This window comes from Lucilia sericata, unplaced genomic scaffold, assembly GCF_015586225.1.
Source record: "Lucilia sericata isolate MDLA Ls3-8-SP2 unplaced genomic scaffold, ASM1558622v1 Contig001448F_arrow, whole genome shotgun sequence".
In the NCBI taxonomy this organism is placed as follows: Eukaryota; Metazoa; Arthropoda; class Insecta; order Diptera; family Calliphoridae; genus Lucilia; species Lucilia sericata.
Window position 1 is genome coordinate 27,227 of NW_023995378.1, and position 72,089 is coordinate 99,315.

The 72,089-nt window shown below is 31.4% G+C and overlaps 4 protein-coding genes across 4 annotated transcripts in view; 2 read left to right on the forward strand and 2 right to left on the reverse strand.

Moving 5' to 3' along the window:
- Positions 1-13,602: 13,602 nt before the first annotated feature.
- On the forward strand, positions 13,603-52,390 carry LOC119611426 (low-density lipoprotein receptor-related protein 2; the record flags this gene model as incomplete). Its single annotated transcript, XM_037966997.1, has 13 exons — positions 13,603-13,806; positions 13,879-14,010; positions 35,619-35,894; positions 36,980-37,234; positions 37,487-39,763; positions 39,833-45,484; positions 45,550-45,761; positions 45,825-46,231; positions 46,294-47,792; positions 47,853-48,165; positions 48,230-50,416; positions 50,479-50,735; positions 50,793-52,390. Coding segments are annotated over 13 exons (13,874 nt in total), but the record flags the coding sequence as incomplete, so codon positions are not given.
- Positions 52,391-56,155: 3,765 nt separating this feature from the next.
- LOC119611429 (odorant receptor 30a-like) lies at positions 56,156-57,699 on the reverse strand. Its single transcript, XM_037967001.1, has 6 exons — positions 57,275-57,699; positions 57,069-57,207; positions 56,742-57,006; positions 56,583-56,682; positions 56,314-56,523; positions 56,156-56,257 (listed from the first exon to the last, which is right to left on the reverse strand). The coding sequence occupies exons 1-6, from the start codon at positions 57,578-57,580 to the stop codon at positions 56,156-56,158; spliced, it is 1,122 nt and encodes a 373-aa protein (XP_037822929.1). The 5' UTR covers positions 57,581-57,699.
- Positions 57,700-60,679: 2,980 nt separating this feature from the next.
- On the reverse strand, positions 60,680-62,230 carry LOC119611428 (odorant receptor 30a-like). The gene is made up of 6 exons (XM_037967000.1): positions 61,925-62,230; positions 61,723-61,861; positions 61,390-61,654; positions 61,231-61,330; positions 60,963-61,172; positions 60,680-60,902 (listed from the first exon to the last, which is right to left on the reverse strand). The coding sequence occupies exons 1-6, from the start codon at positions 62,228-62,230 to the stop codon at positions 60,801-60,803; spliced, it is 1,122 nt and encodes a 373-aa protein (XP_037822928.1). The 3' UTR covers positions 60,680-60,800.
- A 3,141-nt stretch (positions 62,231-65,371) lies between these two features.
- The window catches only part of LOC119611427 (alanine aminotransferase 1-like), a 24,190-nt gene continuing 17,472 nt past the window's right edge, over positions 65,372-72,089 (forward strand). Inside the window, 1 exon segment of the mRNA XM_037966999.1 lies at positions 65,372-65,557. The gene's annotated coding sequence lies outside the window, so the exon portion shown is untranslated.

Sequence of the window (72,089 nt, forward strand, 5' to 3'; positions counted from 1 at the left end):
TTTTTTTTTTTTTTTTTTTTAACCAAAAACGACTTTAAAATAAAATGTGGTTATATTTATATGCATTGCCCTGGATCTATGTGGTTACAGACAGACTATTGGAAAAAATACTTTGCCCAACCTGCCTTTAGGTTTTTTTTGTATTTTAACTAAAAGAAAAACTTCAATATTGAATACATTTATTTATTTATTCATACATGCAGTTGCAAACCCCCTTTACAGAATAACACGCAGTCAAACATTAGGATTGATGGGAAAATATATGGTCAATATTCCCACATAATAGAGCAATAACAAAGTTATTCGACTTTAATTGTTATAATTTTGAAAAATACCAGAAAAGCTCAATGTTTTCTTTAAATATTTTGATACTTAGAATAGGGCAACGTATTTTGGTACCATCCTAACTTTTGTAATATGCATATACAAATATATGTATGTAAATATGCTATGTATTGAAGTAGTTTATGTCCTTTGCAAAAGTTTTAACTGTATTCACTGATCCATCCATTCAATTGTACATTTATTCACCAACCAAAACCAAAAGCTGTCAATTTAAAGAAACATGTAAAAAACAAAAAATAATAGGTAGATAGATTGGGAGTTGGAAAACAAGCGGATGCCAAAGGGACTGGCTTTAAACGTGTGTATTTTATAAGATATCTTGGATATTTAATATTTAAAACTACGACACAACAAAGTTAATTACAGATTTTTTCTATAAAAATAGAATTAATGGAAAATTTCCTATAAAAAGGAAATGTATTAAAAACCTCTAGAAAAGGGGAAAAACGTAATTTTAGCGAAAATCCTATAGAAAAAATCTAAATTTTCCCATATAAGGAAAATTTATCAAAAATTTCCCAAAAAAATTTAAATTTATCAATAAAAAAACTTTCTATGACACGAAATTTTATCGAAAATTCTATAGAAAGTAAAAATCTTAAATTTCCCAAAAAAGGGAAATTTATCAAAAATTTCCCAAAAAAGGGAAATTTATCAAAAATTATCCAAAAAAAGGAAATGTATGAAAAATTTGAATTTATGGAAAATTTCCTATAAAAAGAAAATTTATCAAAAATCTTTAGAAAAGGGGAATTTTTATTAAAACTAAATTTATGAAATTTTTTTAAATAAGGAAATTTTGCATAAATGGAAAGCTATTTACAACTACGAAATTTATAGAAAATTTCCTATAAAAGAAATGTATGAATAAAAGGAAATTTATGTCAAATTTTCTAAAAAAGACATTAATATAAAATTTCCAAATAAACGGAAAATATCCAATTTATAGGAATAGGAAACTTCTCGAAAGCATATCTGACAGAATTGTTGAAGATTTAGATCCCGAAAATATCTGGGGTCTTCAGAAAACTGATTTCAAAAGACAGACGGACAGGCAGACAGACAGACAGACAGACAGATGGACAGGCAGAAAGACAGACAGACAGACAGATGGACAGGCAGAAAGACAGACAGACAGACAGACAGACAGACAGACAGACAAACAAACAGACTGACAGACAAACAAACAAACAAACAAACAAACAAACAAACAAACAGACAGACATACATGGCTCAACCAACTCCGCTATCAATAAAGATTCAGAATATATATAATTTATAGGGTCGAAAAATTATATTGTGGAAATTACAAACGGAATGACAAACTTCTATATAAACTTCTCACGAAGGTGAAGGGTATAAAAAGAAGATATGCCAATTTTCTCCCTCATTATCTCAATTCCTTCAACTTTATCTACATATTTCTTTTTTTTTATAATGATGATACCGATTGTTATTCAACATTTTCTTATTTCTCTGTTTATTTTCCGGACGTATATTTTCATTTCATTTTGTAACATTTCCCAGCATTTTATCTTCCGTTTTTGTTGATATAAAACATTGCCAATGGGCAATACGGATGGAGTTTTAATGGTTTTCTAATGACTTCTACTCAGCTTCATGCAAAAATAAATAGTTGTAATAACTTGGAATCAAAAAAATAATGTCGCAGAAAATAGACAATAAACTAAATTTATGGTAATAAATATGATTTAGTTGAGAGAATTGTGTAACAAAGCTAAATAAATAGTATATTTATGAGCATACAGCAGTTTTTGTATGACTTTTAAATGGGTTTTTTTTGTTTGAAATATTTTCAAAAACAAACACTCATTGAGAAAGTGTGTGTTACTTCGGCCAATATCATTAAAGGACGTTCTGTTATATATAAAACTGTTTTCTTAAGATTCTTTTTAAGGGATTGTTTTGAGGTCTCGGTAGGTTAGTGTTTTAGTCTGATAGACCGAAGGTGGTGGGTACGATTCCCACCTGAAGCACTTCTTAAACAAGTACAACAAGCCCTATAGAGGCTTAGGTGTATTTCTTCGGATATTATGTACATATTCTCCTTTCAAACCAACTAACTAACTAAAGGATTGTTTTAACAAAAATAATTGGATTTTTTATTCTTTAAAAAGAGTTTTTTTTTAACCCAAATTACCCAAATTGAGTGCTATGTGTCAATGTTAATTTAATTAATTAACAACGAAATAGCTTTACATTCAAACAAATTACATTTTTTTTACAGTTTTCTTTTTTTTTTTTTTTAAACCATAATCATGAAAATCCTTTTGACAAATTGTCTACACTGATTAATTAAAAATAACGCTTTTTTATAAACAAGAACACGTTTGCTTCAAATGTCATAATATAAATACGTCTATAAAATGTAAAATAATGATTCTGCGGTGTATTTGTTTAAGCAGACCTGTAGCTTACGCGGCCCCTGTTATTAAACTAGAATAACTTTGATGTTCTTTTTGAATTAATATTTATTCTTAAGCATGATTTAATTAAAATTTACAATTTTCATTTCATAAAGGATTTTGACACATATACATTTAACCTAATTTCTGTGTGTCTGTGTGTGGTCCTAATCATAATAGCGTTTGTGTAACTCTTACACTTTCTAGTGCAATATGTAAATCTTAAATTTCTTTAGAGCAGCTGCATAAGTCCCTCTAGGGACTGACAGTGAATAATTTGTGGAGTATTTTCGTGTTGAAATATAAAAACATTGTTACACTATTTGTTGAGTTTAGAAGAAAACAGTTTTTTACAAAAAATTAGCTTTTGGAGTAAAAATTAAAAAAAAATATATCTACAAGTTTACAGTTTTAAGAGCCAGATTTGGTGACCAATAGATTAACTTCTTTGCGTTTATTTACTTTTTATATACTTCACGATAAGGGTGTATAAACGTTATTCTGATTTTCCGACCGACAATATCTTTATATATATGTATATATTGGGTCCTTGTATATAATGCAGTCATATCTGTCCGTCCGTCCGTCCGTCCGTCCAAGTATCTCTCCGTCCGTCTGTCTTTCAAACCATTTCTCTGATTTAAGTAAATTATTTTACATCCTTAATCATCGTGATAAGGTTGTATAAAAGTTTTACTGATTTTCCGGGATCCTTGTATATAACGCAGTCATATCTGTCTGTCTGTCCGTATGTCTTTAAAATCATATTTTTGACTTTCGTGATAAGGGTGTATAAAAGTTTTTCTGATTTTTCAATCCAATATCTTTATTTATATCCTTATATATAACACAGTCAGATCTGTCCATCCGTGTGTCTGTCCGTCTGTCTTTCAAAAACACTTTTGAAAAAATTTATAAAATTTTCAAATAAACAATGTTGAAGTGTACATAAGATTCGGCACAGACTCTTAATTGTTTATTTTTTTACTCCATAATTTGTGTTATTAGTTCCTTTTTGAATTTAATACCTAAATTAATGCAACACACCATATTCTATTCGCTCTGCTACAAATGCGAGACAACATCAAAAACAAAACATGAAATGGAGTATCGAGTTTCCAGAGAATGTGTTTGTTAACAAACTCATCACTTTTGTCATAATGAGCGAATGAGTGAATAAAAAAACAAATAAGAAAAAAATGTATATATTAAATTAGACCCTAAAGAGAAATTAAAACAAGTATACCTTTGTGTACGATACACAGTGTAACAACAAATGTTGATGATGCTCTGAGTAAAAGTTGGAGAAGGAGGGTTAATACGTATACGCTACGTAGACTTTTGAAAAATAAAAATTTTATTTGTTTAAAGTTGCAATAAATAATTTGTTATTTTTATTAAATTCAGTGGAAATAAACATTCTTCTTATAAAACATGAATCAAATTAAAAAATATTAAATAAATTTTGTTTAATTTGTTTTAAATTTTCATTATTTTTTAATAAGTAAATTTCATTTATTTGATATTAATAATGTTATAATTTGAAAAATTATAACAAAATACTGTTAATTGAGTTTGTTGCAATTAAACGACTTGATGTTTAAATAAAGCGCTATTTTATTTAAAAATTCTGTTTAATTTAAATGAATAAATTGTGCAATTAATATCGTTATAATTCAATGTATATGTTTGTTAATGTAAATATTATGTTTGCTGCTATTAAGGTCAAAATTAATTTTTAAAAAAAATAATTTATATTATGAAAAATTAAAGAAAATCTTTTCTTTAATAAACCCTAAATGGACCGATTTAAAAAGTAGTATTTGTTAGTTTTTTTCCTTGAATATTTACTACTGCAGTGCCCTACTATTCACTACTTATACCTGTGTCACATAAATTTCATATTCAACCAAAATAAATTGTATTTTATTTTAATAATAATGAATCCATCTGTCGCAATGATAATTTCCAACGTTTATATAAATCATTTTTATTATGACATTTTTTTTTAACAAAATTACAACATTTGGAAATATAAAACTGCCGCAACTACATTGTCACTACACTACTAATATTAATGTTTTTAAAAAAGGACAAAAAACAAACAAATACATGTGTATAAATATTTTTAATAATAATTTATAAACAATAGGATTGCTACGAACAAAAATTTTAAATGTTTACCCAACAACTGTGAAATTTTTTCACATTGAGAGGCAACATCTCAACCTATGTAAAGAATAATCAAATCGTTTGTACAAAGAAACAATTAAAGGGTTTATTGCAGTTTGTTAATTGGAATGTATGGGCCTCAGGTAGGTTAGCGGGTTAGATTCCCACTTGAGGCAATGGCTAAGGAGCGCACAACACGACCGATAGAGGCCTAGGTGTGTTGGCTTCCGATTTGATGTATATAGATCCCCTTTAACTAACTACTAACGAACTAACTAACTACGAAGAACTAACTAACTACTAAACTAACTAACTAACTAACAACAACGAACGAACGAACGAACGAACGAAACGAACGAACGAACGAACTCGAACGAACGAACGAACGAACGAACGAACGAACGAACGAAACGAACGAACGAAACGAACGAACGAACGAACGAAGAACGAACGAAGAACGAACGAACGAACGAACGAACGAACGAACGAACGAACGAACGAACGAAACGAACGAACGAACGAACGAACGAACGAACGAACGAACGAACGAACGAACGAACGAACGAACGAAACGAACGAACGAACAACGAACGAACGACGAACGAACGAACGAACGAAGACGAACGAACGAACGAACGAAACGAACGAACGAACGAACGAACGAACGAACAAACGAACGAAACGAACGAACGAACGAACGAACGAAACGAACGAACGAACGAACGAACGAACGAACGAACGACGAACGAACGAACGAAAACGAACGAACGAACGAACGAACGAACGAACGAACGAACGAACGAACTAACGAACGAACGAACGAACGAACGAAACGAACGAACGAACGAACGAACGAACGAACGAACGAACGAACGAACGAACGAACGAACGAACGAACGAACGAACGAACGAACGAACGAACGAACGAACGAACGAACGAAACTAACTAACGAACGAACGAACAACGAACTAACGAACAACGAACAACTAACTAACGAACTAACTAACAACTAACTAAAAACTAACTAACAAAATAACGAACTAACTAACGAACTAACTAACTAACTAAACTAACTAACTAACTAACTAACTAACTAACTAACTAACTAACTAATTGCAGAATAAATGTATTCAATCCATATTAGTTTTTTTTAGAAAAAAACTGCGTCCTAAAAGCAAACTGCATTTGACCCTTTCGGTTGAAGTTACATACTAAAAACGTAGCATTTAAGAGATCCTAATAAAAATATTTATTTTCATTTTACAAACAAATACCACAAATAACATAAAATATAAACAACAGCAATAACAACAACAATTTATGGATAAATATAAAAAAATCATCAATCAACAAAAATAATGATGTCTCATGACACTGATTTTCATTTTTTTACAACATTTTATTTATTATTGCCAGAATTTAACAATAGAATAAATGCAAAAAAAAACAACATAAATAAAAAGAACAAAAATGTGTCCTTAGAGAATAAGAAACAAAAACAAAAAAAATGCAACAAATAAAGATAGAAATGTAAACGAATCAAAATAAATTTCCGTTTGACCTATAAAAATTGTAAAGAATGTAAGAAACATGTTTGTATCAGGAGGTTAAAAGTCAAAATGGTTAAAATCCATCAAGGAAGAGGTCAAAAAGACATAGCTGGAATTTCTTAAACAAAAAACCATTACAAAGCAAAAATCCTTAACTACAAAGACAAACAAATGTATTTTCGATTGTGAAGAATCTTATATACCCTTCACCATAGTGTATTTAAAAAAATAAATAAATTTTCATATTAAGTTATTTTGAAAAATAAGAAGTTTTCAAAGAATTTTTGTAAAATTTTGCATACAATTTTTCTTTGTTAGAAAATTTTCGATCCACGTATCAAAACAAAACTCAAAATAAATCTACCTTAAAAAAGTAGAAAGAAAGAAATGAGTGAAAACAACCGCTCCTTTACATTCCTCCAGAACATTAAACAAAACTACCACAAAAAATGAATAAAATAAAGGAAACGAGGAACCACAATAAACTCTCCTTAACAGTCCTCTATAACAAGTTTTAAACAAACAAAAGCAAATGATGCCAACCGTTAAAATCAACAATGACATGAAATAATATGAAAACAATATATCTTTGTTAACGGTAAAGAGCCAAGGTTGCCATTAGCTCACCTCAACAAAAAAAAAAACAAAACAAGCAGCAAAAGAAAACCCAACAGAAATATCAACCAAAAAATAAAGAGTAAATAAACAAAAACGAAAAAAACCCTAAATGAGGGGAAATAAAGGAAAAAAAAATCTTAAACTAGACAATTTCCCGAAATGCTTTAAAAAAAATTCAAAACAATATTTTACAAGAAGAACAAAATTTGTTTTAGAAAAACTAAAATACATATTTTCTATGAAAATACTAGAAGAACTCATTAAAATATTTATCTTAAGGCGATCTATTGTTAGTTTAACAAAAGACTACAGAAACTATATTGTGCACTTAATAGGAAAGTATATATTACACAAATATTACAAAGAACAATTACCCTCATTATAACATAAAAAAATGCAGGAAAATAGATGTACATTTTTAAATTGTCTTGCACATAATGAAAAAAATAATTTTGGTAAATAATATTGACAATAGTTAAGTAATTGTTAAGTAAATAGTAATTGTTAATTTTGTAATATATGGAAAGTTTAAAAGCTAAAACTAATACTAATAAACAACAGATGCTAAGTAGCATGAAAAAGCTTGAGGTCGGATTTTACGACAATTCTAAGTAAAAAATTTTTACTAAATTTTAAAATTTTTGTCCTCAACTCTTAATATCTAAAATAAACAAATTCTAACTTTTATTCAAAATCCCATTATGCATTCCTATGTCGATTTATTTTAATTTTTTTCGGCAATAAAATAAAAAAAAATAAAGTTAAAGTATTTAATAGGATGTCTTTTATATACATAACCAACACTTCTTAGCATTATTAAATCTTTCTTTCAAAAAAATTGTCTTTAAATCTCTTCAACAAAAACGAATGAAAATATTAAAATTTATGTGATAGACACAAAGAAAGTTATCAGACTATACTCTCCTATGGGGATATAAATTTTTGTTTTATTGTTGAGTTTTTTTACAGCTTTTATATTGTGGTTTTTATACAAAAAACAAAAAAACAAAAGTGGATCATTTTATTGTTAATATTTTTAGCACTCTACGCGTAGGGAAAATAATCATATGTTTATCAAAGTGTTTGAGTATCTATGAATTTCAATTCATTTAATTTGAAATGTCTGTAGGAATTATTAGTCTTATATTTATACCCTATAGACTAGACTATAGACTAGACTATAGACTAGACTATAGACTAAGACTATAGACTAGACTATAGACTAGACTATAGACTAGACTATAGACTCGACTATAGACTAGACTATAGACTCGACTATAGACTCGACTATAGACTCGACTATAGGACTCGACTATAGACCTCGACTATAGACTCGACTATAGACTAGACTATAGACTAGACTATAGACTAGATAGACTATAGACTAGACTAGACTAGAGGCTGACTAGACTATAGGCTAGACTAGACTATAGACTAGGACTATAGACTAGACTATAGACTAGACTATAGACTAGACTATAGACTAGACTATAGACTAGACTATAGACTAGAACTATAGACTAGACTATAGACTAGACTATAGACTAGACTATAGACTAGACTATAGACTAGACTATAGACTAGACTATAGACTAGACTATAGACTAGACATATGACTAGATCTAGACTAGACTATAGACTAGACTATAGACTAGACTATAGCCTTTTAGGGGCGAACTATAGGACTAGACTATAGCACTAGACTATAGATAGACTAGACTATAGACTAGACTATAGACTAGATTATAGACTAGACTAGATTATAGACTAGACTAGACTATAGACTAGACTATAGACTAGACTATAGACTAGACTATAGACTAGACTATAGACTAGACTATAGACTAGACTATAGACTAGACTATAGACTAGACTATAGACTAGACTATAGACTAGACTATAGACTAGACTATAGACTAGACTATAGACTAGACTATAGACTAGACTATAGACTAGACTATAGACTAGACTATAGACTAGACTATAGACTAGACTATAGACTAGACTATAGACTAGACTATAGACTAGACTATAGACTAGACTATAGACTAGACTATAGACTAGACTATAGACTAGACTATAGACTAGACTATAGACTAGACTATAGACTAGACTATAGACTAGACTATAGACTAGACTATAGACTAGACTATAGACTAGACTATAGACTAGACTATAGACTAGACTATAGACTAGACTATAGACTAGACTATAGACTAGAACTATAGACTAGACTATAGACTAGACTATAGACTAGACTATAGACTAGACTATAGACTAGACTATAGACTAGACTATAGACTAGACTACTATAGACTAGACTATAGACTAGACTATAGACTAGACTATAGACTAGACTATCGACTAGACTATAGACTAGACTATAGACTAGACTAATAGACATACTAGACTATAGACTAGACTATAGACTAGACTATAGACTAGACTATAGACTAGACTATAGACTAGACTATAGACTAGACTAATAGACTAAGAACTAGACTATAGACTAGACTATAGACTAGACTATAGACTAGACTATAGACTAGACTATAGACTAGACTATAGACTAGACTATAGACTCAGACTATAGACTAGACTATAGACTAGACTATAGACTAGACTATAGACTAGACTATAGACTAGACTATAGACTAGACTATAGACTAGACTATAGACTAGACTAGACTAGCTATAGACTAGACTATAGACTAGACGATAGACTAGACTATAGACTAGACTATAGACTAGACTAGCTAGACTATAGACTAGACTATAGACTAGACTATAGACTAGACTATAGACTAGACTAGACTATAGACTAGACTATAGACTAGACTATAGACTAGACTATAGACTAGACTATAGACTAGACTATAGACTAGACTATAGACTAGACTATAGACTAGACTATAGACTAGACTATAGACTAGACTATAGACTAGACTATAGACTAGACTATAGACTAGACTATAGACTAGACTATAGACTAGACTATAGACTAGACTATAGACTAGACTATAGACTAGACTATAGACTAGACTATAGACTAGACTATAGACTAGACTATAGACTAGACTATAGACTAGACTATAGACTAGACTATAGACTAGACTATAGACTAGACTATAGACTAGACTATAGACTAGACTATAGACTAGACTATAGACTAGACTATAGACTAGACTATAGACTAGACTATAGACTAGACTATAGACTAGACTATAGACTAGACTATAGACTAGACTATAGACTAGACTATAGACTAGACTATAGACTAGACTATAGACTAGACTATAGACTAGACTATAGACTAGACTATAGACTAGACTATAGACTAGACTATAGACTAGACTATAGACTAGACTATAGACTAGACTATAGACTAGACTATAGACTAGACTATAGACTAGACTATAGACTAGACTATAGACTAGACTATAGACTAGACTATAGACTAGACTATAGACTAGACTATAGACTAGACTATAGACTAGACTATAGACTAGACTATAGACTAGACTATAGACTAGACTGTAGACTAGACTATAGACTAGACTATAGACTAGACTATAGACTAGACTATAGACTAGACTATAGACTAGACTATCGACTAGACTATAGACTAGACTATAGACTAGACTATAGACTAGACTATAGACTAGACTAGACTATAGACTATAGACTAGACTATAGACTAGACTAGACTATAGACTAGACTATAGACTAGACTATAGACTAGACTATAGACTAGACTATAGACTAGACTATAGACTAGACTATAGACTAGACTATAGACTAGACTATAGACTAGACTATAGACTAGACTATAGACTAGACTATAGACTAGACTGGACTATAGACTAGACTATAGACTAGACTATAGACTAGACTATAGACTAACTAGACTATAGACTAACTAGACTATAGACTAACTAGACTATAGACTAGACTATAGACTAGACTATAGACTAGACTATAGACTAGACTATAGACTAGACTATAGACTAGACTATAGACTAGACTATAGACTAGACTATAGACTAGACTAGACTATAGACTAGACTATAGACTAGACTATAGACTAGACTATAGACTAGACTATAGACTAGACTATAGACTAGACTATAGACTAGACTATAGACTAGACTATAGACTAGACTATAGACTAGACTATAGACTAGACTATAGACTAGACTATAGACTAGACTATAGACTAGACTATAGACTAGACTATAGACTAGACTATAGACTAGACTATAGACTAGACTATAGACTAGACTATAGACTAGACTATAGACTAGACTAGACTATAGACTAGACTATAGACTAGACTATAGACTAGACTAGACTAACTAGACTATAGACTAACTAGACTATAGACTAACTAGACTATAGACTAGACTATAGACTAGACTATAGACTAGACTATAGACTAGACTATAGACTAGACTATAGACTAGACTATAGACTAGACTATAGACTAGACTATAGACTAGACTATAGACTAGACTATAGACTAGACTAGACTATAGACTAGACTATAGACTAGACTATAGACTAGACTATAGACTAGACTATAGACTAGACTATAGACTAGACTATAGACTATAGACTAGACTATAGACTAGACTATAGACTAGACTATAGACTAGACTATAGACTAGACTATAGACTAGACTATAGACTAGACTATAGACTAGACTATAGACTAGACTATAGACTAGACTATAGACTAGACTATAGACTAGACTATAGACTAGACTATAGACTAGACTATAGACTAGACTATAGACTAGACTATAGACTAGACTATAGACTAGACTATAGACTAGACTATAGACTAGACTATAGACTAGACTATAGACTAGACTATAGACTAGACTATAGACTAGACTATAGACTAGACTATAGACTAGACTATAGACTAGACTATAGACTAGACTATAGACTAGACTATAGACTAGACTATAGACTAGACTATAGACTAGACTATAGACTAGACTATAGACTAGACTATAGACTAGACTATAGACTAGACTATAGACTAGACTATAGACTAGACTATAGACTAGACTATAGACTAGACTATAGACTAGACTATAGACTAGACTATAGACTAGACTATAGACTAGACTATAGACTAGACTATAGACTAGACTATAGACTAGACTATAGACTAGACTATAGACTAGACTATAGACTAGACTATAGACTAGACTATAGACTAGACTATAGACTAACTATAGACTAGACTATAGACTAGACTATAGACTAGACTATAGACTAGACTAGAATTTAAACGAAAACTGCACTTAATTGTAAACTGTCGAAATCGAAATCGATTTTCACCAATCAGTAAACTTTTCGTAATTTTAAATTGTGAACAGTTGAACAAAATTTTATTTTTCGTTAAAATTTCGATAGTAATTTAGTTTGTGCTTGAGAGCAAATACCTTTCTGTTGATATATGTAATATCGAAATTTAAATCTGTCGTTCTGAGTTTATTTTTCGTTCTCATTGATTAAAGTTATTTGTTTAAAACTTAAATTGAAAATTCAAATACCTTAAATCACAATCAGTTACATAAATACCTACACATGTACATACATATGCATATGTATACGGTCTCTTTTATACGCTTTCATTTTATGTTTGTATTTAGTTGTTGTACATTTAACTGTGATTGTTTTGAATTTTTCTCTCTGTTTTTATTTTTATTTTTTTGGTTTTGTTTTATTTGTTGCTGTTATTCTCGTGGTAGAGTGATTTTTTTGTTTTGTTTTGTTGTCAAAGTTATTGTTGTTGTTGCTGTTGTATTGTATTGTCTGTTATGAGGGCTCCCCAATGATTCAACAGTGGTTGCAATCGTCAACAACAATAATAATAACAGCAGCAGTGAAAAAAGCAGCAGCAGTGTGAGTAACAAACAAACAAAATAAAATTGTTGAATGTTTTGTATATTCCAAACGGTGTTAGACCCTGCAGATGGGGGTAACTATCCCGAAATAATGTAGTAGATGAAAGCTTTACTTCGATTAATAATGGAGAGTTGATTGGACAATAGTTTACTTCTAGTGGGTTAACAGGAAGTTTATAACTTACTGCTAGATTAATTGCTCTTGACATAAAACAAATATTTCAACAAACTGTAAAGTGATTACTCCTGGACTCCTTGAGAAACTACTGGCAAGTTGAGAACTCCTTTACATTCGTATGTACTAGAATACACATGAATTTATATTTGTTGAAGGGATATTTTGTGTTGCTTAAAAAGTCATATACATTTACATTTTAATTTATCAAAATATTTAATACATAAGAAACTGACTGCTTTCCTGTTACAGTCTTGCTTTTTAAAAAACAATCATAAATTTTAAAAAATATATTTATTAATATATTAAAAAGAATGCAAATACATTTAAATATAAATTTAATGAGTGAGTTTATTAATTGTTTAATTTTTCTTTTCCTTTGTTTCATTTGCAGGTGGTTTAACTGATGGTGGCCGTATTGGTTTTGGTGATAGTAGCGGTGTTGTACATGGCGGTATTATAAGTTCCATAGCCACACCAAATGTGCCATGTTCTCCGGGACAATTTCGTTGCAATGATGGTAAATGCATTACCTCATTATGGGTGTGTAATTATCAAAAAGATTGCGAGGGTGGTGAAGATGAACAGCAATCGTGTCGTAAGTTTCAAACATAAATATTTGATTAATGTCTGTAATTTTTTTATGTTGTATATTTTTTTTGTTTTGCAGCACCCCCTGAATGTGAGCCGGGTCAAATAAATTGCGGCCAATATGTATTTAATAAAACTTATTGTATACCACCGCATTTTCGTTGTGATATGACAGAAGATTGTGAAGACAAATCGGATGAGGCACAGTGCAGTAAGTGTGACTCTTTGTTTTTTGTTTGATACATAAATCATATTTATTTTTATTGAAAAAGTTGAACAAAAAAAGAATCTTGAACTTAAGTAATAAATTTGAAATGTGTAAAAAAAGTGTGGCCAAAAAATGAAATATTTTGCAAATTTTTTTATAGTTATACCCTACACCACTTTAGTGGGTATTCGATTAAGCCATGTTCTTCAGCCTGTCCGTCCGTATGTCCGTCTGTCCGTCTGTCTGTCTGTCTGTCTGTCTGTCTTTCTGTATGTCTATCTGTCCGTCTGCTTGTTTGTCCATGTAAACCATGTAATCAAACTACTTGTTACTACTTGTTACACATATTACTTTTGTAGTTGTAACTAACTCGCGAGAATATAATATTGGAATATGTTGATGGAATACACGGGTTGTGGAGTTATTGCAGAGTACATACCAGCGATATGAAGGAATAAATGTGTCGGATGTTCATCTCTTATGTGTCGTATTAAAGAGTTATATGATGATTTGGATGGTAGTATCCTACTTGAGGATTATCGATCATATTCCCCTCATTGTCCTGGTATAAATATTCCATATGATGAGAAAGAACTTGTCTTTGGATTTAAGCAGAACATAAAGAAATTTTAACGTTTTTCACAATCAATAATTTGGAATAATTCAACAAATAAAAGCCTAAAAGTATGCTATGTGCAAGTACATCATGCAGTACATCGTGCTAAGGGGCGTATAATTAATAATTATTAAAACAAAATAAACAATACGTATAGAGGGCCTGCAATAAATTTGTATAATGATTTGGATGGTATAGTATCCTACACGAGGATTATCGATCATACTCTTTTCTTTGTCCTGGTATAAATATTCCAAACTTACCAGAGTGTCTATGAGAAAAAACTTGTCTTTGTCAATGATCACAAAAATGCGGATGTGGATCATCTCTAACTGACCCTGTTGTTGAAAAAGATTTCTGACAAGGCAGGTGTTCACGTAAAGTACTCCACTTTCACTCACGACTAAAATCAAATCGCTGTCATTTACTCTTTTACATTCAGAACATAAACAAAGTTGCTAGAAAATGTGTCTCTTTCACTCTTCCTACTATATGTCTTTCAACTCTCTCTTATATTTGTTATCTAATAAATTTACAAATACTTAATAAAAAATTAATTAAATAAAAAGTTATGCTCAATTTCAATTACATTCAACTTAATAGCATTTCCTTTAAAGTTGCCTTTATTGATTGTACTTATGGGAAACTTTTTTTAAAAAAAGGGGTTAATTTCTTTTGAAAATTTATTATTGTTTAATGACTGCAAAAATGTTTTCTTCTTACGTGCTGCTCTCAACAAAATATAATAAAGTTTTATAAAGGTTGTTGTTGTTTGTTTGCTATAAACTTTATTACTTTCAATTTTCTTAAAACCTTTAAAGGTGGCAATACTCTTTTTAGTTCATGTGGCTGTCATTTCAAGTGAATTTTTATTTTAGAAATATTTCTTGGTATTAAGAACCCTTAATGCAGTACATTTTGTATGGGGAACTAAATAAATTTCTTGTTTTATTATTATTTAAAATTGTATAAATCGTGTTTTATTTTTAATTGTTTTTTTCTTTCAAACATTTAACACGTAAATTTAGATAAATTTATTAAAATATATTTACAATTAGGGCTGTTTCTCAAGGTTTTAATGTAAAATCTTAATGACTTTCTCAATTCTCTTCCCTTCGGCCCAGCTAAGAGCCAGAAAAGTATACTTTGCTAGCTCTAGAACTGTAATTTATTAGTTTATTAACAGTTTTCTTAAATTTTTGTAGTCAATAATTAAAAGGAAATTTCATTAGTTACACATTTGTTTACCAGGAAACAGTTAAGTATCAAGTTAAAGTTTTGAATATATTTTGGAAAATCATTACAGTGTTTCTAAGGTCCTTCATTCTTAATAATGTTAAGACTCTAACGACTAAAGCTAAAATAAATCTATATAAAAAAATTTCTTTCTTTTCTTTCATTACAAATGCAACTCCCTCTAATATGTCTTAAAAATAAGCAGAATTATGTAAATAATGGTATTATATTTAAATAACAACACGTAAAATAAAGTATAAAATTGAAAAATCTTTATCCACAATTTTTTCAACAGATCTTAACTCCACACTTTACAACATTTTATTATAAAATATTTTTTTATTTTTCATTATTTATACTAAAAATCTTTATGCAGAACATAAAGAAATCTTTACGTTTTTCACAATAAAGAATTTAAAAGTGGAAAATTTTCTTATTCCTGCAAACAGCTTGAAATAATTCATTGACTAAAAGCCTAAAAGTATGCTATATAAAAAATTCTACAAATAATGCAGTACATCGTGCTAAGGGGCGTATAATTAACAATTAAAACAAAATAAACAATACGTATAGAGGGTCTTCAATAAATTTTGAATAATTTATTCCAACACACAAACTCTATTTAATAATTTAATGTTTCCATCGACCCTTTCGGTTTGTAATTTATTTCTAATGTTACAAATTATTCAAATAAAAATGATTATTCTTGAGTAAAGTATTTATAGAAACATTAAATATTTCACTTTAGCAAATATTCCAGTATTTTGTTTATTTATTTACTCATGTAATTTACTCGAATAAAATCTTATTATTGTTACAAATTGTTTAAGCAAATAAACAGTTATTAAAACTTATACATAAATTTACAAAATACAAATATCCTTATTTATTTTGTTATTTACAAAAATAAAATAAAAGAAAATATTATTTGACAAAACTTTATTTATTTACTTAAAGACAGTACTCTATTTGCTGCAGAGACAACTTTTTTTTAGAAAAAGACAATATTTCCCCATTTAAGAAAAAAATATCCTTTATATTGTACTTTGATAGTTTTATCTCAAAAATTTGTTTATGTCTTCTTAAAGACAAAAACAAACAGAACTATTATAGTTTTACGTTATTCAACCAGAATAAGAAGATGAGACAAAAATAACAACAATATGTATGTATAAAAAAAATAATAGCTCACATTAAATTGCTACAATATTGCATGACAATTGTTTTGTTGTTGCTGCTGCTGCTGTTCCTATAAATTTCATTGTTGACAATATGTATATGTATGCCTGCCTCACATGAGTTCTATATACTATCATAAAACATTAAAGTCTGCAACAAAGATAAACTTTCAAGGAATATTTTTACAAATACATAATATTGTAGATATTCCTGCAACTATGTAAACAGTAGAAGATAAATACAAGACAAACAATAACAACAACAACAGCAGCAAGATATTGTATGCAATCAATCGTTTAAGTTTGTAAATGTAGACTGCACTGATACATCGAAATGGATGTAAACTATAAACATTGTTATCCATATGTACATGTATGTATGTATATGTAGCTAAAGTATTAACTGCATGGAATTTAGTAACAAAGACTTAGCTTCACCTGTATATTGCTTTGAATTTCATCAAATCAAATCTGTTACTTTTTAGTATTTGCTAAAGAACTACCTATAAGTAAACGTTTCCTTTCACAAGCATAAATGTGTCGGTGTGTATTGCCCATCACTGCAAATAGTTGTTTATACCCAATAAACATCGATTCAAACCTGAGAATATTTTTGAAAATTTTCTTAACTAAATAATGTATTTTCCAAATTGTTTTCAAATTTTAAAGTTTAGCCTTTGAAATAAACATGATAATTTCAAAAAACGCTTAAAAAATATAATGTGTGATATTTATAAAATTTTCAAAGTTTTGTTTTAATTGAACTTAGAAAAGTTTCTTTCAAAAAATAAATTATTTTAGAAAAATAAAACAGAACATTTTTTCTACAGCAAGGGAGCGAAAAAACGTTAAATATAGGAGAAATAATCGGAGATATAAAAGAAAAATATGCTAAAATAAATGTATGAATGTTTTATTTTCAGGTGATGTAAAAAAATATATGAATTTTGCAATAGTTGGCATTATAATTAGGGTTTGAAATATGTATGAAAATAATAATAAAGAATACTTGAAATACGTTCGAAAATTTTTTTAGTTTCAAGCTTACCTCTAGCCTTTTTTTAAATTTGAAATACATTTGAAAAATACGTTTGATTTCTAACTGCCTTTTTGTTTGAGAAGGCCATAATTCTCCATTTGAAAACAAAAATTTTCAAATTTGTTCTCAAAGGCTATGTATGAAATTTGAATAGGTTTTCAAATACATATTTACATCATTTCAAAGGTTTTTGCTTATTGGGTAAATATATCATTATTTATGTATAATGTTTGTGTGTAAACATTTGTCTTAGTAATAGATGAGTGAACTTATTCTACGGCATGTTGAAATATTAAATTTGTTAAAGCTTTTAGGTAGGAATAGAATCTCTTCAGAGTTAAAGCATTCATATAACAAAATACATCCGCCTTCTTTGTGTCTATAGTCTAGTCTATAGTGTAGTCTATGGTCTGGTCTATAGTGTAGTCTATGGTCTGGTCTATAGTCTAGTCTATAGTCTAGTCTATAGTCTAGTCTATAGTCTAGTCTATAGTCTAGTCTATAGTCTAGTCTATAGTCTAGTCTATAGTCTAGTCTATAGTCTAGTCTATAGTCTAGTCTATAGTCTAGTCTATAGTCTAGTCTATAGTCTAGTCTATAGTCTAGTCTATAGTCTAGTCTATAGTCTAGTCTATCTATAGTCTAGTCTATAGTCTAGTCTATAGTCTAGTCTATCTATAGTCTAGTCTATAGTCTAGTCTATAGTCTAGTCTATAGTCTAGTCTATAGTCTAGTCTATAGTCTAGTCTATAGTCTAGTCTATAGTCTAGTCTATAGTCTAGTCTATAGTCTAGTCTATAGTCTATGTAGTAGACCGAAAATAACTACATACAATGTTACATAAATATTTTTGTATAAAAATATAATTTCTGAAATACAATTGGAATTTTTTTAAATACAATTTGAAAATTCTGAAATACAACTGGAAACTTCTGATATATAATTAGAATTTTCTGATATATAATTAGAAATTTCTGAAATATAATTAGAAATTTCTGAAACATAATTGGAAATTTCTGAAATATAATTAGAAATTTCTGAAATATCAAAAACAATTCTGAAATACAATTAGAATTTTCTGATATATAATTAGAAATTTATGATATATAATTGGAATTTTCTGATATATAATTAGAAACTTCTGAAATATAATTAGAAATTTCTGAAATATAAGTGGAAATTTCTGAAATATAAGTGGACATTTATGAAATATAAGTAGAAATTTCTGAAATATAAAAAACAATTCTGAAATATAATTGGAATTTTCTGATATATAATTGGAAATTTCTGAAATATAATTAGAAATTTTTGAAACATAATTGGAAAATTCTGATATATAAATGGAAATTTCTGAAATAGAACTGGAAAATTCTGAAATACAACTGTAAATGGTGTAGTCTATAATCGGAGTCGATTAAGCCATGTCCTTCTATCTGCCTGTTTCTTTGTCTGTCTGTCAGTCAGTCAGGCAGTCAGTCAGTCAGGCAGTCAGTCAGTCCGTCTGTCAGTCTGTCTAGCTACATGTCTGTTTTCTGAAGACCATAGATATATTCGTATATCTTCATTGATTTTTTAGGACATAAGCAAAAATCCGACCAACCTTAGAAAATGTTGCAAGAAAACTACAACAAAACACAGCTTCTTTTGATATACATATGTTGTTTTCGTACTTAGCTTTTGCTTAGTTAAAAAACTAAAAAGAGCAAGAAGAACACAAAACGTATGTTGTTGTTTTGTTATTGCCAAAATTAGGAAAGAGAAATTGTGAAGGGTAGGTGAAATTTAATGAAGGGTATATAATATTCGACATAGCCAAATATAGAACTCGTATTTATAATTCCACATTCTATTTATGTGTTTATCCAAAGGATACCAATCGTTTTGGCAATACAAGCATACATACATATATGCAAATAATTAAATAGAAATTTCCATAAGTTTCAATTGTTTTCATTTATTAGAGTTTAAATAGCGTAATGTATTAAACTCTTAATAAATTTAATATGCATATTAAGAAGTTTATAAATTCTCTAGATGCACACGTACATATACATATGTACATATGTATATTTGAATAGAAATTACTATACTCCCTCTATAAAATATACAATACCAAATATATTACTTTATGCCTAGAAATATGTATTAAAGTTAATATTTTATAAAGCATTATAATTATTAATAGTCTGCTGTTTTGCAATAAAAATGCCCTAAAGTATGTTAGCTATACACACTTACAATAAATTAATGATTTTATGCATAAACAGGAAAATTGCTTAAAATTAAAATTGTGAGTGTGTGAGAACGTTTTGAATACATAGAGAAAACATTTTAAAATTGCATATACTATTAAAAGTATTTAATTTTTACATACATATTATTTTGTGTAAGTTTTTGTGTCTGTGTTTGAGTTTTTGTTTTTTTTCCTATAGAGCAAATTATTTTGCATTCTTTGTTGCCTGCTTATGGGCATTATTTTCCAATCACAATAATTTATGATCAAAAGGATATTTAAAATTTTTTGTTGCTTGTTTTGTATTGCAAATTTAAATTACATTTGACTTTGTTTGATAATACTATATCACCCTTAATAAAAATAACATGCCAGTGTCAGAATGATAAATATTTTATATTTTCATAGGCCCAATGGGAAGTTAAATGCAAAGGACCAAATATGTTGCTATATGCTTTGATTTCAAATTAATTTATTTTTAAATTGAGTAAAGTCTGTTAAATTTATAAAATTTATTTTACATGATTTATATTTAACTTTATTCGAAGGATATTTTCAAAGTTTAAGCTTTATTTTAGAATAAGAGAGTAAGATTTTTAAACTTTGTATTATTCTCTCAAACTTAATGTCATGGAGATAACTCATTTGTTACTCTTTTCCCAAAAACTATTTCAAAAAAACGTTTTCAGCTTGTTAAAATACACATAATGTTTATTTCTGCCCGAAATCCTAGATCTCAGCATACAATTTTGGTTACAGCCCTAATATATAGACACTTATACATATAAATAAACTCTGAAAATCTTCGAACAAGTCTACCATGTTTAAATACGTTTTTTTTTTTTTCAAAATGTATGTATGTATGTATGTATGTATGTATGTATGTATGTATGTATGTATGTATGTATGTATGTATGTATGTATGTATGTATGTATGTATGTATGTATGTATGTATGTATGTATGTATGTATGTATGTATGTATGTATGTATGTATGTATGTATGTATGTATGTATGTATGTATGTATGTATGTATGTATGTATGTATGTATGTATGTATGTATGTATGTATGTATGTATGTATGTATGTATGTATGTATGTATGTATGTATGTATGTATGTATGTATGTATGTAGTATGTATGTATGTATGTATGTATGTATGTATGTATGTATGTATGTATGTATGTATGTATGTATGTATGTATGTATGTATGTATGTATGTATGTATGTATGTATGTATGTATGTATGTATGTATGTATGTATGTATGTATGTATGTATGTATGTATGTATGTATGTATGTATGTATGTATGTATGTATGTATGTATGTATGTAGTATGTATGTATGTATGTATGTATGTATGTATGTATGTATGTATGTATGTATGTATGTATGTATGTATGTATGTATGTATGTATGTATGTATGTATGTATGTATGTATGTATGTATGTATGTATGTATGTATGTATGTATGTATGTATGTATGTATGTATGTATGTATGTATGTATGTATGTATGTATGTATGTATGTATGTATGTATGTATGTATGTATGTATGTATGTATGTATGTATGTATGTATGTATGTATGTATGTATGTATGTATGTATGTATGTATGTATGTATGTATGTATGTATGTATGTATGTATGTATGTATGTATGTATGTATGTATGTATGTATGTATGTATGTATGTATGTATGTATGTATGTATGTATGTATGTATGTATGTATGTATGTATGTATGTATGTATGTATGTATGTATGTATGTATGTATGTATGTATGTATGTATGTATGTATGTATGTATGTGTATGTATGTATGTATGTATGTATGTATGTATGTATGTATGTATGTATGTATGTATGTATGTATGTATGTATGTATGTATGTATGTATGTATGTATGTAGTATGTATGTATGTATGTATGTATGTATGTATGTATGTATGTATGTATGTATGTATGTATGTATGTATGTATGTATGTATGTATGTATGTATGTATGTATGTATGTATGTATGTATGTATGTATGTATGTATGTATGTATGTATGTATGTATGTATGTATGTATGTATGTATTTCATGTTCTGTTTGTTAAGCTGTACATATACATTTTCATGTGGTAAAGTGAAAATGACAAAGCGGGACACTAACTGTGAGGCGGTAGGGAACAGAGTTATTGTGTCAGAGAGAGAGAGTTAAGTAAATTTATAATCATTTAGACATATGCCTGTCATTGAGACTATAGTATACAAACAAACACACATTTCAGAAGACAGAAAATTGTACAGCTTGTTGCTACTGATATTTGATTTTGACCATTTACTCTTACACGCACATACTTAAACTTACTATGGAAATGTAAATATGTACATAAACTCTCACATTGTAGTATGTAAAAACATGGTACATTACATGTTTGGTTTAATGTTTATTATGTTCGATACTTATTATGTACAAGCACTTCAACACGCTTGGCGTACAAACTCTAGACAATATTTTTAACCAGTATTTATTCTTCTGTAAGTTTTTTTTTTTTTTTTTTTTTTTTTTTTTGTTTACCACTACAAAAACATACAACTACAAAAACAATCTGTTCATAATATTGTGTATGTGTACATAGAAAATTATTTACATTCATGTGCCTTTTATACAGAGAGGAACCCATATGTACACAGTTTAACATGTATGACAATGTTTTAACATATACATACATATATCTGTGCATATTAACACACTTATACGCACTTACATTTACCTATTTATATTGTACATTCTTGTACATATAGCATAGTTTATATGTGTATGTATAATGTATTTAGTATATACCAACCATATCATTTCCTATCTGTCGTGTTGACATAATATAAACTTGATTAATTTTCATGTTCCTCCCTAGGGGAGTTTTTGTGGTGATGAAGGGTGGTCATTTTAAAACTTCCGTTTTTATAATGCACTTGTTTTTTGTGTATTTGTGTATTTGTATGTACTATCGATTACGCTCAAAGAAAAATTGCAGTAAAAAACACAAAAACAAAACTTACTGAAGAAATACTCTACACATTCGCTAGATCAATCCTTTCCATAGAAAGACACTTTTGTTACCTCTCACTTTTATATTAGAAGAGATTTCTGAGCTCAAGTTATACAAATATATCATCACTAGCGTGCCCTAGGTACTACTCTATCAAAATTAAATACAAAATTTAGATTACTTTATGGTAAGGTACTAAAGTACCAAAAATCTTCCTTTTATTAATTCTCATTTAATAAGAACCGTGTTTCATATGCTTCAATAATTTTGTGTTTTAGCTTCATATCATAGAACATACAACATGTACTATTTGAAGAACGAAAAAGTACCAAAGATTTACCACCAATTGATTCTCATTTAATAAGGACCGGGTTTCTTATGTTTAGGTTCCTTACTATAAAAAATTCATAACGTACCATTTCATGAATGAAAAAGTACCAAAGAGTCTCCTCACTAATTCAGTCAGAATACTGCATGTTAAAATATATGTTTCTGGGTTTAATGTTATAGTACTAATTGAGGGGCGAAAAATTACCAAAAAGTACACTATTAAAGAATATCTTCAATAATCATACAAAAAGTACCATTTGAAGAACAGAAAAGTACCAAAACAATACCTCTTATAGATTCATTTATTTAGGTTAAATTTTATGTTTCTAGGTTCAATATAACTACAAAAAGTACCATTTGATAAACGAAAAAGTACCAAAATTTTCCCACTTATAGATTCTTATTCAATCAGGGCCATGTAGATTAAATATTTTTGTTTCTATATTAATATTTTTAAAAATTCAAAAAATATGATTAGAATAATGAAGTTGTGGAAAAGTACTAATAAAAAGAGTATTATTTTTCCCCCTTTCTCGAAGGAATAGACTTTTCAAGAATTGAGCTTGCAAAATGCTCCGTGTTTAAATATCAACGTATAGAAATCTGCATTCATTTGCTCCAGAAAAATTATATTTTCAAAAAGTACCAAACTATTTATTCGAATTTGGTGCTCTTTAGTACCTAAATTAGTACCAGAATTTCAAAATCACACACCAATAGTTTGTTTTGTAGGAGTAAATAAAAATTTTTTGTACAAATTTATAAAAATTGGCTCAATGAGTTTGAATACAACTAAATTTCCCATTTTCCCCCCTTTCTGGCACTTTTTTTTTTCTCCTCATTGAAATAGCGAAACAGTCTCTCTCATTTACTCAAACTATCGTTTTTCTTATATTACATATTTTATTTTTTCTCGAGTGTATTTAACAACTTCCTGCATTTTATAACCTATAATCGAGACGTTTGTAGATTTTGCTAACGTTTGTAGACATACTTATTCTCAATGTAATATAGTTGAATAGTCTTGTCCTTCAATCCAATAGTAGTCATTTACAGTTGTGAGTAGTTGTTATTAAAGAGAAGATAATATATTTTGCATAAATGATTATCAGCGTAAACGGATATCCGTTTGTCATGATTTTAACACCATCTTATACTACTTAATAACAAAACTCTCTTTTACTTCCTTCCATGAATTTATATTCCCCACTGGAAACACCATTTGTCTATATGTGTGAGTGTTATAATGAGAATTACTTACTTGTATGCGTTTGTATAATTTTGAATTCTATTAAAGGCAAATATTTTGTTCATTTTCTAGCGTTATAGTTCTTTTTGAAAACCGGAACGAATACTAATGAAATTTATTATGTTAAAAGCTAAAACACACACATGCACACCAATCATTTCATTAAGTTTGCTGAAAATTCAAAGGGACACAAAAATATTGCTAAAACATTTGTTAAACAAAAAGAAACAAGTCTTAATTGTATTGAAGTTTAGTGTTAAATAAATATGGGGGAGTTGCTGGTTATTTGAAATTAAAATTAACCCTTTTAAGCAAAATACTAAACAAAATGTTACTTTGACTTATGAAACATTATTTCAGCAGCTTAAAAGGTTGGCAAACTTATTAAGAATTTTACCAACGTTTTAGTCATTGAACAATTTTTATATTTCGTTTTTCTTCATTAAATCCTTGGGGTTATTTACCACATTTTGTTGCAATGAATTTATGTATGCCCCAACTAACTTTTAATCACTGCTTCTACGTCTAAAGCTCTTGGCACAACACAACCTTTTTAGATTGCCACACTTGGGTGTATTTATGTTGACAATAATTAATGGTATTAGGGTTAAAAAATGTCACAAACAATTAGTGTTCTCGTAGTCAGTAATAGGAAAATAGTGTTTGTTGAATTTGCTACTACTATTGCTTTTGTCACCAGCTGTTGTTGGATATTACTACTGTCTGCCTTAACCATAGTTATGCAGTCAGTCAGTCTGACAGTCAGCCAAGCCAACGTTTGAGTGACTGACATTCAAATTGTATTTAACTGTATGAACAGATGTTACCAGTGGTAAAATTTATTGGTTTTGTTTTTTTTTTTTTTTCAATACGCACTATAGTATTAATTTAATTTCATAAATGAGTAAAGAAAATATATTTTAATAAAATTTTAATGTTTTTAGGCAAACTATTTAGTTTTAATTGAATGTGGAATTTTATGCTAAATTGATTATATAGAATTTATTATTGATTTAAAAATAATGTTATTATAAAATTATTATAGAGAAATTATTTAAAAATGTATTTAATGGAATGTTTTATTTAATTAATTTAGCATAAAAGAAATATAATAGATTTTGTGAAAAAAACACAAAAATATCTATGTTATTGAAATAGAAAAACAAAAACTTTTTTTTTTAAATTTATATTAATAAGAAAACAAAAATATGAAAACTATGAAAAACAAACAATTTATTTAAGCTTTGCTTACTCTCTCTCTCTCTCTCTCGTTTTATTATATTTTATATATGTTTACTAAAGGAAGTAGACTTTCACTAGCTTATTCTTTTCTATAGGAAATATACTCTTATTAACTCAAGCTTTTCTACTGAAATTGTCTTTAGCTAGCTTAAGCTTTTTTAGAAAGCTATTATTGCTACTTCAAGCTTTTTCTATAAGTCTCTCTTTCTCAAAAATGCCTCCATAATATCAACCTAGGAATAGAAATATTACTTACTCAAGCTTTTATATACTTAGAACAGACAATTGCTGACTTAAGAATTCCTATAAGAAAAGATAGGAATAGATATGTTACTTACTCAAGCTTTTATATAGAACAAACTATCGCTGACTCAAGCATTCCTATAAGAAAATATTCGCTGACACAATCTCGCTAGCTCTAGCTTTCCAACATTCCTACAGAAATGGACTAGATTAAGTGAAATAAACTCTTGATAGCTCAAGAATTCCATTCACAATATCAAGCTTTTCCAAAGCAATATACTTTCGCTATCTAAAGCTTTCCAATTTTTTATAATTTTTCTATAACATCCGTTCTCAAAGTATATACATACGTACGATAAAACTATGTAAGGTTGACAACGCAACGTTGTCAACATTGCAACAATTCGTTGTCGAAATCTAAATTTTATACACATCCGCTGTGTAAATGTTAACAAACGTGGCAACGAATTGTTCTGCGATATATTGATTTATTACAGATTATTTTGAAAATTGAATACTCGACAAGTCTATTCCTGTATGAAAAAGGGGAAAATAGTACTTTGTGCGTTCCACAAAGAAATAATTTATTCCACTATTTCATCATTCTATTCATATTATTTTAATTCAAAGAAAAATATTTGATCTGCATGGCCTCGATTGAATAACAATCTATAAGAGGGAAAATATTGGTACTTTTTCGTTTATCAAATGGTACTTTTTGTATTATATTTAATATTGAACCTAGAAACTTAAAATTTAACCTAACTAAATGAGAATCTATCAGAGGTGACTTTTTTGGTACTTTTTGCTTCATCAAATGTTACTTTTTGTATGTTCTATAAAACCATATACGTTTGAACACGGAAAGAGATTCTTTAATAGAGAACTTTTTGGTACTTTTTCGCCTCTCAAATGCTACCATAATATTAAAGCCAGAAATATATATTTTAACATGCAAGGTCCTGACTGATATAGTGAGGGTACTCTTTGGTACTTTTTCATGCTTTAAATGGTACCTTTTGAATTTTCTATAGTAGTGAACCGAAACACATGAAAGAGGTACTTTTTGGTACGTTTTTTCATTAATGATCTAATTTTCTCCAAATAAGGGACACATTTTCATACCATTGTTAAACGTCCTACAAAGAAAACCCTCATTAGATAACAACAATGCTTTAAGTTATTAAGTATAATTTATATTTATAATAATAAATAAATTCTAGAGTACTTTAAAGTAATCCTATACTAATAATTTATTTTCTATTTAATTATACAAGCTAATAAATAAATTCTATAAAAAAAAACATAAATTACACTAATTGTGTTAATTACTTCTCTTTTTAATGGCATTAAAACGTGATTTGAAAACAAATCAAAAGAAAAACCAGCCACAAACATTTAATTTAATATTATTTATAACAATTCATAAAAAAAATACACACCACCCTCGATTACTATTTGTACAACTAAACGTATGAGTGTTTTGTAATTCATATTTACAATTCATACAAATGTACGTTACTCATACGTCTATGAAAAGTTAGTTTTAATTATAATTAATTATTATTTCTGCTGAGTAATTAACTTTAACATTATCTTATTAAGTGTCTTTATATTATTATTACATTTTTTTGTAATTTTATAAACACTAAAACATTTAATAACATTTGTTTAACAATAAAAACTCACAAATGTGTTTAGTTGCAAAAATGTAATATAAAAAGGATTTGAAACTGTCATAAAGCAGCATTTGTACGAAAAAAAAAAATAATAGAAGAAAATGTTTAAATAAGTTTTATTTAGTTTTTAAATATAGAAACTACTATAAAAAAAAGCTCGTTTTTCAAAGGAAAGACAACACAACTACTTAACTATAATTTAACAGACTCTATATACTTAACACTCTTTCACAAGCCCGCCCATAAAAGAAAACTAAATTCTTCTTCTTCTACAATATTTGAAAGTATTTCTTTCATTGACTTTAACATCATCATTGTAAAAAGTTTTTTTCTTACTGCGTTTAAAACTTTCAAACCCCATTTGTGTGAGAGTTTGAGTGTCTCCGGAAAAGTACGTACATTTGATGACAGACAACTTAAGTTGTTAAATAAGCTTAAAATGTAATGATTATTTACTTACAAATAGTTATAACTCAAAAAATATAGTTTTTGGTTTTAAGTTATACTTTTATGTTAATAATTTGTTGTTGATTTAAAGAATATTTTGTAGTATTAAACTCAAAAAGTGCAAAATTTTAGTTATGTCAATTCTTAAGTAAATGAGCAATATTTCTACTGTTCTACTTCTTTGTCTCATTTCTAAGATGTCTGCTTTTAGGAATAATAAAAAATTAATTATATTTCACAGCTGGAAAAAAACTCATTTATGTTTTTCAATAGAAATTGTTAAGATTGTGAAAAGAAGTCATTTGAATGTAAAGGTAAATCTAGCCAACAATGTAGGGGAAATTATATGTATATTTTTAAAGCATAATTTTAGGTGAAAGAAAAATTAAACCAAAACTATTAACACTTTGAGTGTGGGTTTAATTGAGAGTGATATGAAAAGATTTTAATTATATTTGAAATATTAAATTACTGGTTAACATAAACTTGTTTTTTAAAAAATATAAAATTTTTCAATTTTGAATCCCAAAATTTGTGACAGAAATTTTAAGAAAAGTTTTAATATCTATCAAATATCTCAGATTGTTGTTTAAATAAGGTTTAACAAAGTAATTTTATTCACGAAACTTTATTAAACTATTAAATTTTCTTTTTGCCTTAAAGTAGACTATTATTTTCATTTATAATTAAACTAAAATAAACTTTCTTTCATTCCGTCTGCTGCCGTAATTAAGCAACAATGTTTTTACAATATTATTCTGTAAACAGTTGAGAATTTTTCAAATACTAAACTCAAGCATTGACAGCAAACAGAAAAAAAAAGAAACTTTTTATTTTAAAATTGCAATTTTCAGTGCATTTTGTGTTAATTACAATTTCGTTAAGTTTATTCCTACAATTCTCATTCGCAAAACAATGTAGTTAAACACTGGAAGTGTCTAAACGTCTCTGGTGTACTAGAGCAGTGTTGTTTTTTTTTTTTTGTTATATGGGTCCTTTTTATTACATAGTTGTTATTTTAGTTTCCTCTTTATTTTCTCTTTTAAACACAATTCCACTCAACACATTATTGTCATTGTTTAAATGTTAGTTTGTTTTTTTGGCGCTTTTTTTCCCGGTTGTCTGTTCTATATGTATGTAAGAAAATATACATTAAAGTTAACAAAAACAACACATTATAATAAGACAAAGACAAACTTTGCATATTTATAGTAATTTAAACCTTGCATAAAAATTGTTTGAGTATGTTGGATTAAACTGGTAGAAAAGGTTTATGTCTTTACTTTTCTCTCTATACATACTTATCCCTCTCTCTCTCACTGTGTCTATTAAGTTTACCATGTAATGAAGTAGGTATGAGAATGTAACGTGTAAAAACCGCATTTCTTTACACTTGTTTTAAAGGTTGTTAAATTATTCAGACAACAACAATGAAAACAATGAAATTGTATTAAAATTTATAGTACATTAAGAACAACAACAACAGGAATAAAACAAGCAACAACTTTAACTATTATGGGAAAAAATTGCACACACAACTCATGTTGCATGAAAAATTGTTAAAAGATACACATTTAACTGCTTTAATAGGTAAAAGACATTAAATGACAATATTTTAATTTAGGAAATTTTTTTTAAATATTTTACGCTTTAGAAAAAGTTTTAAAATACTTTAGAATTCAGAAAAAGTACCATTTGAAGTATAAAAAAGTGCCCTAAAGTAGATTATTGAGCTAGTTTATAAGAGAGAATGAAAAAGTACCAGAAAATTCTCTCTTATAAATTCTTATGTTTCGGTAAGCCGCTATAGAAAATTTTAAAAATGCAAAAGTACCAAAATAGTCCCCTCTTAGAGAATCCTATTCAGTCAGGATCATGCATGTTAAAATTTACGTTTCAAGATTCACGTACCATAAAGTTCATTCAATAAGGACCATGTACTATATTTGGCTTTGTATAATAGAACATACGAAAAGTACTATTTGAAGAACGAAAAAGTACCAATAATACCTATAGATTATCATTTAATAAGAATCAGGTTTCATGTGTTTCCGATCTTTTCTATAGAAAATTCAAAAAGTACCAAAGACCCTGAATGTTAAAACATATGTATTATATTATAGTACCATTTGAGGGAAGAAAAAGTACCAGAAAGTTCTCTATTAAATAATCTCTTTCAGTGTATGTTCAATAATCATGTAGTTTGGTTTCATATTATAGAATATAAAAAAGTACCATTTGAAGAAGGAAAAAGTATCAAAGATCACCTCCGATAGATTCTCATTTAACAAGGATCGGGTTTCATGTATTTCGCTTCTACTATAGAAAATTTAAAGAAAGAATGAAAAAGTACCAAAGAGTATCCTCTCTAATTTAGTATAAAATTATGTTTCTGGGTTTAATGTTTTAGTACCATTTGAGGGACGAAAAAGTACCAAAAAGTTCTCTATTAAAAAATCTCTTTCAGTGTATATTCAATAAACTTGTGTTTTGGTGTCGTATTATAGAATATAAAAAAGTACCATTTGAAGAACGAAATAGTACCAAAGATTCACCTCCGATAGATTATCATTTAATAAGAACCAAAGAGTACCCTCTCTAATTCAGTTTCTGGGTTTTAGTACCATTTGAGGGACTAAAATGTACCAAAAAGTTCTCTATTAAATAATCTCTTTCAGTGTATGCTAAAAAATCATGTGTTTTTGTTTCATATTATAGAATTAAAAAAGTACCATTTGAGGTAAGAAAAAATACCAAAAAGTTGTCTTTTAAACATTTGAAAAAGGAAAAAGTAAAAAAAAAATTACTTCTGATAGATTCTTATTTAGTCGAAACTATGTATTAGGGATATTGTAATGATTTAAAGTTTTTGAAAAATAACTTTCAGTTTTAACTTTTAACAAACCAAAAAAAATGGTCTTTAATTCCTTTAATACTATACGGATGTAAACCGTTTGGTTTATTTTAAATAATGACAAAAGTACTTTTTTTAAAGATGGCTGGTTTTTGGTATTATTTTTCAGTCTACTTTTGTCAACGCCTTAGTTTGCAACATAAAAATATTTGTTTAACACACGTAGTAGCTTAATGACAAAAGTTTACAAAAAATGAAGCTTGAAAAAGTTTCTTTTTATAAAACTTTAAAAAAACAAAAAATTTGGTCACCTTTAAAATAGTTTTACTTAAAATTTTTCTTTTGGGTTTTACTTGTTTTTTTTTTTTTTTTGTCTACATTTAAAAAACTTTTATAATCCAATTACCTTTACGTTGTGTGTGTGCAAACGAAAAGAAAAAAATAAAATATTTTTGCAATTTTGCATTTTCATTTAAATTTTTCTTGTTTCATTTTAGTAAATTTCCGTTTCCGTCTTAGTTTTCAGTTTTGCTTTTTCCGTTATTTGCTTAATTTATTTTGCCAAAAACTAAGTGGTTGAGTTAAATAGGAGGTTAAATGCAAAGTAAAAGGGAATTTGTAATGCGTTTTTTTCATTCTACTGCAAAAGAAAGGAAGAAAAAATAAGTACATACTCTGCTATTCAAATAAGATTTCCAAATGTTTTATAAAATTTGTTATTTAAAAAAAGGATAAAATTTGTTTAACTAAAATATATTACAATAATTTCATTAACTTAATTAATTAATTATAATTATTTAAAAAGCTTGCCTACTTTTAGACATTCTCTGTTAAATTTACTATAGCATATATACATATGTATGTCTTGCAATAATTTATAGTGCCTACTTTTAGGCTGCTAAATCAACTTTCAACTCAGTAGTTTAATTAATAATGACTTATTCAACTATTTTTATTAATTTTTAATATGATAAATTTACTACTGCCTAACTACATTATCATGCATTTCAACAATTTCTATTGCCTACTTTAAGACTGCTAAAACAAAACTTTCAACTTAATTGCAGTCATTATTTTGTGGTTTCAATTATCTATTTTGCAGTTTTAAGTTAATTTCACTTTCAAACTTTAATGCAATTTATAACTAAAAGTCTAAACCCCCCTGCCTTCTCCTGCCAAAGTTTACAAATCGTTAGAGTTAATTATGTTTGACTAGTACATCAATCTTTAATAAATTGCTTAATGTTCATTTGCTGCAATTAAACTTTAATTTAATAAATTCGTATTTTTCTTTCCTTCAATATTTGTTGCATAAAACTTTTGCGCATTTTTTTTCCATGTAGTATTTCTAAATTGAAAAGTAAAAATGATTTTTCATAGAACCAACAAATCTTAAAGTGAACAAATCATAATGACGTCTGTGTTGCTTATATTCACAATTGCAATATGTGTGTTTTTGATTTTGAGTAAGAAAAAAAAGTAATATTTTGTTTTATAAAAAAAACTACAACAATAATAAGAAAAAATATGGGAAAAAATGTGAAAACAAATATCGAAGAACTTATGGCAAACAAACCCATGACATGGCAGAATGAAAATGAAATGTAAACGAAATAAAAAGTTGTAAAGAACATTTAAATGGTGAGTGGTAAAGGACGACTTTAGTATAACGTTTTAAATAAAATTTTTATAAAAAATCTAGACTTAATAAAATCAAATTCGCAAAAACAATTACAAAAAACTTATAGATGAACGGACATCACTAAACGATCTAGAATATACATTTACATTCACATTCCGGATCCTTTGATGAAGTCCATTCGTATGTTTTTTGTAATTTATTTTGCTGTTCTTCTAAATTATTAGGGTCAAAGGTCAATTTATTGAATATACAACCAATTGTAGCAAACTTACAAATGAATAGAATAGGCTTCACTAAAAGATCCAGAATATACTTTTTCATTCCGCATCCTTTAGTGAAGTTCATTCGTATGTTTATTGTAATTAATTTTGCTTATTTTCTAAATTATCAAGGTCAAAGGTCAATTTATTGAATATAGATTAACGAATTTCACTAAGAGATCCAGAATATACAATTACATTCCGGATCCTTTAGTGAAGTCCATCCATCCATCCGTATGTTTGTTGTAAATAATTTGGCTTTAGTTCTAAAATATCAAGGTCAAAGGTAAATTTATTGAACACACAACTAATTACAACAAACATACAGATAGGTGGACTTCACTAAAAGATCCATAATATACATTTACATTCCGGGTAATTTAGGGAAGTCCATCCGTAAGTTTGTTGTTATTAATTTAGCTTTTCTTCTAAAATATCAGGGTCAAAGGTCAATTTATTGAATATACAAACAATTACAACAAACGCACAGATGGAAGGACATTACTAAACGATCTAGAATATACTTTTACATTCCCGATCCTGTAGTGAAGCCCATCGTTATTTCTGTTGTAATTAGTTTTGCATATTTTCTAAAATATCGGGGTCAAAGTTCAATTTATTGAATTACAACAAACGCACAGATGAACGGAATTCACTAAATGATCCAGAATAAACATTTACAGTCCCGATCCTTTAACGCAGTTAATCCGTATGTTTGTTATAATTAATTTCGCTTATTTTCTAAAGTATCAGGGTTAAAGGTCAATTTATTGAATATACAACCCATTACAACAAACGTACAAATGGATGGACTTCACTAAATCATCCGGAATATACATTTACATTCCGAATCCTTTGGTAAAGTCCAACTGTATGTTTATTATAATTAATTTTGCTTATTTTCTAAAATATCAGGGTCAAAGGTCAATTTATTGAATAGAGATTAACGGATTGCACTAAGAGTTCCAGAACATACAATTACATTCCGGATCCTTTAGTGAAGTCCATCTATATATGTGCTATAATTAATTTTGCTTTTTTTTGATATATCAGGGTCAAAAGGTCAAATTATAGATTTTTTTTCTTAAAAAGGTCTAAATTTTCAAAAGTGAAATTTTAGAAATACATACAAACCAAACTTAATTGACCTACTATAGCATGCAATCATTGTTTTTTTTTTCTTTATTATAAAAAAACTTTACCCAAAGATGAAGTTTGAACAATCCAAGAAAATAAAGCTGAAATGGGCAAAAAAAAGAGTTAATACAACTTGACAGTCATTGCAAAGAATTGTATAACTATAAATCAGGAAAAAAACTCTTAGAAAAATAAAGTTCTTTTTACCCTTAGCAACATTTCATCCACAGACAATAACTTAAACAAAAAGAAATAATCGTATATGTATGTCGCTCTGTATAATTGTGTAATGGAAGAAGGAAATGATTGAAAAAGATTTACTTCCTGACAACAAATATGAAGTTGAAATTGAACAAAAACAAATAGAGAAGAAAAACTAATGAAATTGACATGACAAAGAAGTATTTATTTACCGGTTAAGTTTAAGCTGAGTTTCAAGATTCTTTTAATTAAATTACTAAAAGTTTAATTTGCAAATGTTTTTAAAATGTAATTGTATTTACTTATATTTAATCCTTTATTTTTCTTTTGTTTTTCTTTTCATGTATCCACTTCCGGCTGGCTGTGTTGTCTGCGATTTTATTATATTTCAACTCAACAATGTGTTTTAATTTCAATATTTATTATTTATTCTTTATGATCTCGCGTGTGTGTGTGTGTATGTGTAACTTGTAAATAATTGTATCCGTTTCCTGTTGACAATTTCTTGTTGCATATTATTTTCTTGTGTCAACAAACATTCTCTCCTTTACTGTTTTACTCTGCTGCCCATTGTTGTTGTCCCTTCTTATACATATATCCTCTCATCTCAATGGCTGCACTTGCAATGCAAACATTGTGTCATTACCCAACGTTAAACAACAATTTTATCTTTTTTACCCTGCAACATACATATACATCCACACAACAATGAACAATAAATTGTCAATATACAATATTTTATCCTTTTCAATTTACGCTTTTCATTCACAATATTATTATTATTACTTTTTTCCTTTTTCCTCTGTGGCTGTGTTTTTTAAATAAATAAATCTTTTGCTACTGTTGCCATATTTACTCATGTGACCTTTATCTTTCAAACATGTTTGTCTTCTTTGAAACACGGTATTCCTTTGCTGCAAACACACACATACTCAACCTTCCCATTCACCCACTATGTACTTCCACATATTCCGACCCTTTAGCATATAGAAAATGTCAAACAACCGATGTATTTTGCAATCAACCTGGTGGTCTAGCACCCTCTGATGGCAGCCGTCTGTCCGGTCCCTGTGTACCCAAAGAGAAACGTTGTGATGGCTATTTAGATTGTCGCAATGGTCGTGATGAGGAGAATTGTAAGGGTACTGCCTGTCGTTTGGATCAATTTCGTTGTGCCAATGGTTTAAAGTGTATTAGTGCTTCACTCAAGTGCAATCACAAAGATGACTGTGGTGATAATTCTGATGAACAAGGATGCAGTAAGTACTATACTATTTTTTTATTATTTTTCTTAATTTAACTTTGTGTGTGTGTGTTGGTTTTCTTTTATTGTTACTGCACTTTGCATAAAAATGCAAATAATAAAGGGTTTGTAATAGTGAGGGTGAGCGGGTGCGGGTGCAACAGCATTTTGTATGCAAATTTATATTCTGCCGTATTAAGCTAGAACAAGGTTAAAAGATAAGGGACGATAAGATTAAATGAGATGAGTAGTCGAGATACATTTGTTAGAATAGAGCTTAAGTAATGTGGCTGCTTAAGAGATTTTTTTTGTACAATTTTACCAAGTGAAATATTTACTTTAACTTTAAATGGGTTAAGTAGGCATTTGCAAGCCAACCTGTTGGCAAGAGGGTCATTATATATTTCTTATTAAAAAAAACTTAAATTTCATTATTTAAAGAGAAATTTTAGCACAAAAGGGGAATTTTTATGGGATTCATATTAAAAACTGAAAATTGTCAAAGTTTTTCAAATTGACACATATACCAATTGGCGGCCAAAAATGAGGAAATAAACAAACTATATGTTTGAAAGAGAAAAGTTAATGAAACTACTAAAAATGGAATCTTCCAAAAATAACTTTAAAGTCTCTTGCCCAATCTTGGTTGACAACCTAAATCGCAACTTAAGTGTTTTCATCTATAAAATGTTCTTATCTAACTGGCAACAAAAAATATTTCAGTAATTCAATTTTAATTAGTAAATACTTCCATACCACTACACTACTACTTCCATACCACTAGCAAGATTTCCCCCACAAAAATAAGCTAAAACTTCACCCAATTTCTTAAAAATTACAAAAATTACTAGTTTCTTTAAAGTACATATTTTCTACCTTTACGAAAAATCCCCTTTTATTTCCTGTCACCCTTCTAAATATGCAATTAACTTTTATTCTAGTAGATTTCTCCCCCCTCTCATACTCATCACCTTACGATTCGTGCAAAACAACTTTGAACATTTCCTTAACAAAACACACACTAATGACTCTGTCAACAATATATTACATTCATCACCGTAAATTCTTTATGTTTCTCATACGCTCCTTGCAACATTTCAGATTTTCCACCTTGTCATCATGGTCAATTCCGTTGTACGAACGCATTGTGTATACCCTCGAATTTCTATTGTGATGGTTATCATGACTGTGCTGATGAGAGTGATGAAGCCAATTGTACGGCAATAGCATGTCCTGATAATAAGTTCCTTTGTCCACGCGGTGGTGCTAATGGGACACCGAAATGCATATTGAAAACACAATTATGTGATGGCAAACGAGATTGTGAAGATGGTAGTGATGAGGAAACAGCTTGTTGTAAGTATTAAAATGCATGAGAACACACACATGCAGATTTTCATTGCATATACATAAGTCTGAGATATGAGGTTTAAATGAGCTTTAAAGGAATGTTCTAAAATCAAGTAAATTCCGTAATATATAACATATGTTTGAATATTTTACAATATGAAATAATTCCTTTAAGTCTTTTCAACACAGCTGTACATTTGTATGTAAATTTTATTGTAAAATATCTTACTTATTTGCGTATGTGTGTGTCTATTACAGCCACTACTTCCTGCCCGGCCTTAAGCTGTGAATATAAATGTGGTCCCTCATTAACGGGTGGTATCTGTTATTGTCGTCCTGGCCAATCTTTGGCTCCCAACAATCGCACTTGTGTAGATTTAGATGAATGTGCCGAATGGGGCCATTGTGATCAATTGTGTACGAATACCGAAGGCTCCTATTCCTGTTCCTGTAGTCACGGTTATACATTAATCAACAATGCTAAGTGTATAGCACCGGATGCTAATAATTTACAATTGATATTTGCCCATGATCGTGCAGTGGTTAAGATGTCGGCCCATGGTGGTGATCCTCGTGTGATAGCTAATGCTAGTGCTGCCTCAGGTGTGGCCTATCATTATCAAAGGAATACCCTGTACTGGTCAGATATTAAGACACGTAAAGTTCAATCTCTGCCTTTGGATGTCTTTAGCAGTGCTATACAACCATTAGATCTTACCTTACCCGGCACCTGGGCCCCCGTTGCTTTGGCTGTAGATTGGGTAGGTGATAAGATATATGTGGCCGATTTGGTGGGACAAAAGATTGACGTATTCGAATTGAGTGGCAATTGGCATGCTGTGGTTTTGGGTTCCAATTTGACCAGTCCTGCTGATTTGGCTTTAGATCCCACCGCTGGTTTAATGTTTGTGGCCGATGGTGGCCAAGTTTTAAAGGCTCATATGGATGGTACCCATACCAGATCCATAGTGTCGGAAGCTGCCTACAAAGCTTCAGGTGTTACAGTAGATATTATTAGCAAACGTGTTTTCTGGTGCGATTCTCTCCTGGACTACATCGAAACCGTGGATTATGAAGGCAATAGACGTGTTATGGTTTTAAGAGGACAGCAGGTTCCTTCACCCTCCCGCCTGGCCTTATTTGAAAATAGAATCTTCTGGACTGACGCCACCAAACAGGGAATTATGTCGGTGGATAAATATGCCGGACCCACCTCTATACAAGTCACCTACAAAGCCAAAGATATTAGAGAACCTAAGGGCATAGTGGCTGTACATGCCTTAAGTCAACCTAAAGCCTCCAATCCCTGTGGACCCAACAATGGTGGCTGCAACCACATGTGCATTGTAACAGCTGTTAAAGGGGCCAATCATTTGGGATATCGTTGTGCCTGCCACACTGGTTATCAATTACAATCGGATTTGAAAAATTGTAAAATCGTAAGAGAATTCCTTATGTACTCGCAACAAAGATTTATTAAAGGCAAGGTATTGGAACCTGTTATCGAAGGCTTTAGTGATGCCATCTTACCTGTTGTTTCAAGAAGAGCTCGTTTTGTGGGCTTAGATTTTGATGCCAGAGATGAGTTTATCTATTATTCAGATGTTTTACAAGATGTTATCTATCGTGTACATCGCAATGGCACTGGACGTGAAATTGTCTTGGCCTCACAAAATGAAGGTGTTGAAGGTTTAGCTGTTGATTGGGTCTCCAAAAATCTTTACTATATTGATTCGCGCAAGGGTACTCTTAACGTCCTATCCACCCGCAATGTCACCTATCGCCGCACTTTGTTGAAAAACCTTAAAAGACCCAGAGCAATAGTAGTGCATCCCAACAGAGGTTATATATTCTTCTCGGAATGGGATCGCCCTGCCAATATAACTAGAGCCAACACCGATGGCACCAATCTATTGGTATTTAAGAATGTTACACTCGGCTGGCCTAATGGTTTGTCAATTGATTTCAAAGAAGATCGTGTCTATTGGTGTGATGCTCTTCTCGATCATGTCCAACATGCCAAATTGGATGGTAGTGACATTAAGACGGTGAACTCTAGACTCGTGCGTCATCCCTTCTCTATAGTCATACACAATGATTGGATGTATATAACAGACTGGCGTTTAGATGCCATTATACGTCTTCACAAACTAACGGGAGAACAGGAAGAAATGATGGTTAGAGAACCTCAAACAAATCGTTTATATGGTGTTAAAGTCTACAGTCATGATGTGCAAAAGGTAGAAGATGCACAACCCTGTCACAGAGATAATGGTAATTGTGAAAAGATTTGTTTTGCGGTGCCCAACAATGATACTGGTACTCTGGAAGCGAAATGCTCATGTCCTTATGGTGAACGTTTAGCCGATGATCAAACTTCTTGTGTTATCGATCAAAGTGCCGAACCACCCGTACAACCATGTCCTAACTCCTGGGATTTCACGTGCAACAATCAGAGATGTATACCTAAGTCGTGGGTTTGTGATGGTGACGACGATTGTTTGGATAATAGTGATGAAGAGCAAAATTGTACAAGTAAGTAACAAAACTTAAAAGATTTAAGTTTTAAAATTATCTAATCTTCAACTTTTTTTACACTTTCAGAACCTACTTGTGGCTCTAATGAATTCCAATGTAAATCTGGTCGTTGTATTCCTCTCAATTTCCGTTGTGATCAGGAAAATGATTGCGGTGATAATTCTGATGAATTTGAATGCGGCAATGTTACTTGTGGTACTGCTCAGTTTGCCTGTGCTAATGGCCGTTGCATACCCAATATGTGGAAGTGTGATAGTGAAAATGATTGCGGTGATGGCTCTGATGAGGGTGATTTTTGCGCTGAAAAAACTTGTGCCTACTTCCAATTCACATGTCCACGCACTGGTCATTGCATACCTCAAAGTTGGGTGTGTGATGGTGATGATGATTGTTTCGATAAACAAGATGAGAAAGATTGTCCTCCCATTACTTGTCTGGCGAATCAATTCAAATGTGCGGATCTCCGTCAGTGCGTAGAGGAATCGTATAAATGTGATGGTATACCCGATTGTAATGATGGTTCCGATGAATTAGGTTGTCCTTCTATGGGTCCAAATCAATGTAATTTAGAGAAACACTTTAGATGCAAGTCCACTGGTTTCTGTATACCCATTGCCTGGCATTGTGATGGTTCTAATGATTGTTCAGATCACTCGGACGAGGAAGATTGCGGTCAAATCACTTGTGCCCCCAATTTCTTCAAATGTAACAATACCAACTGTGTTTTCAAGGCGTATATCTGTGATGGTAAAGATGATTGTGGTGATGGTTCCGATGAAAGTTCCCAACATGCTTGTGTTCCTCCTCCCTTCAAATGTCCTCATGGTCAATGGCAATGTCCAGGAGTAAGTGAACGTTGTGTCAATATGACCTCAGTATGTGATGGTACTCCTGATTGCCCCAATGGTGCAGATGAGGGTGAAGGTTGCGATTTGGCCGAGTGTGAACATCAAACTGGCTTATGTTCGAATGGCTGTCAGAAGACTCCATTGGGTGCTACTTGTGTTTGTCCCCCTGGATCCGAAATTGGTGATGATAAATATACTTGTGTGGATACTAACGAATGTGATCCTCCCGGTTTGTGCTCTCAAATGTGTACCAACACAAAAGGCTCTTACTTCTGTTCCTGCACGGATGGTTACCTCTTAGACGCAGACAAACATAGATGCAAAGCTGTTAATCATTCGGCAGCCTTCCTGATTATATCCAACCGTCATTCTATTCTGGTAGCTGATTTGAAAGATCAAGGTTTGGAGAGAGTGCCCATTTATGTGGAAAATGTAGTTGCCACTGCCTCGAATATGCACACTGGTACCATTTTCTGGAGTGACATGAAGTTGAAAAAGATATCTCGGTTAGATCGTGGTTCTGATCCTCAAGAAATTATAACTACTGGTTTAGATTTGGTTGAAGGATTGGCCTACGATTGGATAGCTAAGAATTTATATTGGTTGGACAGTAAGCTCAATACCATAGAGGTGTCATCCGAGAATGGTTCAAATCGTTTGGTTTTGGTGAGAGAAAACATTACTCAACCCAGAGGCATGTGTATAGATCCTAGTCCAGATGCCAGATTTATTTTCTGGACTGATTGGGGTGAAAATCCACGCATTGAACGTATTGGCATGGACGGTACTATGCGCGATACTATTATAAATACCAAAATCTATTGGCCTAATGGTTTAACTTTGGATACTGCTACAAAGAGAGTTTACTTTGCCGATTCGAAATTGGATTTCATTGATTTCTGTTATTACAATGGTACCGGTAGACAGCAGGTTTTGGCTGGTAGTCATTATCTATTGCATCCTCATTCCTTATCGCTCTTCGAAGATACTTTATATTGGACCGACAGACAATTGAATCGTGTATTGTCCGCCAATAAATTCCGAGGTCACAATCAAACCGTAGTTTCTCATCTTATAAGTCAACCTTTATCTATACATGTTCACCATCCCTCATTGCAACCTTTACATCCTAATCCATGTGAGAACTCCGATTGCCAACATTTGTGCTTGCTTAGTCCAAGTGCCAGTAAAGGATATTCCTGCAAATGTAAACCGGGATATCGTTTGTTAAGTGAAGGACGTTGTGTAGAAGAAGAAAATCCCTTCCTAATGGTGGTTAAGGGTACACAAATTGTTGATATTCCTTTGAATGGTGGTGATGCTCGTGCCGGTAATTTGGCTCCTGTAATTGGAATAGAAAGTAGTACTGGTTTAGATTTCGATCGTAAGGGAGAAACACTCTACTGGGTTCAAGGTCGCGAAGATGATGATGAAAACTGCACCATCTTTACCACACCCTATGGAGGTGGTAATAAGACACAGTTCCTAGGTTCAGATACCGGTATAGTAGGAGCTCCTTATACCATAGCCTTCGATTGGTTAGGACGTAATCTCTATATGGGCAATCGTGTGGCCAGCAACATTGAAGCTGTTCGTGTAGATGGCAAGATCAAGTATCGCACCATAATTCTGGCTAATGATGGCAATAAAACATCAGTCTCTAAACCCAAACAGATTGTATTGGATCCCAATCATGGCAAATTATTCTGGATTGATGAAGGAGGCTTTGGAGTACCTACCAAGATAGGTCGAGTGAATATGAATGGCAATAATCCTATAGTGTTGAAAGAAGATATTGAAAAACCTGAAAGTATTGCATTGGATATAGACAAGAGTTTAGTGTATTATTCCACTCAGTATCCAGCCACTATTTGTGTAATGGATTATCATGGTGAAGATCATAGAGTATTGCTTACGGAAGAAAATGCTATCTCGAAACCTAGAAGTTTAGGAATCTTAGATTCTCGATTGTACTATTTGGATCCTACTTATGAAAATATCGTGAGAGTAGACTTGCCAAGAGGTGATAATCCTAAGACAATAGTCGACAATGAACCGGAACTCAAGAGTATGATGATATACAAGAAGAGACCCATGATGCAACATCCTTGCCAGACCAACAATGGCAACTGCGAACACTTGTGTATACCAGATGATAGTGCTTCGCGCACTTGTGCCTGTGGTATGGGTTATCGCAAGGAAAATGATGTCACTTGTGTTGCTTATAAGACTTTCGCTGTGGTATCCCAATTGGATGTCACCCGAGGCTATTCTCTTTCTGATAGTTCTGAAGCAATGGTTCCGATTACCGGTGTGGGTCATCATATTCTTCATGTTGATGTACTCTTCCGTGAACAATGGATTTACTGGGCTGAATATAATAGAGGCGAATGGAGTGGTATTTTCCGTACCAGACCTAATGGTACAGAATTGGAGCATATCATTAAGTTGGGTATTGGTAGCAATGGCATTAGAGGTTTAACCATCGATTGGGTAGCTGGTAATATGTACTTTACAAATGTATATCCTCATGAAAATTATGTGGAAGTGTGCTGGTTAGATGGCAGTCACCGCAAGGTGTTGGTTAAAACAACAAATGATGCTCCCCGTGAATTGGCAGTTAATCCCATTAAACGTCTTCTATACTGGATTGATTACGGACAATATCCTCGCATAGGCAAGGCCTTCTTAGATGGAAGCAACTGGACCCCAGTGGTGACTTCGGGCATTTCAAATCCTAGGGATTTGACTGTAGATATGTTAACACATGACGTTTACTGGGTAGATTCAAAATTGGATACCATACAGAAAATTTCCTACTCTGGTGGCAATCGTCAAATTATCAGACGCATGTTGCCCAATCCAATGGGTATTGCCATACATCTGGGAGATGTTTACTGGGTGGATCGTAATTTGATGACAGTATTCAAAGCCTCTAAATTACCTGGCAACAACTCTTTACCCACTAAAGTCAGAACCAACCTATCCAAATTGAGAGACATTGCTATTTACAGTATCAACAACCAGCCACAAGATGAAAGCAACCCTTGTACACGCCTAGGCAATGGTGGTTGTGATCAATTGTGCTTCAGCTTCCCACCAGATGCCTCAAATCCTACACGTCTCAATTACAAATGTGACTGTGCCACCGGTAAACTTGCTAATGATGATCGTAAATGTGAAACTGTCAACGAATATTTGGTATTTGCTACTCGTACTGAAATAAGAGCTGTTAACTTGGATCCCAGATCGACCCAAATACCCTTCCCACCTATGACAAATCTGACAAATGTGGTAGGCTTAGATTTTGATTACAACGACAATCATATGTTCTATACACAAATCCGTCCATGGGCTAAAATCGCCTACACCAAGGCCGATAGCCCCAGCCTCACTGATGCCCAAGTTGTTTTAAGTAAGGGTATTAATCCAGAAGGTATAGCTTATGATTGGACTCAAAATAAGGTTTACTGGACCGACAGTTCAAATAATTCCATCTATGCCATGAACTTAGATGGTACCGATTTGGTAATGATTGCGAGAGTGGAAAGGCCTAGAGCTATTGTGTTAGACCCCTGTAATGGTACCTTGTTCTTCACCGATTGGGGTAGATTTGGTACTTCCGGCAAGATTTTCAAAACCACCATGGCTGGTTCCCTTAAACGGGCCATTGTGGATAAAGATCTCTCCCAACCCTCCGGCTTGGCTATAGATTATGATGAACGCAAACTTTATTGGACTGATGCTGTAAGAGAAAAGATCGAAAGAGCCGATTTAGATGGTAAAAATAGAGAATTGTTAGTGGCTGCTACTATATATCCCTTCTCCATAACCGTTTTCCGTAATTATATATACTGGACTGATTTGCAATTGAGAGGTGTCTATCGTGCTGAGAAACACACTGGTGCTAATATGGTGGAGATGGTTAAACGTTTAGAAGATTCCCCTAGAGATATACGAGTCTACAGCTCAGAGAGACAAAAATGTAGTGTCAATCCTTGTCTTATCAATAATGGTGGTTGTGCTCAATCCTGTCATCCTGCACCCAACGGCAAAGCAGAATGTAAATGTGATGACAACTCCAAGGTGGTTAATGAGGGACGTATGTGTGCTCCTCGCAATAATACTTGTGAAGCCAGCAAATTCTATTGTCAAAATGGCAAATGTATTTCACGCATGTGGTCTTGTGATGGTGATGATGATTGTGGTGATAATTCCGATGAAGATCCTGCCTATTGCGCCTACCATTCCTGTTCTCCTAATGAATTCCGCTGTAACAATGGTCGCTGCATATTCAAGAGCTGGAAGTGTGATCATGAAAACGATTGCAAAGATGGTTCCGACGAAATTGACTGTACTTATCCTCCCTGTGTTGATGGTGAATTTACTTGTGCTAATGGCCGTTGTATACCTCAATCTCAGGTCTGTAATGGTGTTAATGATTGTAAGGATAATGCCACTTCAGATGAAACACATGAGAGATGTCCTACTAACACTACCTGTCCGGCTAATCATTTGAAATGCGAGAAGACCAACATTTGCGTAGAACCCTATTGGCTATGTGATGGTGACAATGATTGTGGTGATAACTCCGATGAAGATCCTCTACACTGTGGCCAAAGAACTTGTCCTACCAATAGCTTCCGTTGTCCCAACCACAGATGTATTCCGGCCACCTGGTATTGTGATGGTGACGATGATTGTGGTGATGGTGCTGATGAACCTCCAGAGTATTGTAAATCTGAAGGAAGAACTTGTTTCGGCGATCTCTTCACCTGTGACAATGGCAACTGCATACCACGAATCTATATTTGTGATGGTGATAATGATTGTTTGGACAATTCTGATGAAGATGGCAGACATCAGTGCAGTAAGTTAAAATTAATTGTAGAATGATAACAAAATACTTATATACAATTTCTCTAAAATTCCTAGATGACCGTAAATGTGATGAAGAAACTGAGTTTACTTGTATCGAAAACAAGTCCTGGGGTCGAGCTCAATGTATACCCAAGAAATGGATATGTGATGGTGATCCAGATTGTGTAGATGGTGCTGATGAAAATGTTACTTTACACAATTGTGCAACGCAGCAACCCTGTGCTGATGATATGTTCACCTGTGGCAATGGAAGATGTATTAATAAGGTACGTTATCTAGACTGCCAAAGATTACCACAAGACTTAATATCAAATCTTTATTACTTTTAGGGCTGGGTTTGTGATCATGACAATGATTGTGGTGATGGTACTGATGAGGGTAAATTCTGTAATTCCAAATATAAGACCTGTTCGCCTCAAGAGTTTACTTGTCAAAATTTCAAATGTATTCGCAATCAATATCGTTGTGACGGTGAAGACGATTGTGGAGATCATTCCGACGAGGTGGATTGTAAAAAGGATAACGTGACCTGTGCTACAGGACAATTCGCCTGCAGTAATGGTCAATGTATTAATTCGACATTGGTTTGTAACAAGGTACCCGATTGTACCGATGAGTCAGATGAACCAGCTCATTGTTTCGTAGACGAGTGTGCCAAGGTGGAAATTAACCAGTGTGGTCATAAATGTGTGGATACACCTACAAGTTACTATTGTGACTGTAATAAGGGTTATAAGTAAGTAGTTATTATTTTGTTCTAAACGAAAATATTCTTAATTTTTAATTGCATCATTGCAGACTTTTAGCCGATGGCAAAGCTTGTGCTGACATTGATGAATGTATTGAATTGCCTGGAGCTTGCTCACAACACTGTTCGAACACACCCGGAAGCTTCTATTGTAAATGCGATGAACGCTACTATGAACGCCAGTTAGATGAACACACTTGCAAACGCAAAGACAATACCCCAGCCTGGTTAATATTTACCAACAAATACTATGTACGCAATATGTCAGCCGATGGTCACCAGTTGAATCTTATGCATCAAGATCTTATGAATGTTGTTGCCTTGGACTTTGACATCAAGGATGAATATATGTACTTCTGTGATGTTACCGCCAAAACTATTTTCAGATCCAAATACACAGATCCTAGTGAGAAACCGGCAAGAGAAGCTGTTATACGTCATGACTCGCATGGTTTGGAAGGTATTGCTATTGATTGGGTGGGTCGTAAACTTTACTGGTTAGATAGACACTCGAAAAATCTGGATGTTTCTGAACTCGATGGTACTAAACGTAAAACTTTAAGAAGTGGTGTCGTAGATCCCAGAGCAATCGTTGTACATCCGGGCATTGGTTATTTGTACTTCACTTCTTGGCATTTGCAAGCCTACATAGCCAAGATGGGCATGGATGGCTCGAATTTCACACGTATTTTAACATGGGAAGATGATATTGCTTGGCCTAATGCTTTAGCAGTGGACTACTTTACCGATCGCATTTACTGGGCTGATGCTCATTTGGATTACATAGCTTATGCCGATTTAGAGGGTAGACATCGTCATATTGTCTTGTCGGGTGCTAAAGTGCCTCATGTATTTGCAATTTCCTTGTTTGATGACTACTTGTATTGGAGTGATTGGAATTTGAAGGCCATAGCTCGAGCTAATAAATTTACTGGTGCTAACTTTACCGTCCTACGTAATACAACCCACCGTCCTTATGATATACATATTAATCATCCTTTAAGACAAATACCCTATAATAATCCTTGTGGTACCAACAATGGTGGTTGCTCCCACCTCTGCCTTATCTCTCCACCTCCAGAGTCTACTTATCTTAATATTGAGGGTTACATTGAAGAAGGAGCTCCCGGCTATAAGTGTGCTTGTCCAAATCAATTCTACTTGGCTCGTGACAGTAAGACCTGTATTGCAAATTGTACCACAGGACAACATCGCTGTGGAGGAGATGATGAAAAATGTATACCTTGGTTCTGGAAATGTGATGGTGAAAAGGATTGTAAAGATGGATCTGATGAACCGGCTACATGTCCTCAACGTCACTGCAGAGCAGGAACATTCCAATGTAAAAACACCAATTGTACACCTTCAGCGACAATTTGTGATGGCATCGATGATTGCGGTGATGGGTCGGATGAACAAAATTGTGATTTACCTTGTCCCGACTCCGATTTCAAATGTAAATCAAGTGGTAGATGTATATTGGATAGTTGGCGCTGTGATGGTGATGCCGATTGTAAAGATGGAAGTGATGAAGATCCGGCTGTGTGTCGTAAGTTTAAAGAGTGAAGTAGTATGTCGAAAGTGTTCTAATATTTTTCTTATTGTCCAGATAAACGTACTTGTGATCCTGATACTGAGTTCAGTTGTAAGAATGGTCGCTGTATACCTAAACTGTGGATGTGTGATTTCGATAATGATTGTGGTGATGATTCAGATGAACCAGCTTACATGTGCCGTCAACGTAACTGTACCACTGGCTGGCAAAGATGTCCCGGTCAATCCAATTACCGTTGCATTCCAAAATGGTTGTTCTGTGATGGTAAGGACGATTGCCGTGATAACAGTGATGAACAGCCTGAAAATTGTCCTTCCTGTAATTTGGACACCGATTTCAAATGTGGCAACAACAGATGTATACCTAAGTAAGTCGAAGATTAAAACATTATAAAAATCATAATTATAATTCCAATTAACTTTCTTCTACAGACAATGGATGTGCGACTTTGCTGATGATTGCGGTGATGGTTCGGATGAAAATGAAGCCATTTGCAAGGGCAAGTATCGTGACTGTTCTGAATCGGAATTCCGTTGCGGTAATGGCAAATGTATATCATCACGTTGGCAGTGCGATCATGAGGATGATTGTGGTGACAATTCTGATGAGTTGAACTGTGAAGGATTCAAGTGTAAAAACGGTACCTTCCAATGTACTTCCGGTCATTGCATTGCCTCCTATTTCCGTTGTGATGGTGACCGTGATTGTCGCGACATGTCCGATGAAATGGATTGTCCACCACGTTTCCCAGGAGGACGTTATTGTCCAGAGTCACGTTTCCAATGTAACAACAATCTGTGTGTATCGCCTTCTGATTTATGTGATGGCACCGATGACTGTGGTGATGGTTCCGATGAAGATCCTAAAGTTTGCACCGACTTCAATTGTGATACTTTGCGTCGATTCCAATGTGCCAATCATCGTTGTGTGGCTCGCTATCAAATCTGTGATGGTGTGGATAATTGTGGAGATGGTTCGGATGAAAACAATATGACCATTTGCGCTACCAAAGTTAAACCCTGTGATTTGTACACACAATACCAATGCGCCAATAAGAATTGTATTGAAAGAGCTCAAGTATGTGACTACTCAGATGATTGTGGAGATGCTTCCGATGAGCTGGGCTGTCATCATACTTCATCCTGCTTGGAAGAGAATCGTGGAGGTTGTCAACATCATTGCCATAATTTAACAGATGGTGGTTACATTTGCGCTTGTTATCCGGGTTATATAATAGCTCCAGACAATAAAAAGAAATGTATAGACGTAGATGAATGTGCTACTCGCCAACACACCTGCTCGCATCAGTGCAATAACCTTAATGGCACCTATTCCTGTTCTTGTCGTGAAGGTTTCCGTCTAGTAGATAGTTCCTCCGGTGTTTGCAAAGCTGAAAAGGATGATGTGGTTCTTATATTCTCCAACGGTCCGGAAATACGAGCTTTAGATTTACAGAAGAGAGAAGAGTTTGATGTGATATTATCGGAGAAACGTATAGAGGCTTTGGATTATCATGCCGAACAGCAGATAGTATTTTGGGCTGACAGTTATGACAAGACCATCAAACGTTCGTACATGGTTAATGCAGTAGATGGTCAGGCTAAGATTGGTTATGCTCAAGACTTGAATATGAAGGGAGGCTCGAAACCCACAGCAGTGGCAGTTGATTGGTTAGCCAATAATCTCTATTGGGCTGAAGTAGATAGAACTGGTTCCAAGCCTCGTGGTAGAGTTATGGTGGCCACTACAGATGGTCGTTATCGCAGATCTATAGTAAATGCTGGTATTGAAGTACCCACCTCCATAGCGGTAAATCCTCAATTGGGTAGAATTTATTGGTCTGATGCTGGTTCTGCTCCTAAGATCGAAGTGTCATGGATGGATGGCTCTAAACGTCGTCCCATAATTACCGAACAAATCAGACATCCTGCTGGCTTAACTATAGATTATTCTCAGGATCATGTTATCTACTGGGTGGATACTAAACTGAATACTATTGAATCAATGAGACCAGATGGTTCGGGACGTAAAACTATTGTCAAGAGTGATAAGTTGAGACATCCTGTTTCTCTGGATATATTCGAATCGAACATGTTTTGGGTAACCCGTGACACTGGAGAGTTGATAAGACAAGATAAATTTGGTCGTGGTGTCCAAGTGGTGGTGCATCGTAATTTGGTTAATCCTGCTGGTCTTAAGGTTTACCATGAAAAGCGTTATAATACATCTTTGAAAGATCCCTGCTTCGGTTCAAGTTGTTCGCATTTGTGTCTTTTAGTGCCGGGTGGTCATCGTTGTGCTTGTCCCGACAGTTCTGGTTCATTGCCTTCCCATCGCAGTACCATTGAGATCATTTGTGATGCTGCCGCTGAGCGGCAAAGACCTTCTCCTAGGATTTGTCCTTGTCAAAACGGTGGTTTCTGTTTGGAAGACAATAATGGTGAACTGATGTGCGAATGTTTAGCTGACTTCAAGGGCAATCATTGCGAACAAAATGCTGCCGGCATGTTTGGTCATGGTGGTGCCAATGTCACAGCAGTGGTAGTACCCATAATGGTGATATTATTGGTTCTATTAGCAGCTGCTGGTGTTTGGTTCGTTATACGCAAGAAACCATTGTAAGTTTTAATGTAAATTATTTAAGAAGTTGTTATTTAATTTGCAATTTTTTTCTTTTTAGTGGCAAATTGGCACGTCTGCCAACTTTAACCTCTTCACAAAGTGTAACCTTCCGCCAGGGAACTAATGTTGAATTTAATGCCCCTGGTTTCCCGGGTCCCAATGCTCCAGCGGGCACCTCTACTGGTGATGTAGCGCCGCTGGAAGGCTATAATTTACAAACAGTAAATTCGAGTAAAACAAGAGATTTCTCTAATCCCATGTATGATGCTGTACAATCGGGTACAACCACCGATCCTAGTATAAGTAATGGATCCGGTAAGTTAGCTAAACGAAGAACTTGTTAAACTTATGTCTAATTGTTTTTATTTTTAGGAATTTACGAAGTGCCACATGATCCCTCCAAAAACAAACCCATCGGTCCATTTACGGAACCTGTATCAGCCATTTTAGCACCTAGCAGTATAACGCACAAATCCTCACCACAATTACAATTAAGAACCAGAGAATTAGATCCCTCCGCCGATAATGGCAAGGACACACAATACTTGGTTGAAGAAGATAAGTCTGAGTGCTGATATAAACCCTAACATCAAATTCTAGCCACGGCAACAACAATAACATTAACACCTTGTGGAACAACTACTATAAAAAGAACAAATTTAAATTTAATTTAACAGGAAACCTAAACAAAACCAATCGGAGATGTTGCTTAAAAAGTTAAAATAAATTATAGTAGACACACAGAGAGAGAGAGAGTAAAAAAGAAAATTATAAATTATTTATATATACAAGAAAAAACAAAAACATTTTTATAGAAATTTAAGTAAATGAAAACACATATCTTTGCTATATGACAAATTCGAATTAGAACAAAAAATAAATCAACAAGGCAACTCTGTAATAAATGCCTCCCTGTTTTTGCAATCTAAGTGAACAACAGGGTTGTAATTCTATGTTTTTCTTTTATATACATACAAAGAGCAAGAGAAAAATTATTATAAAAAGACAATATTTAAAAAGAGAAAATCTTAAAATTTAAAACAAAAACAGATTTTTTGTATTTATATAAATAAATCAAACAATTTTGTAAAAAATATTATAAAAAAACTAGTAAACAACATAGAAAGAAACTAAAAACAAAAAAAAAACAAATGTAAACTAAAAGAGAATCAAGAAAAAAATTTAAATAGTTTTCTAAATATTTTATATATTTTTTTATAAAAAACTAAAAAAATCATTAAATAAAAAAAACAAAAACAAACTAGCAATAGTTTAAATAATTATTTTCTTCATTAGTTAAAATTTCCACATTATAAAAAACCTTTTTTTTCGAACAAACATTTTAAGAAACTTATTTTTATTCAAAATTTATTATTTTTTAACAAAAGTATATATTTATACATATATTTAATAATATTTTTAATGTGTAATATGTTATTTTATTATTAATCAAATGTTTTTTTAGAATTGTTTTTTTTAACCAAAAAAAACATAAAGCAGAGAAAGTTATAAATCCGCTAAAAAAAGAAAAGTTATAAATTATTTTTAACTATAAAAAAAACAAAAAATTTTTGTATGTGTCTTATTAAGTTTTTAAACTTTTTATTAAGTTTGTAATCTTTAAACATTCCTTTTTTTAATAAATAGTATTTCTTTGTTTATAACTATTTTATTTAAAATATTAATTATTAACTAATGTTTTTATCACAAATCAAATGCATCACCACTGTTTTTTAGCATATCGAAATGAACAGAAACTTCTCAAGAATTTCTTAATTCTATTTACAATTTCATTAATTTGTTTCCCTAATTGTTTTAAAATTATTATATTATTTTTTTCTTCCCATTATTTTAAATTGAAAAACTTTATTTTGTTGAGAAAAGCTTAGCTTTTTTTCTGACTACAAAAACAAACAAAAAACCTGCAATATTATAAATGAACAACATGTCATCACAAACAAAAAAAAAAACAAAACAAATTATACTTTGTAATATCAAACTAAGTAAAAAAAAGAAACAAAAACATTTTTATTTAAAAGCGAATCTGTGCTTCCTTTCGTTTTTTAGAATTATATGAAAATAAATGAATAGAATTAAATTTTAAAAATTTAGTAAAGTATATATTATTATAATAAAAAAGAAAATAAAAAATAAATATGAAGAAATTTGTTAATAAAAAAATTATTGTTTATATTTTAAATTGGATAATCAGCTGATCACATTTTGGCATTTCTTTTCCAAGCTGTAGACATCTGTGGCCTCTGGTGGGTTAGTGTTCTAATCTGGTAGACCGGAAGTCGTGGGTTCGATTCAAATCGGAGGCAGTGGTAAGAGCGCAGAACAGGCCCGATATAAGTCTAGGTGTATTTCTTGGGATTTAATGTATGTATAACGAAACCCATCTTCAGTGGTCTCAAAAAACTTTTAAAGAAGTCGAAACCCAGTAACCAAAGTATACTTTACTAGCGGATTGAGCAGCGCAGAATCCAAATCTGGCATCAAAATTTCTATATCACGTCCCAGATATCCCCAGTATAAACATGTTATTGATTTCTACTTACCCAGCAACTTACTTTTCAATAACTACTACATACCGCCAGCATTACTTAAAAGTAGTCTAATAATAAAGGCCCAAATAGACTACACAAGCGGCTTATCAAACATACTTTTTTCATTCCCACACACACTACACAAACATTGCTCGTACAAACACCGATTTTTTCACGTTTTTGTGGACTTGAAAAGATACAGATGACAATTTTTCTTATAAATGGACATTTTGTGAAAATTTTGTTGTTAATAAATATAAACAATACAAACGGTTTGAAAAAAAATTCAATATGTTTGTGTAAAAATCAAATTTTTTAAATTTTTGTACAAACAAACAGCAAGCATTTGTACAAACACGAAACACCCTCATACACTACACAATAGGCTTGCACAAACGTAAAATATTGGTATGTTTGTCAAGCCGCTTGTGTAGTCTATTTGGGCCTTAAAAATCAAAATTTTTTAATTTTTGTACAAACAAACAGCAAGCATTTGTACAAACACGAAACACCCTCATACACTACACAACAGGCTTACACAAACGTAAAATATTGGTATGTTTGTCAAGCAGCTTGTTTTAGTCTATTTGGGCCTTTAGAGTCTTTACCCCCACCTTAAAAACCAGAATTAACACTCGCAATTTTATGAATCATACATTTTGTTAGAATACCACATGGAAATAATTTATTTGTCTCTTATATGGACATCAATATAAAATCAGCTAATTGGTGGACGGTTAAGATTCGGCCCGGTCTCTCTTCATATGTAAAAGTCGGATATTAGATATGACCAGTTACAGGAGAAACGGTTCCGGAACCTTGGGAAACCTCTTCGCTAATTATTTAACCGGACACGGCGTTAAAAAACCGCAGTATACTGGTATGAATGCCGTAGTAAACTTGGCGAATAAGTATAAGAAAATCGTTCGAAAAGCCAAACGAGACTCTTGGTAACTTTTATGTGAACAGGTAGATAGCGTAAATGACGTATCGAAGATTAAAAAATTACTATCCAAAACTCATGTTTAACCGAAATCTATGATCGATGACACGGGCAGGAGACTGGAGGATATGGAGGAGACTCATAATGGACACTCGTTTCCCACCTGGTATATTGGATACCATAGATGAACCGATATTGAGGGAAAAGGTTAACACAAAGGTCGTTATTACAACTGGCATGGTTAAGGAGGCAATGAAGAGTTTTACACCCTATAAAGCTGCATGACCGCATGGTATTTTCCCTTCACTTTTTCAGCTGGAGGCGGGACTGGTTTCCGTACAGATTGTCACTGCATGCTTGAAATTGACATATACCCCAATTAAAGGGCAGGAAAACCTAGTTATGCGACCTATAAGCAATATAACTATCAGGAAAAGAGTATTTCGCGGTACACCACAGAGTGGCATTTTGCCCCCTTTACTCTGGGTTACCACGATTAATAGCTTCCTATGGACCCTAACCTAGAAAGGCCTTTGACCAGTCTGCTGTGCAGACATTGTTGTAATACTTCTAAGTGGAAATGATACAAATTACTTGTGTAGGAGAGCAGAATATGCTCTGGCCTTGAGCTGAGCTCAACTGAGAGGCCTAAATGTAAACCCGGCAAAGACGGAAATTTGTCTTTTCACAAGAAAGACAAAAATGTCTATGTATACTGAACATACTTTCCTGGGCAAGAAGATACCGGTGACAGACAGAGTTAAGTACTTAGGTGTTACCCCTGAGCGGAAATTAAAATAGAGACTCTACATAGAAGATAGGATCAACAAGGCACATCCGTGCTTGGCACTATTTAGGACAACCAAAGGCATGTAATGGGGTCTTAGTCCTACTATGACACATAGGCTTTTTAAAATTATAATAAGACCAGTTTTAGGTAATGCTTCAATAATATGGTGAACTTCTTTGGAAAAAATGTGTAATATCAAACTACTACAGCGTACATGCCAGTTGGGTGTAAGTGCTGCCATGAGTACTACGTCAAGGCTCTGGAAACGTTGCTAGATTTTCAAACCCATTGAAACATATATAAGATATGAGGCGGCACTTACAGCCGAAAGGCACATAACTTTAGACGAACTGGCCAAAAGCGGTTATAGGACACATCATCAATATATAGATATTATAGAGGCTATAGATAATCATCAGACGTGTCGGAAACTTTGGAACATTAGAGCAAATACCCGTAATAATCCATTGCTACACGGATGGCTTTATATTGAGGGACAAAGTGGGCTTGGTGTTCTATATTAATGACCCAGAAACAGAAATATATCACCGTTTACCTAACTACAACACTAGCTTTCAGGCAGAAGTTCGAGCAATAACGGAATGCGTAAATTGGATTCGAATAAATATGGCGCCCACAGGACTTTACCGTCACCCAAAAGACAATTAGGGCGATTTAAGATAATAAAGTTAAATCTAATACCGTATTGGATTGACTGAATACTCTCCCAGAGGTAAGGTTGACATCATATGGGTTACTCTTTCTTTAAAGGCAAGGAAGCTCGAGCTATATAAAATTTTACGTGCGGATTTAGACGAATGTGGAACTTGTAGAGAGGACACTCAAACTCTGGAGCATTTTTTTGCCATTGTCAGTCTTTCGCCGAAATTAGATCCAAATATCTTGAGAGTGACATTATTGCGGATATATAGTAGCTCTCACGAACACTTATTGGAAAATTGATTGAATATATCATCGGTCGATATAAGGTTTTTGTGTTTACCAACAAATATTTTTCATGTAAAGGAGTGCACAACAGGCCCGATAGTGGTCTAGGTATATTCCTTCGGATTTGATGCAGATCAAATCAACCTAGTCTAACATACACTAACTTCTATCCGCCTATTTGCACTGCTAAACGAATTGGGTTTTCTGTAGAAGTCGTAGAGGAGACATATTCTTGCTCCGCTCTACAGACTTTAATGTTGCTGATCTAAAAGTTTCGATTCGATTTCGTAAAGATTCGATTACAAACCTGCTGAGGGATATTCCTTATGCTGCTTAGCTAAAAAAATTAAGTTCTCATTTTCCATGCAGTTTGCTTAAACTTAATATTTAAGCTAAATATTCCAATATTTAAGCATCTAGAGAGTATTATTTTTCAGATAAAAAATTATAATATAATACAATTTAAGATCCAGCTAAAAGTTTACTTTTCAAAATAATAATCATTTTAACCATAAACTCTTTTCAATAAAGTGAAATACGAATAGGTGGCATTCAACAAAGATTGCAATAATTCCAAATTCATGGGATATACTTTGCCCACCAAAATCTACAATATAAAAGTTTTTAGGCAATTAATGGAAATTTCTGTAGAACACAACTTACCGCACAGGGTTTTTGAGCTCTTAAAATCATAAGTTTTAAAATTTTTTGAGTGCCCACATCAAAATCAAACCAATTGCACTCATAAGCTGCAATGGCCACCAATAAACTTTGATCGTATAGCTCATTGGCAAAATAATATAAAACCACACTTTGGGAAAATATCATAAACATATAGATACTGATAATGACCATTTGGGCTACAGTTTCAGCCTGGAAGTTGGTTAAAAAAATAATGATAATTAAATTTGATTCATTTAACGATTACTTACTATAACTAAGGAGAACAACATGGCACACAGCATGGCTCCAAATGCTAAAAATTCAATCATATAAGTATGTGTGGTTAAGTTATTCATGGTCTCAACAAATCTGAAAAATATATAAAGTTCGTTTAAATTTTTAAAATGAATTGCCCGCACAGCTTTTACTTGATTAATTCCAATTGATATTTCAGACACCATACGATTACTTCTCGAGCCTTTTCATTACTGACATTTCTTAAATTGGTTAGTTTATGTTGCAAAACTTTGCACATCAGAATACCAAAGAGTATAAAAGCCACTATAAGATTTGTAAATGGAATATACATACAACAGCCCATGGGAGCTAAGATGATTTGTGTTATAAAGAACAATTCATAGAAAGGCCGTTGATATTTATCAATACCGGGAATATAAATGCCATAAGGTAAAGCTAGAAAAGAAAAGGTTAATTTGTAGCTATAATTCTAACAATAAAACTAATCAAACTCTCACCTTTGGTAGTAGCAAATATCGGATATATTAGAAAGCCCATAACCGAGCAGGCACCCATAATTAAATTAATTTTCGCCACCAATATTGAAGTTTTTGTTGTCTCATGAGTTTTTTTGCTTATAAACTTCTCCTCGGATTTCTTAAAATACAATTTTAATTAACATTTTCCACTTAAGTTGTTGAACAGACACACTCATTCTCCTTACCCTTAACTCAATATATAGAACACGCATATTTTCCATAAATTTCTCAAATCCAAAACGATTTATACACAATACCACACCTCTCAGAGTGGAATTAAAAAATAATACCGCTATGTAAGCATTGCGGATTATTGCATCAACCGGTTCGGTGCTGAAGTAAATCTCCATAAATTGTGTTGTGGTCAGTAGAGAGTACGGTATTAAGCTGGCGTATCTGCGCCAATTGTGTTCCAATAGAAATCCCCAAAATTTCATTATACGCAAACTGGAGACGAACATGGGTACTTCTTCAATAGATTTCATATCCATGTTGTTCAATGTTGGTTCTCTCCCTGTGTCTAGTACAGCAGAACAATAGTCGTTATTGAAAAGGGAAATGACTAGAAATTTAAGCAATAACGTTATGGGTTTTTATACTTGTATCAACATTGGAAATCTTTTTAACAAAGAGTTTTCCTGAAAAACCGCAAGGACATATGAAAGGGATACACACTATATTCAAGCGTTTGTGTGTGTTTGTATGTGCATATGTTTATTTCCTGTTTGTTGGGGTTACAAAACTTACTCAACCTTTTTTTACGGTTAATAATTACATACGAGTTTTGTATGCTCAATTTACGCACATCCTTTGTGGTTTTGGTCGTTTTCCTGTTTTTTTGCACAGCAGAACAAACAGCAGAATAATTTCTAACAAGCTGTAATAAATTTTTACAAAATTACATACATACATATTATGTAGTAGAGCCAAAATGTGCATAAAATTACTTAAAATTTCTCAATTAAGTTAAATTTTACAAAAAAAATAATTGTTCGGTTTTACCCCAGCAGTTCGGCTACACAGTCATGAACAAACCACTTAACCTACCACTTAAGTTGGCCCCTAACCACCTGACTACCCAAGTGACTAACCATTTTAACCTGGGCTTGTCCTACGAGGAAGTCAATCGTCACTCTATAGCCTACAAAGAGACGATCAAAAGCTAGTCAAAAGGAGTCAATGTATGATAATGTTCAAATTGTAATTAAAATTAATTTTAATTACAATTAAAAGTAATTTTAATTGGTTATTGCACAATACAAATAATTATAATTGACAAAACAATTACATGTAATTGGTAATGCTTCCATTACAATTACTTCACACGTTATATAATCATAACCACTAACTACGCAAAGAGTCAGAAATTGTCAAGTTATCTTGAGTATTTAAGCAAAGTTCTTGTCAGGGACTCCCGGAACTATGTAAAAAAATTGCTATATGCGTGTAAGGGGGCGGTGGGCTAACAGCTCACCCAGTTGTTGTAAAAGTACCAATGGGAAATAAGACCGTCATAGCTGGTGTTCGCGTAAAGCACTTCGGCTTATGTCTGATGTTTATAAACTCAGTTTCATGGACTTAATTCCTAAGTATTTTTCAATCAATATTCAAGATATTTGAATCTTATATTGACGAAAGCCTGAAAATGGCAGATGAAGTGCTTCAGAGTTTCAAAGTCCTCGCCAACATTCGCCGTAACCTGTGAGTCCAATTCGAATACGTACCATCATATTAAAATGCTATTGGAGACAGTTTTATTGGTGTCTGTGTCATTAAGTGTTTTCTAAATTGCTTCAGACTTGCTATTATTAAAGCGATAACAGTGAAAGACGTCAATGCAAATTCTCCATGATCATCAGATTTCTCTTTTATAGAAGTTAGTCTGCCATTGCAGTCGATTTTCATTTATTGTAGTCATGTTGATCTGTAATCATCTAAAATCTTTTCAAGAGCCGTCAGAAAGACTACGTTTAATTTTGCCTACTTTCAGTATGAGTACGTCTACACTTCTCCTGTGGAAGATATGAATGTACTAGACTTTTACAGCTATGTAGTATATAATCCATTTCCAGGGATTTGTATGGTTCAAATTTTCTTAGCGTTAATATTATTATACCCTACACCACTTTAGTGGGGAGGGTATATTGGATTTGTGGTGATGTTTGTAACGCACAATAATATTGGTCCTATACCCACCTTAAAGTATACCAATCGGCTTAGAATCATTTTCTGAGTCAATTTAGCTATTTCCGTCCGTCTGTCTGTCCGTCCATGTAAACCTTGTAATCAAACTACAGGTCGCAATTTTGAAGATAATTCAATGAAATTTGGCACATGATCTTCTATTGGCCCAGGGACGAAGCCTATTGAAAATGGTTAATATCGGTCCATTATTTCACCTAGCCCCCATTCTATTGTACCAGAGACGAAGCCTATTGAAAATGGTTAACATCGGTCCATTTTCTCATCTAGCCCCCATACAACTGAACCCCCGAATAGGGCTTGTAAACCTTTTAATCAAACTACAGGTCGCATTTTTGTAGATAATTCAATGAAATTTGGCAGATGATCTTCTATGGTACCGGAGACGAAGCTTATTGAAAATGGTTAACATCGGTCCATTATTTCACCTAGACCCCATACAACTGAAAACGACGAATAGGGATTTTAAGTTTATAATTATGTTTAATATACTCGTATCTCGACAAAAAGCTGCAAAACCAAGTTCTATACTAGCCTTGATGACTCGCATGAATTTTATAATTATAGGGTCTCATTTGACCATAGCCCCTATACAAATCCCCCTTTGACTTTGACTTAAATGTCCACAATTTTATTCAACAATAAATGGCTTAAGTATAATTCAAGGCAAGGTACAATTCAACTTAAATGCTTTATTATGAAAACTAAATCACATTTTATTTTTGTAACAGGTGTAGGGTATTATATGGTGGTCGGCCTCGCCCGACTATAATTTCTTACTTGTTTTTTTTTTTTCTCGTTTTTTTTTCGTTTTAAATACATATGTATGTATATGTATCGTAAATCAGATATACATATAAATGGGTAATATTAGACTATTAAACGCCCACTGTTGTTAATAATTATTTGTAATGATTATTTATATTTTATCATATTTAAATCAGAGGTAAATTGTAAACATTAGCTGCATTATCCCACATAAATATTTAATGTACTCAAGTCAATTGATAAATTTAATGTTAGTTTCATTACACAATGTCATAATAAGTTAATTTAACAAATACTTACATTAGAAGTAACTGTTTAATAAATAAGGAAGGATTTAAAAGGTTTCTACTAGAAACAAAGGAATTAATCTCAATTTTTTTATAAATCAACCTTATAATGACATTTTTTATACACATGCGATCAGTTAATGTGATCTTGATCTAAACTTTAAAGTTTTAGAAATAAATCTCGTTTTTTAAAGGGATCCTTATATAGGGTCAAATACGACCCCATATACATGTAATATAAACACGATTTTTTATTCTGTATCACGTGTAGACCACTTGTAAGTGGTCTAGGTGAAATCGTAGATCGATTTTTAATACTAAAAACACAACTACTTTAATAAATTAAAAGCATGAATCTATATTTCTATATCATATTTCTCTACAATTTCAAAAGGTGCATGCAATTTTGATGTTATTAATGTTCAAAAATATATATCTTTCAATCTCCTTTGATTTAGCTATAAACTCGTTTCAATAATGTAAAATAAGAATAGGTGGCATTAAGCAAAGATTGTAACATTTCCAAATTCATGGGATATACTTTGCCCACTAATATCTGAAAATAATAACAAATAACTTTCAATAAAAATTTAAAAAATATATATTTTAAACTTACAGAACAAGGTTTTTGAGATCTTAAGATCAATAATTTCAAATATTTTTGAGTGGACACATCAAACTCAAACCAATTACAATCATAAGCAGCATTGGCCACCAATAAACTTTGATCGTATAACTCGTTGGCAAAATAATACATGATCACACTCTGGGAAAGTATCATAAATATATAAATGCTAACAATAATCATTTGGGCCAAAGTTTCGACCTGTATAATATAGAAATCATAAGAAAGTTAAAGATTTTTCTTAAAAAACATATCTTACAATAATTAATAAAAATAACATGGCACATAACATGGCTCCATAGGCTAAAAATTCCACTAAAAATGTATGAGTAGTCAAATTATTAATAGTATCTACGTATCTAAAAAAATACTCTACAGATTAACAAGATTTTTGCTACAAATGTTCTGTAACCCATACCTTATCAATTCCAATTGATATTTTATACACCATACAATGACTTCTCGGGCTTGTTCACTACTTACGTCTTTCAAATTTCTCAATTTATGTTGCAATACTTTACACATCAAAATGGCAAAAAGTATAAATGCCACTACCAGATTGGTAAACGGTATATACATACAACAGCCCATGGGTGTAATGATTACTTGACATATAAAGAAGATTTGATAGAAAGGACTTTCGTATTTTTCAATACCGGGTACATACATGCCAAAGGGTAAAACTAAGAGAAAATATTTAAGTCACATTTCGAAATATTGAAATAAACATTCCGAAGTAGAATTAACTCACCCCTTGATGTGGCAAATATCGGATAAGTTATAAATCCAATACAAGAGCAAGTGCCCATAAATAAATTGATTTTCGAAATAAATCTAGAGGCTAAAGTTGTTTCGTGAAGCATTTTGCGTGTAGCCTTATCTTCAGATTCCTTAAAAAATCAGCAAAAATCATCAGTTATAAACTTTTTCCAATACATTAACATTAAAATTACCATCAATTCAATATACAATAAACGTATATTTTCCATAAATTTCTCATACTCAAAACGATTAATGCACAATAGCACAGCTCTCAAAATCGTATTGAAAAATAAAACCGCTATATAAGCATTACGGACCACGGCATCAATGGGTTCGGTACTAAAATAAATATCCAAAAATTGTGTAGTATTGATCATAATGTACGGTATCAAACATGAATATCTGCGCCAGTTGTGTTGCAATAGAAATGACCAAAATTTCATTATACGCAAACTGGTATTGAGAAGAGGCACATCTTCAATGGTCTTCAAAGACATATTAACGAATGTAAAATTTTCTTTTCCGAAAAAAATATTCTTAGACTTTATTAGCTGAAGTAAACTAAATACAAGCCTCTGCAGAAATTTTGGGTTTTATAGCAGATTTTTTTCATATACATATTTGAATGATGACCAGAATGACTTGCAGCATTTTTTTTTTTTAAATTTACAATAATTTTCTTAAGTTTTTATTGTGGTATAATTTACCAACAAAGTTTGTAAACAATTTGTGCATTTTGAAAATGTTGGGCCTACAATTTCAACTATGTATTTAAATGTACTTATTATTGACAAGTTTTGCTTAATCATAGTCGGTAGTAAGTTTTTTAATATCACTTAATATAGAATTGACGGGAATACCCTGGTGGAAACCATTAAAACTTTTTAACTTTACTGGTGCAGTACCATTCAAAAGTCAAATTTTACTATAGCATAAAAGTTCTCAATTTCCTATATGAAGATATATGTATATATCTCAAAAACCTAATGTGTTGTACACGTTTTTGTGGTCAGAGACCAGAAAATTTTAAAATTATACTTTGATCTCTAGGTTAAAAATGATCTGTGTTATTAATGGATCATGGCGGAACTCAAAAGCTCATTTTCATGAAAATTAAATTTTGATGGCGAAACTTCAATTACAATTACAAATAATTGTATTTGGACAAACTTCAATTACAAATAATTACAATTGGCGAAACTTCAATTACAAAATTATAAGTAATCGTAATTGGTAAAGCTTCAATTACAATTGTAATTGAAAACGTAATCATTAACCCTTAAGCCTGACATCACTGAAAATAGATTTCATTAAATAAACAAAAATCTAAATACTTACTCTCATATGACGTTTTTTGCGCACTTTCTTATGTATTGCCGAACTTACTGCACATCAGATGCAGCGCAAATGCTAAAATTGTAGAAATTTTCAAATTGATTTTGTAAATTTAACTATTTTACTACCTTCTTACCTATTAAAAAACACTTTTATACGTATGGGAGGTTAAGTGAAAAAATAGCCCTATCGATGGCACAATCCCAAAGTTTTCGAATTTTATTTTCAAAGACGACTTTTTAACTTTTTTCCTACAAGACTGCGATTTAGCGACTATTTTTGAAGAAAATAGCCAACTTTTTTCGGCAAAAGTCGATTTATAGGACTTCTTTGCTTGGAATTTATGTACCCTACAGGGTTTACTCTGTACTTCGATCGATATAATGTATTAATGTTTACAAACATCGAGATTTTTAAATTCTGAAAATACCGATATGACATTAAATAAAATATAATATTAACGGTAATGCTTTTTAAATGAACTGCAATTTAAAAGCTGATTAAAAATGTGGAACACTGCATTATCTACAGACATTTTAGTTTTCCATTATTTGAAAGAGGTAAGGCAGTATACATTTAAATTATTTCTCTAAACAAAGCAAATTGTTTATAGAAATAGGGCAATTATAAAAAGTGTATGTATTTCTTTAATTAATTTAATAAAATATAATTATAAAATACATGTTCTTTTAAGTTTAAAGTTAAATTAAATGCGTTTCTTAGTGAGAACTACTAAAATTCAATACAGTTTGATAACAATTGCTTGCAAATGCAACTCTGTTGTACAAAACGCAATAACAATTGAAAATTCATATTCAAGACATAGGCCGGTTCTGCTTAAAAACAACTAAACCTAGCCGCCAAAGAAAAATTAAAATTAATATATCATAAACTTCATTAGATTTAAATTTTTTTTTATAGATATTTCTAAATTTGTAAATTTATCAGAATTACTTATTAACACCCACAAATATCATATTTCAGACGATACGTTCTGCAATATTATTATTTTAGAGACCTTTCATTTGATATGCATACCTATGTATACATATATATGTATACCTAGTGTCCATACCTATGTATATATATGTATACCTCGTGTCCAATGAAGAACTAAATATTAAGAATATGGTGATGAATATTACAAATTATTTTATACACATTATATGCAGCAAAATATTGCATTTTTGTATAAAGTTGTATTAAGTGCAGATTTTATATGTATATGTAATTTAAAAACTTTAAAATATTCTTTTAAAATCCCACGTTTAAACATTTGGTTACGATTTTATTTTAACAACGTCGTTGTATTTAAAAACTCAACTGAGAACTTAACAAACGTCGTTAATGTTTGTCGGCGCCGGACTCTGCTCTGCATACATTTTAAAGTAGGGTTCTATAGTTGAAACGAATAGTCGACTTTTCGACTTTTAGACTTTTTGCATTTAGTTAAAAGTCGACTTTTCGACCTTTCGACTTTTTCCATTTTATGAAAAGTAGATTTTTCGACTTTTCGACTTTTTTCATTTATTTAAAAGTCGACTTTTAGACTTTTCGACTTTTAGTATTTTATAAATGGTCGACTTTTCGACCTTTCGACTTTTTCCGACTTTTCGACTTTTCGACTTTTTCCGACTTTTTTCGACTTTTCGACTTTTTCCGACTTTTTTCGACTTTTCGACTTTTTCCGACTTTTTTCGACTTTTTTCGACTTTTCGACTTTTTTCGACCTTTTCGACTTTTTCCGACTTTTTTCGACTTTTCGACTTTTTCCGACTTTTCGACTTTACGATTTTTTACGACTTTTTGACTATTTTCGACTTATTTCGACTTTTTTCGACTATTTTTTTACTTTTTTCGAGTTTTTCCGACTATTTTAGAGTTTTTGACCTCTTTTCCACTTTTTTAAAATTTTCGACTATTTTCGACTTTTTTCGACTTTTCGACTTTTTTCGACTTTTCGACTTTTTCCGACTTTTCGACTTTTTCCGACTTTTCGACTTTTTTCGACTTTTCGACTTTTTTCGACTTTCTTCGACTTTTTTCAACTTATCGACTTTTTTCGACTTTTCGACTTTTCGACTTTTTTCGACTTTTCGACTTTTCGACTTTTTTCGACTTTTATTTACAAAGTCGACTTTTCGACTTTTTTCATAGACGATAGTCGAGTTATCGACTTTTTTGGAACAAAATAGTCGACTTCGACTTTTCGACTTTTTTCGACAAAAAGTCGATTGTTCGATTATTCGAAAGTCGATTTATAGAACCCTATTTTAAAGAATAATAGAACAAAGAAAAACAAGCCAAAAATAAACCGCTAAAACATCCCCCCACCAAAATGAAAACAAGCTTTTTTATGTGAACGAATGAAAAAAGTGTAATAAAAATTCTATACAATTTTTCTCATTTAGTTTGCCAATAAAACTCGTCGTGTTTACAAGTGACAACCAGCAGGTTTTCTCTAAAAAATTCGCAACGTTAATCTTTGTGTACGTAAGCATAATGTGTAAGAAAATTTTTCAAGTAAACTTAGTGACAAAATATATATAAAATGCGTAGATTAATTTGATACCTACAGTAAATAACAAAAAAATATTCCCAGAAAAAAAAACACGTGTGTTACCAACAAAGAATTGTTCATAATTTTTGGCAAAAAATATTCTATATGTATATGCAATATCTTAGCGTGCTTAATAAATGTGAGAGATAACAAATTATAAACAAGGCCAAGACCTCCAGGTATTTTGGTTAGATAATCGTAGCGTTTGTTGGCAAAAAAAGGATTTGTTTTGTTGTACATTCTATGAAAATCTATATGAATTTTTAATCTAATTTATGTTATAAAAATATATATTGATGTCGCCAAGAAATGGTAAAAACTTTTTAAAATACCACATAGTGGTCAATAAAAAATCGATTGAGCTTATTCTTCTTTCCTTTCGAAGACTTGAACCTGCCCCCTTTAATTTTTTTTTACATTTATTTTTACTCGTAACTTGGCAAACATTTTATTCATATTGTTCCACCTCCTTTAGACGGTTTTTATTTTATAGTATTTTTAAACTTTTTCAATGGTTTTATCTTGTCTTTTTTTTGTCATTTTTCATCTCTTTGTGTTTGCTTTTATTGTTTACTTTTGCTACTACTGGATGATTTGTTTACATTTGTATCATTTATTACTTAATTTGTTGCTATTGTTGTTTTTTCTCTACTTTTGTTGTGTGTTTTAATTTTGCATTTTGTTTTTGTTGTCTACTTCTTACTTTTTTTGATTTTCTCTTTCATGGCAATATGTCAACTAATTTGCACTTGTTACATTTCTTCATGTCGCTACAGATGATGCGTTTCTATAGTTAGTTCTTAGATAACTTAGAAAAAAATAATGGGTCCGCTTTGATTGAACATATTTAAGATTTATTACTGGTGTAGGGTATTATATGGCGGCCACTCCCAACTATATTGTTTATATTTATTATTAGCAAAGATAAAAGCGGTTTAATTTTTCAATGTTTAGGTTTAAGTTAACAAGTGTTATGCACAATAAAAAGGTGCACATCCACTCGGAGAAACAAAAACAATATAAGAGATCAAGAAAAAAGAGTATACAATGTAGGTAAATAGGATAGCTGAATGGTGACATGTCTATTTCAAAGGAAATTCAAAGGTGACTGAGCAATCCTCCGTTAGCAACTCTATCAGATTCCTTAGACTGCGTTTATCCCGTTCTATAAGTATTTTGGTATAGTTACTACTATCAAGTGTTGGTCATAGGGCCTTTGATATTTTGCAGTCCAATCTACTATTCAAGGGCTGGCTTATGATGTCACGGATTCTTTCGAATATCAACCTATAATAGTGACAAATGAATGGTTTTACCATCCTTTGCCTTTCATCTACCTATATCAAGGTTCGAATATAGTTCGTCTGCAACCTCATTACAATACATGCCATACTGTCCCTAAGGGCATTTCTACAATATACAAACAAGCGCGAATGATTCCGTATCAGTTCAGTCGCTAGGATATCTGCTTGGAAGTCACTACATTCATCTGGGAGTCTGAAAGATCATTTTATGTTGATATCAGCGATATCTATAGTTTACTTATTACCAGCTAAATGAATTAAAATAACAAATAATCTTCAAATAATACCTCAAATTATAATTATTCAACTATTTCTCAAAGCTGTAACCAATCTTAACAATTCCAAAGAACAAATCTTTGAAAAAAAAACTGTACCTAAAAATTCTATTTGACTTATGGTCTATATAATTTGCGTTAACAACTTTAATTTGCCTTAAACAATTTTAAAAGGGGCTCGTCTTTAGTTATTCTAAAATAACGCAATATTTTCTCATTTTAATGTTATAATATTATTAATAATGAATCGAAAAAAGTACCTATTTATAAAAGAAAATCTTATAAAATTTATAAAAATTTTCCATAAAAATAGCTATTTTCAGTTCCCCTCCAAAGAAAATGTTCTTAATATCTGGTTATAAATTTAATTTGTTATATTATGTTTTCATGTGTTTATTTACTTATGTATATATACCGCCAAAAAAAAAAATAAAAACATTAATATTTGTGAAAAAAGAAAACATAAAATTCTAAAACATGAGGCAGCATATTTAAAAAAAGCGGTATAAACCAGATGAATCTTAATTAGGCAAATATATGCTAAATAATACAACTATTTTTTTTTTAAAGAGATCACTTTCGTTGACAGTTTTAAAACAAAAACACATGTGAACTAAAATTTATTTTTAGAATTATATGAATTAATTAACATTTGTACTTAATTTGTAATTTTCAGATGTAAAGGCATCTGGATAGATAGTTCAACTTCAATTTGAAATTTTAAACAAACAAAGTATATAGTACTTTTAACAGACTTTTTTTGATTGTTTTGTCATATATTTTTTTAATATAACATACATACATATTTTTTAAAAATAAAACATTGTTTGTTATTTTGTACTTTGTCCATTAGTATTTAAAAAATTTTTAGTAAACAATTTCACAAAAAAATATATATAATTAATAACAGATTCATTAACATACAAATGCAGTACTTTCATTATCAAGATCATTCGTTTTCTATATTTGTGCAAAATATATTTATTTCTACTTTTGATGTTTGCCTTGTTAAAAAAAGATTTCTTGAGCATTTGCCAAAATTTCTGAATTTCAAACACACTTATACAAACCTATACTATACATTTGAACTAAAATTAATGAAACAACTTTAACCACCCCTCCTTCCTTAATTTCAGACAAAAATATATTCAAATTTAATTATTTCGTGTCGCTCAACAATTAGAAAGAGGTGTTAAATGTAATTCATGAGTTTTTTTATCAGCGTATCAGATCAATCAACAAGTGTTTGGCTTTGTGAGAGGCTTTTATAAAAATACATTCCTTCCGCCAATTACCTGCCCCTTTAATAAACTAAATTTATTAGTTTCATTGTAATTTTGTTGACAACCAAAATTCGTTTTTATAATTTGTTGAATAAACAACAAGTCTCCGTAAAAAAACATGCCATAGTGTAGAATTATGTATGTTTGTATATAATTTGGTGTTTTTATACCCACCATCAAAAAAGATGGGGGGTATATTGTTTTTGTCATTCCGTTTGTAACACATCGAAATATTCATCTAAGACCCATAAAAGTATATATATTCTGGATCCTTATTAAATTCTAAGACGATCTAGCCATGTCCGTCCGTCTGTCTGTCCGTCTGTTGAAAACACGATAGAGTCCAAACGGAAGCAGCTAGCGAGCTGAAATTTTGCACAAATATTTTATATTGATGCAGTTTGTTTGGTATTGAAAATGAGCAATATCGGTCAACGATTTCGCCTAGCCCCCATATAAGGTCCCCTTCAGAAAACGACTTTAACGCTCATAACTGACTAAAAGAAACATCTATAGCGATGAAATTCGACATTAACATATTTTACAGGAACCTTAATATCATTGTAAAATTTTTTATGGATCGGTCCATAATTGACCCTATCCCCCATATAAGGTCCCCCTCATAAAATCATATTAACGCTCATAACTGACTAAACGAAGCAGCTATAGCAATGAAATTCGACACAAGAACATATCGTATAGGAATCTTAATATCACTGTAAAATTTTATAAGGATCGGTCCATAATTGACCCTATCCCCAATATAAGGCCCCCCTCAGAAAATTACATTAACGCTCATAACTATCTAAAAGAAGCAGCAATAGCGAAAAAATTTGACATAAACAATTTTTATAGGAATCTTAAAATCATTGTAAAATTTTATAAGGATCGGTCCATAAATGACCCTATCCCCCATATAAGGTCCCCCTCAGAAAATGTATATTAACGCTCATAACTGACTAAAAGAAGCAGCTATAGCGATAAATTCGACACAGACATATTTTTTAGGAACCTCAATATCTTTGTAAAATTTTATAAGGATCGGTCCATGATTGACCCTACCCCCCATATGAGGTCCCCTTCAGAAAATGACATTAACGCTCATAATTGTTTAAAATAAGCATTTACAGCGATGAAATTCGGCATAAACATATTTTATAGGAACCTTAATATCATTGTAAAATTTTATAAGGAACGGTCCATAATTGACCTTATCCACCATATAAGGCCCCCTCAGAAAATGACATTAACGCTCATAACTGACTAAAAGAAGCAGTTATAGCGTTGAAATTCGACACAAATATATTTTATAGGAACCTTAATATCTTTATTAAATTTTATAAGGATCGGTCCATAATTGACCCTAACCCCCATATAAGGTCCCCTTCAGAAAATGGCTTTAAGGCTCATTACTGTCTAAAAGAAGCATCTATAACGATGAAATTCGACACGAACATATTTTATAGGAACTTTAATATTATTGTAAAATTTTATAAGGATCGGTACATAATTGACATTAACCCGTCTCCTTCTGAAAATGGCTTTAACTCTCATTACTAGCCTAAACTAAAATCGTTCTAGAAAATTTGACGAGGATCGGTCCATAATTGACCAAACGTCCCCCCTAAATAAGGTCCCTCTCAGAAAATAACTTAAATGCTTTTTACTACCTTAAAAATGCAAGTATAGCGACAAAATTCGACAAAAATTTCTCTATACATAGATGTAATAAATGAGAAAATTGTTTGGATAATAAAAGCATGGATTCTTAAATATCAAAGTTTATTTATAAGGAAGCATTCCTTTTTGGCAATGATTTGATGGTGGGTATACAAGATTCGGCACAGCCGAATATAACACTCTTACTTGTTTTATATTCATATCTTATCAAATATTTAATATTCTTTTTTTCTTCTTTATTATGTTTGTTAACTACTATAAATGATTAACTTGGTATTTATTAAAATATCTTGTCATGCAAACATTTCTGGCTAAAATTATTAAGGTGTTGTTTCTATGAAATTGTTAATTTTTGGGAATTTGAAGAAGTACAGGTTATTATTGTGATTAACATGAAATTTTTTGTCGAATTATAAAATGAGTTTGTCTAAAATTCGTCTTTTGGACAGAAGTCGAGTGCTTTAAGTGAACACCTGCCAAACGGCCTATTTCACGGTGGTACTTTTACAACCACTGAAGAACTTGAGACTACTCAACGGCGCCCCTTTGTGGGCCTTGCACAAGACACGCAAATGGCAATTTTTGTATATAGTACCGCCGGTCCACGTGCAAATCACTTTGCTCGAGTACATGAGCTATCCAATCTCCGACAATTGCTGTCCCATTGCTTAACTTTCTAGTTGCAAAAACTTTATTTCCGTTTTTTATGTTAACAAGGGATATATAAAACTAGATGTAGAAAGCGTTATTTTATAATTTTTAATTGAATTTAATTTTTTTAATTGATTCCAAGATGAAGTTTCCAAAGTAGTCCCACTGAAATAGTGTCAAAGAACTGGTTCCCTTATAATTTTATAATCACAATAATGTTTGAGAAGTAAAGGCAACATCATTAGTACCTCGCTGTTTAGAAATCTCAAGCAGTTCTGTTTGCATCCGTAAAAAACTGCATTAAAAATATTTAAATAAAATCTCAAAACCTTTTATTTTTGAAAAATTATTTCCTATTCAATCAAGTACACAATTTCCAAGACTAATAATCTTCCGGATTTAAGTCGTATTTACATTTTTGTTTGCCATTCTTATCAGCTTTTCAAAAACATTACACTAATCTTTAACAGTTTCATCTGAGCGTATTTCAATGATCAGTTCAAATTTCATTGATGAACGAACGTCATATGGCTTGTGTGAGTACAAAGAGTATTTTTTTCATTTTGCAACTATTGTAAGTTCTTTTTTATAAATTCAATTTAACAGACAAAACAGATTATTTGTGTTTCTTTAAATATTTATATAAGAAATTAGCACCTTCTTAATAAAAACCCAAATAAATACACAAGTCTGGAGTTAAAAGAAAGAAAATAATATCTAGATGATTTGCAATAAAATGTTGGGCATATGATTGAATATGTAAATATACAAATACATACATAATTTATTAATTTGCTATTAAAGACTTCAATTGAGTTCAAATTTATTTTAAGAAACGGTTTGCTAAAATGCATACATTCTTGGGTGGACTTTATTGTACACATTTAAACAAATATCGCTTTTGTAGAAAAGCAAATTGCATTTCAATTTTAAATATTTTTGTACATAATTTTTATAAATTGTTCAATTTTCTAAAAAATTAGTTGGAAAAAGTTATTTAATATACAACAATACCACACAGATTGCGATTTGGGCAAATGTTTTCAAAAATATCTTTAAAAATCATCTTATCTAAAACTAAATTTTTTAAAAACTCTACAGATTTATTAAAAAATGTTTGTTTCAAATCTTAAACATTTCAGGGGATCGTTTTTTATAAATTATCTTTTAACAAATCTTATCTTTAGGTAACTGCTTTTGTTTAAAGCCAAAAATATTATTTTAGCAAATTTATTAAACGTAAAATTTTTAATTATTTCATAATAGCA

Excerpts from the sequence above, each read along its gene's own strand:
- LOC119611429 (XM_037967001.1), bottom strand. The coding sequence starts at position 57,580 with ATGGATATGAAATCTATTGAAGAAGTACCCATGTTCGTCTCCAGTTTG. Across the intron at positions 57,007-57,068 it reads GATATTTGCTACTACCAAAG|CTTTACCTTATGGCATTTAT; the intron begins GTGAGAGTTTGA and ends TTTCTTTTCTAG. Across the intron at positions 56,524-56,582 it reads TGTTGTTCTCCTTAGTTATA|GCTGAAACTGTAGCCCAAAT; the intron begins GTAAGTAATCGT and ends ACCAACTTCCAG.
- LOC119611428 (XM_037967000.1), bottom strand. The coding sequence starts at position 62,230 with ATGTCTTTGAAGACCATTGAAGATGTGCCTCTTCTCAATACCAGTTTG. Across the intron at positions 61,862-61,924 it reads TATTGTATATTGAATTGATG|GAATCTGAAGATAAGGCTAC; the intron begins GTAATTTTAATG and ends TGATTTTTTAAG. Across the intron at positions 61,173-61,230 it reads TGTTATTTTTATTAATTATT|GTCGAAACTTTGGCCCAAAT; the intron begins GTAAGATATGTT and ends TATATTATACAG.